This window comes from Mirounga leonina, unplaced genomic scaffold (assembly GCF_011800145.1).
Source record: "Mirounga leonina isolate KUSES-001 unplaced genomic scaffold, KU_Mleo_1.0 Mir_176, whole genome shotgun sequence".
NCBI lineage: Eukaryota > Metazoa > Chordata > Mammalia > Carnivora > Phocidae > Mirounga > Mirounga leonina.
Genome location: NW_023270454.1, coordinates 52,954,348 through 53,026,436, shown reverse-complemented (window position 1 = coordinate 53,026,436; position 72,089 = coordinate 52,954,348). Strand labels below are relative to the sequence as shown.

The following is a 72,089-nucleotide window of genomic DNA, read 5'->3' as shown; positions in this document are numbered from 1 at the left end:
TTACTCTCTCCCCATTAAGTATGATGTTAGCTGTAGGAAAAATGGCATTGTTTCTTTTTCAAATGTTTTGTAGAATTCACCAATGAAAATATCTGGGCCTGGTTGGTGCTTTCTTTGGAAGGTTTTACATTTTTTTGTGTGTAATTTATTTAATCAATATAAGATTATTTAGGTTATCTATTTATCATTTTATGTATTGGGGTAGTTAATGTTTTGAAAGAAGTTGGTGTATTTCATCTATGTTATCAAATTTGTGGGGATAGTTGTTCATGGTATTCCTTTATTATCCCTTTGGTTTCTTCACATTCTGTAGTGATATTCCCTGTTTCCTTACTGATATTTGTGATTTATGTCTTTCAATTTTTTTTTGTAGATTGCCTGGCTGGAGACTTATCAATTTTATTGAGCTTTTCCAAAAAAAAAAAAAAATCAGCTTTTGGTTTTATTGAATTTTTTTCTATTGTTTAAACTGATTTATTTTCTGATATATGTATCTAATGTATTTATTTTCTAAACAATGCTTTTGTTGATGTATCATACAATTAAAAATTGTTTTATTGTAGTAAAATATGCATAATAAAATATGCAGAATTTACCATTTTAGCCACTGTTACGTGTATAATTCAGTGACATTAAGTGCATTTGCATTGCTGTGTAACCAACACAACTTGTATCATCAGAATGTTTCATCATCCTAAACTGAAACTTCATAATTATTAAATAATAACTTCCTAAGCTCCCCTCTCCGTCCCCTAGAAACCACTATTTTTTTTTCCTTTCTATGAATTTGACTATTCTAGGTACCTCATATAAGTGGAATCATACTATTTAATCCTTTGTGTTTGGCTTATTTTACTCAGCATAATATTTTGTTCAAGGTTCATTCATTCTGTAGCATACATCAGAATTTCATTCCTTCTTAAGAATGAATAATATTCCATTTCATGTTTATATCACATTTTGTTTATTCATTCATCTCTAGATGGACATTTGGGTTGTTGTCATCTTGTGGCTGTTATGACTGATGTTGCTATGAACATGGGTGTATAAATATCCTAGTCCATGCTTTAAATTTTTGGGGAGTATAATCCTAGAATTTAACTTGCTGGTACATATGGTAATTCTGTGTTTAATTTTTTGCAGAACTTCCATACTGTTTTCCATAGTAACTATATCATTTTACATTCCCAACAACAATGAACAAGAGTTCTAATATCTATACATCCTCACTAACATTTGTTGTTTTCCATGTTTTTTATAATAGCCATCCTAATGTATGTGAAGTGGCTTTGATTTGTATTTCCATAATGATTAATGATGTTGAACATCTTTTCAAGTACCATTGGTCTTTTGTATATTTTCTTTGGAAAATATTTATTTAAAGTATTTTGGCGATTTTTTCATTGGTTGTTTTTTGTTCTTCTTGAGTTTGGGGAGTTTTATAAATTTGAGGTATTAATTCATTAACAGATATATAATCGGAAAATGTCTTCTCCCATACTATGGGCCATCTTTTCGTTTTGCTGATAGAGTATTTTGGTGCACAAAAGTTTTTAATTTTCATGAAGTTCAACTTATTTTTTTTCTTTTGATGCCTATGCTTTGGTGTCATATCCAAAATCATTGCTACATCCAGTGTCAGGAAGTTTTTTCCTGTGTTTTCTTCTAAGATTCACTGTTCACTTGTCTTCATTTTTTTTCCTTTTTCCTCCTCAGATTAACAATTTCAAATGACCTATCTTCAGGCTTGCTGATTTTTTCCTCCTCTCTCTCTGAGTCTGTTGTTGAATCCCTATAATGAATTTTTCATTCAGTTATTGTATTTTTCACCTCTAGAATTTGTTTGTCCTTTTTTTATAATTTCTATCTCTTTTTTGATATTCTCATTTTGTTCATATGTCATTTTCCTGATTTCCTTTAATTCTTTGTCTGTTTTTCTGTAGCTCTTTGAGTATATTTAAGACATTTGTTTTAAAGTCTTTGTCTAGTAAGTCTTATGAATGTGTTTCTTCAAGTATGGTTCCTGGAAGATTGTTTTGTTCCTTTTAATAGGCCATGTTTCTCTGTTTTCTTGTATGCTTTGTGATCTTTGTTGAAAATTGGGCATTTGAAAAAATAGCCACTTCTTCCAGTCTTTGCAGACTGTTGTAGAAGACTTTTACTAATTATTAAGCCTCTGAGCCTTGAAATTAGCCCAGAGTGAAGACTTCAGTTCTTCCGAGTTGTTGGGGCATGTATCCCATCTGGGCCTGTGTGTGTGCTTCTCTTTCTCTCTCTCTCTTTTTTTTTTTTCCCCAATTTTACCCAGCTGCTTTTAAATTAATTTGTCAAAGGGTGTCCCCTCACAGCCTCTTTTGGGGACTTAGATAATTTATATAATCTCTTACACCCAGGCATCCATGGGTCTACACTCCCGTTGTGGTTTTTGTGTGCTGGGGTACCCATCTCTATGTTCTATGGATTCCAGCCTGAGATCCAATCTACACTGACATTTTCTATCCAAGCTCCAAGTCAGATGGACAGAAATCAGTCCACTGGGCAGTCCACAGACAGACCAGAAAGCTTTAAGCAAGTTTTACTTTGCTCCTTCCGTCTCAAGGGAGGGAACCAGGAAGTGCACCACTTCCTCCTGACTGTACCATACTGTTCCAGGGAAGGGGTAGGATCAAGGTCAAGCAAAAACAACAAAAAATTTCTTATCCCTTTTAATGTGCTTTTTTTTTTTTTAAATTGGGCATTCACATGCTTCCTATAAATTTATGACTCATTTCCAGAGCTTCTATACAGTTATTTTAGTGAGTCTGCAGTTGTTTATTTGATGTTTCTCAAAAGAGTAGAACAAGCATCTGGAGCTTTCTACTCTGCTATTTTGTTGACATCACTCCTGATGAGAGTTTTATTTTGATTTGTTTTTGGTATTTATTCTCTTTGGTGTTCTTTAAGCTTTTTGGATTTATAGTTTGGTGTTTTTCTTTAATTTTGGAAACTTTTGGCTATTATTCTTTGAAGTATTTTTTCTGTTCTATTCTCTCTTCTTCTTATGTTATTCCACTTAGATGTATGTTTATATCTTTTGAAATTGTTCCACAGTTCTTGGATGTGCTAGTTTGTTTTTTTTCCTTCATCATCGTCTTTTCTTTTTTTGTCTTTGCATTTCAGTTTGTTATGCTTGTGTTGACTGATTTTCTAATTCACTGACACCTTTCTCTACTATGCTTCATCTAATGATGAGTCTGTCAAAGGTATTCTTTCTTTATTTCTGTTACTGTGCTTCTTTTTTCTAGAATTTACTTTTGATTCTTAGTTTCCATCTCTGCTTACATCACCCCTTTATTCTTCCATGTTGTACATTTTCTCTATTAGAGCCATTAGTATATTTGATATAGTTTTTTAAAAAGTTCTCAGTCTGGTAATTTTTCTTTTAAAGATTTTATTTATTTACTTAATGGAGAGAGAGAGACAGCACAAGCAGGGGGAGCAGCAGGCAGAGGGAGAAGCAGGCTTCCCACTGAGTGGGGAGCCCAATGCGGGACTCAATCCCAGGACCCAGAGACCATGACCTGAGCCGAAGGCAGATGCTTAACCAACTGAGCCACCCAGGTGGCCCATCCGTCTGGCAATTCTAATATGATGATTGTTCTATCTCTTTATATTGAGCCTTTCTTGCCTTTTGGTATGATTTATAATTTTTGGTGAAAGCATGATATGATGTGTTAGGTCATAGGTACTGAGATAAAACGCATTTAATGTGATGATTTATGTTAATCGGTCCAGGAGTTGGGCTATGTTTAATATTTATTTTAACTGTGAGAACCAGGCTTTGAATTTCTATAGTGTCCTTGTTTTTATCCCTACTTTTAGTTTTGGTGGTTTCCTATATACTGTTTCTAGAGAGAGTGTATGTCTTGTAGATTTTTCAGCTTTAATCCATTGTTATTTCCCTTCTGATTTACTTTCATCTTCGAACTACTTCTTACCACTAAACCAGATGGGCTACCAGGTATGGATGAAACCTTAGGCTCCTTACAGAGAAAACTGGCATTAAACTTCTCCATGAGGTGTGTAATTGGCCAGTGAGAAAAGTAATGAAAGGTAGCAGATTCATTCCTTCATGAGCTGTGTATTGGGATATCTTTGAACTTCAGGCAATATTTAGAATCTATTTGTTTGAAGTCTGGGTCTTTGTCACTCTCTGTAATAGATTCCTACATTGAAGATCACCGATAATTTTGCCTATGTGCATTCATGCCTTTGGTGGGAGTCCCCAAGACCACCCTCAGGCTCTGTGATTCATTGTAAGGACTCACAGAAACTTATACTTCTGGTTGCAGTATATTACTGTGAGAAGATACAGATTAAAATCAGCAAAGGGAAAAGTGATATATGAGGCAAAGTCCATGAAAAACCACGTATAAGTTTCTGGGTGTCTTTGCCCAGGGGAGTGGCAACAACAATGTATGACAACATATATGAAGTGTTAACAGCCAAGGAAGCTCACTTGAGCCATGATGTCCAGTGTTTTTACTGGGGTTCACTTCTATAGGCATGTGGTACTTGTGTGACTGATCTCAGCTACTCAAATTCCTGCCTTACAGAGCAAAAACAGGCCTTCTCTATAAACTACATATGTTAGCATAAACTATCTGATGGAACTGGCCCATCCCCTGAGGCATACAAAAACAGTCATTCACCATAAAAGGCATTGTTAGCATAAATTATCTCATCAAAGTGGTATGCTATGATGTAAGGCCTCAGGCATACAAAAACATTCATTTTAGGCAGACTATTACAAGGGCTCAAAGTTCTTCTCCCAAGGGCCTATCCTGAAGATAAGCCTTCCTAGCAAATGTGAAGGGTTTCAATAATCCAGGTCAGCTGATTCTTCTCCTTTCCTCCACAATGCCTTTATGTATTCCCTCCCATATTGACTCTGTGCTTGGCCATGTGACTTGCTTTGGTCCATATGAAATCAGCAAATAAGACATAAGTAGTGGGCTTGATAAGTGCTTGTGCTTATCTTCTTGGAATGCTGCTGCTGTTAAGAGGACAATAAGAAGCATATGTGAGAGAAATTTTCATCAATTCCATCTATTTGACATGAGCTCAGTCAACCCACCAATTATGAGAAATAATGACTTGTTTTTGTTATAACCTGGTATGTTTTGGAGTAATTCATTATATAGCAAAAGACAACTGATGCACAAATTGATTCCAGAAGTTTCACCAATCCCAGAAGGGAGGTGATTGATCAGACTAAATCTATTCTGTCTATTCTACCATTGAAGTAAAAAGAATTAGATAACACTGAATTCATAGCACAGTAGTAATAATGTCTTGTCAGGACAGAAAAAAAAAAAAAAGAATAACTAAAACACAGAAAAACCAGGCTATCAAGTGTGAAGTGGTAAACTGTTTGGGAGGAATGTACAGATATTGATGAACATGGATGTAAAAATTTCTAGGGTGATCTCTAAACAAGTACAGAGGATGAGTAAAATAAAAATATCCAACAAAAGACAGAAATAAGGAAAAAATGTAAAAATCCGAGACAAAAAGCATAGAATAAGATAGTCAAAATAAATCAAATTATATTAGTAATTATAAATGATTAGGTAAAATGCTTCAGTTAAAAGATAAATGGATAAAAAAATCAACTATATGCTGTTTAAAGAAATGCAAAAAGTAGGAATAATGAAAGATTCAAAATAAAAAGATTAGAAATACAGCTGGGTAAATAAAAACCAAAAAAACCTGATAGCTATATGCATACAATACAAAATAGACTTTAAGGCAAAAGGCGCTACTAGAGAATCAACTCCTTGAGATCTTAGGTTGTCTGATGTTGGCATAAATTATATCCTAGATAAGTGATCATTATCAGTGGTTAGATGCACATAGTACTTTTATATTTCAGAATATATTAGACTTATATCAAGTGTTTTTGTTAATTTTTAAATTTATTCTGTCATAGGATACATTTCTGTAAAATATATACCAAAATAATGTCCTGCAATCTGGTATAAATATAAACCACCTACTGTACATTTTGATCAATTTATTAAAAGCCTGGGTTAGTGGCAGCAATTACTGTTGAGAGTTGAATTTTCTTGAGTGATGAAATAATTTATTCTAGAGCAAGAATTAACCCTTTTATCTATATCTTTGATAATTCAAAGGAGACAAAATAATTGAGGATTTTAATATTTTAAAAATTAAATCTGGTATAGATTGACTAAAAACTTCTTAGAAAGGTTCAAATATCAATTCATAAGATTTAATATTCTCAATAGAAAAAGAACTCTATAGATGTAAAATAAAATCATGAGACTCTTATTTTCAGGCCAGCAGCCATAAAAGCATGATAAACTTCAAAATAATAGGTTTTAAAACCCATTAGAGACAAAAACTTAAATGAACTGAAATCCAGGAAGTGAGGAGCCCATTATAGGAAAGGAAAGAACCACAGGTCCTCTCATCTTTGGCAGAATTGTTGAAAGAGGAGGAATACACCATAGACCGGGAAAAGAGAAGCCAGTCAAAATTTGAATCAAATTTTAATGACCACATGTGGGCTGGTTTGAAAGATTAGACTTTCTAGTCACAGAGCAAGTGTCCACCTGTGACATTTTGTTTCTATAGGTCTTTAATGAGAACGAGACGAAGGAGACAAAAAAGGAAAGCTCAATAGGTACAAGGCAGCTACCGCCCTAAGTCAGGGAGGAGGACAAGGGAGCTGAGATAGATCTCTGGAGACACTCAGAGAATCAATTGCCAACACTGGGGGGCTGGAGGGTAGCTGAGAAAAACCCTACTGGGACACTTGAAGCTTTCTAGGAGTATAGGGCTGCTGTCCAGGAAGACACAGGTAGATAGCAGGACTGAAAGGCTCAGAAAACAGGGAGCATGACTGAAGAGCAATAGTGATTTCTCTGTTATCCAAGAAGCAGGCAGCTAGATTGGAACACAAATTGAGAGTAACTACAGCCAGATGGCTCAGTTTTCAAACACAGGTAAATCTGTGGAATCATACAAGTTCTCAGATCAAAGGCCCTGACAAGAGAAAAATCCTGACCCTGCTCAAAATATTTGAAGTCCGTGGTGAAATGAATCAAACTAAAATTTAAAAAGCTTAGACACAGCCTCATTCTAGATCAAATTGACTTAGATCCACCACTATGGTAGCTAGACTGACAAAAGAAAGTCTGCTGGGACTTACTACTTCAGTCCCCACTGGTCTTTAATAGAAATGTGTGGCATATAAAAAATAAATTGTAACACATGAAAGGAAGGAAAGAAGGATGGATGGTTGTAACTCAAAGCCAAGAAAGGTAATAGTCGGGGCACCTTGGTGGTTCAGTGGGTTAAGCGTCTTCCTTTGGCTCAGGTCATGATCTCAGGATACTGGGATCCAGGCCCATGTCAGTCTCCCTGCTCAGCAGGCAGAAGTCTGCTTCTCCCTCTTCCTCTGTTCATGTGCTCTCTCTCTCTCAAATAAATAAATAAAATCTTAAAAAAAAAAAAAAGTGCAATAGTCAATAGAAGCAGACTAAAAGATGGCCCCAACAGAATTATCTGATAGGGATATTTAAAGATTTTATTTATTTATTTGAGAGAGAGAGAATGAGAGACAGAGCATGAGAAGGAGGAAGGTCAGAGGGAGAAGCAGACTCGTTGCCGAGCAGGGAGCCCGATGCGGGACTCGATCCCGGGACTCCAGGATCATGACCTGAGCCGAAGGCAGTCGCTTAACCAACTGAGCCACCCAGGCGCCCTGATAGGGATATTTAAATTAATTATGAAAAAATGGTAAGAATCTAGAAGGAAAATTGTGACAATTTTATAAAAAGAAACTTTAGCAGAGACTTAATCTAATGGAAATGGAAATTTCCAATAGCCAAATAGAGAGGCTAGAAGTAAAAAATATAATTTTAGAAATGGAATATTAAATGTGTTTAACAGAATATGGAACACAGCAAATGAAAGATCAGTGAAAAAGAAGAAAGGTCAATAGAAACTATACAAAATGAAGAAGAGAATAAAAAGTGAAAAGGGACAAAATAGTCAAGAAACAGTCTAACTTATGTATTGCTGGAGTCTACGGGGACAAAGAAATCTCTGAGGAGATAATGTGAGAGGTGTTTCAAAACTCAATAAAAGATATGAACCCACAGTCCAAGAAATTCAGCAAACCCCAAGCAGAGCAAATATAGACAATAACAACAATAGAAAAACCTAAGCGTATTACAGCCAACCTGCTAAAAATCATAAGTAAAGAAGAAATTTCAAAACTAGTAAAAAAAAAAAAAAGACCTATTACATACCTGGAAAAGTGAAAGGAAATGATAATGAAATATCCTCATAAATAATGAAGACCAGATGTCAGATGGACACCGTTAGAGCACTAAAAGAAAAAGCTGTCCATCTAAATTTTGTATTGAACCAAAATATTCTTCAAAAATGGAGGAAAAATAATGGCATTCTCAGAGAGACAAGAGCTAAGAGCTCTCTATAACAATTGATGTTAAAAAGTTCTTTAGACTAAAGGATAATGAATGAATGATACCAGATTTGATTCCAGATCTTTACCAAGGAATGAAGAACATCAGACCAAGTAAATATCTGAGAGGGTCAATGTAAAAGACATTTTAGTACCTTTGTAAAGGTCTCTCTCTCTCTCTCTCCCACTCCTCTTCTCTCCTTCTGTGTATGTGTGTAATTACATTTCTCTAATAAAATATTGACTATTTAAAGCAAAAATAATAAGAAGGTAGTGGGGGGTTTATAGCATATGTAGCAGTAAAATATAAGACAAAAGATGCACAAAGGCAGGGGATGGATAATTAAAATCACATTGTTTTAAGGCTCTTACCCTATTTGTGAAATAGTAAATGTTATTTCAAATGTCTTTGTAAATCTTCTGAGATGATAAGCTGGATCTTTACTAGGAGTGCTCTTCACATCCCTACCTGTGGGAGGAAGGGGCTGAGACAGGACTAGGGAGGGGGAGAAGATTCAGGAGCAAGAACCAATACAAGCCTCCAGCTACTTCATGTGTGTTTTAGAACTGGCATGGTTCTCACATTTGTTCTGGGTTGGGATGAGGGAGCGGACCTTTTCACCCCTGAGATGAGCAGTCTTTAGATGCTGACTGCCCCTGCAAGCAAACATGAGTTTTGAAGAGGCAGTTTTATTTAGCTGAGGCCATCCTGAGGGTAACTGACAGTGAAAGCCATCTTACAGATGTACTTCCAATAGCTGGGGTAAACTAACGCTTCATGAATCTGGTGTTGCAACAAGACATCTGCTAAGATAGATGTGTGTCTTTGTACAGGCTTGGAGAACTTGCTGGAAGTACATACACCTGGGTCTTCATATTGTCATTTTAGGAGGTTGGAATGGGGAGTATGTGGGTGGAAATATTAATTTTATCTTTATATATCTTTCCATTTTTTAATCTCTTACGGAGTTTACCTTTAACAATGTTAAAATTTATAAAGTCTCGCATTTTTTGCATTTGATGCTGATTATATTTTCTAAAGACAATGGTCATCATTATACCAATCAGAATTTAAAGGAAAATAAGAATATTTCCTCAGCAAGTTTATTGAATCTGAAAGATTTTATCTATATTCAGTACATCAGATTTTCTTCTCATTTTTAAAGCTGTGAGTGGGTGAAAATACTATTCTTGCTACCTTAGTTGCCAACCAATGATATGTCTCTTTGAGCAGAAAACCAATTAGTAGTTATTCTTATTCTGTGGTTGGATGTAAGAGTGCTTTCATATAGAAAAACAACACACAGAAAGTGCACTATTAGCCAATAATAGATTTTGCCTTTGGCTTAAGGTAGTTCCTGATTATAGTCTCAGTCCTTACTTGAGTTTGATTTCTAGCTTTGTGCATTTCACTTCTTTTAAACTGGTAATAGTGAATTGGAGGATTTATGAAGAAAACTAGTCATAGTCCAAGAAGGGAAACTGGAACAGGTGCATGATTTTCTCTATCAAAGGTATGTTACTGTTCTTCTGTTTTCTTCAATTTTTAAAGAGTTATGATGGGCAAATGTAGAAACAACTTGGTTTTAGGGCCAATACTTATTTTTTTGAAGGGAAATTTGATAAGACAATAACTGTGATGGCTGTGAATGGATTTTTGAGCAAAAATCATGGATAGCTATTTCTGCAACACAAGGAATATACGAAAATTGTTTGTGTGTTGGTAAGACAACTTGTGTTCTTACTAAGTGTTACTGAAGGCCAAGCATTTATCACCCACAATTTCTCTTACCTAAGAGGCAGATGTCCTCGTTCAAAGTGTATGAATGTAAGCTGTTTTTTTTAAATCATATAGTTTCTGCAAAGCAGCCATTCAAAGTGCAGCCAATATCATATCAGTAGATTTTGAGATATTTTAATTTTTAAAAGGTAATAGAATTTCTGTATTTTCTGTGGCAAATTAACATCACCATATACCACCTCAAGTGCAATATTGATTATATCACTTTATAAAATCTCCTCCCTGAGGTTTAAGTTACTTACTTTAGTATCTTATTGGTCTGGTAATTGCATTTCAATTTGTTTTGGGAAACGATGCCTGGATTAATTGAGTCAGTATAAAGTTGGTGGTAAACAATAATAGGAAATATTTGTCTGTTCAAGTGCTGTTATTGCCTTTAACCATTTTGAATTATTAAACAATCCAAATCAATATTGCTCACTTATTTTTAATAATGAGTTCAATGACATGAAAGTAAACAGTTTTAGAAAATGACTTTCTTTTTGAAGCCTGGCACATGTTGCTATGTATGCAGAGTGCAAAGTGAACTGCAGCAGCTTTCGGCAGTTTTAAAACTGTTGTTAATTAACTTTTCTGCTCAGGTTCCTGTAAGCCCAACTGTAGTTGATGAGTTATCATGCTACAGCCAATAAATCCTGAAGTAATTTCATAAACATAGTTATTTAACCTAAATTGGATTCTCCATCAATTGAGACAAGTCAATTTTTAAATGCCATAGTATTGTGTTTTAATAATACTGCTTTATGCTTATATTGGTTTACACTTAAAGTACTTAACATTTATGCATTCTGATATTTCTGCAAAGTACTAAAATAGGAATCTTATTAATGGTAATATGTGTGGACTCTATGCTTAAAATACATTTATTTACCAGAATTGGTATGTAACAAGGATGTACTGTGTGGTTTTTGATGCAAAGCAAAGTGAAGTATGAATCCGGAGCTCTCAGCTGTAGTTTCAACTCTACCACCTATAATTAGCATGAAATCCAACAAGTCATGTAATTTACTAAGGCTCAGTTTATGCCTTGGCAAGTGGAAATAATGTATCCAATTCTTACAAAGATATAGGGTTCATGTATCAGAAGTGCCTTATAAAATATAAAGGATTTTATAGACACTGAAGATTATTCTTATTGTCTATTATTTTTCTTTTTTATTAATTCAAATTTGTTAAATTCACATTCTATATTTCTTAAAAGTTATGTTTCATATGCCTATAATGGCTTCAAATTGTTTTCTAAGGTTACCAAGGATTGTATGTATTTTTTCTTAATTTGATATTTAATATGATTTGCTTCTATATTCATAAAATACATATAGAAAATGATCGACTAGAGAGTATAATATGCAAAGAAGATTGCAGGTTAAATAAAACTGTTAAAAGTAGAATATTTGATTCTAAAAGAATTTTAGGAGTGGTGACTTCTTTCTTGTTAGTTTGATCAATGTGTAAATATACCTTTGGTTATTTATATGGAATATGTGCTTAAAATACATGCTATAACTGGATAAAGAAAGTAAAATTCTACTGAAACCCTAATTTGCTATTTTCTGAAAAAAAATGGGGATGGGAGGGAGATTAATGTATTTAGTTTCTGGATAGCTATTTATCATGCTAAGCCTGACTAAATAATTAATTAATTCATTTATTAATGCAGCTATTAATTGACTATATGTTGACTCTATTGACTGTATGTTACGTATTCGTTGCTAGTGCTGACGCTGCAAGGATATGAAAGAGTGCTTCTGCTCCCGGCTACTCCCAGCACAATGGGAGAAGCCAACGTGTAAGAGATGATGACGACAATGTGTTGTGCGCTGTAATAGGCACATGTCTAAAATGTCAGAGACACATCAGGAAAGGTATAACTGAGAATGTTGGGAAGACTTCCCAGAGGATAGATATTTGGATCTAGTATTAGCTGGTTGATTTTACATTAAGACTTCTTCTGTTTTTATCTCTGTTCTCACTTTTTTTTTTCCCAGTGAAAGAGATTTCAGTACTATACTTTATTTCTCTAAGTCCTTATTACTAATTCTCAATGCTCTGCTTACATCACCTCATAGAATTTTAGGTTATGCAGTGATCCCCTGCTTTGACATTATCAGTTTACAGAGAGTGAAGTAGATGCAAGCCTCAGAACTGTTCTTGGAAGGTGGAGGGCATTCTGACTTTAGTCCAGGGCATTACTTCTCCTCACACATCTATTTTTACATTATGTTCTTAATTCCATCCAAATTCAGAAAGCATACGAAAGTCACACATATATGTAATTTATGTTTTTATTTTATGTATTCATTATTTGTATCCAGCCTCAAATCTACTTTTGGTTGATGTAAGTTGATGAAGGATTTTTCAGAGAGAGAGAGGGGGAAGGACAGTGAAAGAGGGGAAAAAGAAGGGAGAGATGGAGAGAGAGAGGGAAGGCATGGGGAAGGAAATGGTGGGGGAAAGGAGGGAGGGAGGAAGGGAGGAAGGGAGGGAGAGAGAGAGGTAGAGAGAGATGTTTACATTATTCACTATAGGCAACAAAGCAATTCACTGGATGGGTAATACTGAAAAAAAATTCTGTGCTTACATGGGAAAATATAATTTGTCTTGTTGGATTTGTAAAGGTTGCTCGCGAACAGAATTATTTCTCAAATGCCTACTCTGAACCAGACTACAATTACATTTCTAAGGATTCAGAGACAGCACTGTATGAAATAGGAAATATTAAGTGTGAAATTTTGGTGGTGGTGAAAGCTTTACCTATAGTTTAAGATATATGTAAGTTCATTTGTGTCCCAATGCTGTTTTTTCTCAGAGGTTGTCTACCTTTCTGTCCTGATCCTTCCACTGATTTTTGTGGTCAATGTAAGCAGAGATTCCTTTTGTGCACGGATTCTTCATTTTATATCAATTAACTTGGCCATTTAACAATGCTATAGTTGAAAGAAAAATATTGTCAACTTTTCATTAATTCCATGAATCTCACAGAGCCCCAATAAGGAGTTCTTGATGCCCTGCTGGGAAGTGACTAGGTAACCCCATTTAAAGCCCCTACTCGATGCAGGTTCCAGACTCGGTTTTATTCCCTTTGCTTGCCTTTCAGCAGCTAATATTCTACCTTAAGATGACAATTTTAGGTCATAGAAATATCAGTTCTTAGTCGTTCTGATCTTTTTTAATTTGTTTTATTCTCTTGGAGGTGGTGATTTATAGTGGGTCAAACACTGAACTTGGATCCAAAGCCAGTTTTTTTCTCTAGATCAAAATAATTACTTCTATGCTGAGTTTTGTTTTGAAATCATTATTTCTATCCAATCCACGTTCACTGGTGATTAAATTAGAGATTTATCTTTTTGAAATAAAATTTGGTTCCATTTTTTTATAGATTTTATTTATTTATTTGAGAAAAAGAGAGAGAGCAATAGAGAGAGCATGAACAGGGTGGAGGGGAAGAGGGAGAGGGAGAAGCAGGCTTTCCGCTGAGCAAGGAGCCTGACATGCGGCTCAATCCCAGGATCCTGGGATCATGACCTGAGCTGAAAGCAGACGCTTTAACTGACTGAGCCATCGAGGTTCCCCTCTCCTGCTATTTTTAAATGAATACCAAACTTCACCAGGGACTTTTAGACAATGCCAGTTTTATTTTGTGCTGATTATTTCTTACCAAGACTAATTACTCCTGACATTAATATATCTTATTTTTCACGTCATTTGTTAAGACTCTATTTTTTTCTCTATAACATAGTATACTAGGTAATGATTTAGGCAATTTGTTCTGTTTTCTGTTGGAAAGGATAGGCCAATAATATCCATTATGGATTGTGTAAATTAAATTTATATTTCACGAATTTGTGAACAAATTGTGAAACATTCTCAGATATTCTAGAATGTTCTATCATCCATGTTACTGATTCAGTTCTTCCATATATTTTTGGTCACTTAGTAAGTTAATAGTTAAAATTGAGTATTGTTTTCTCTGTGTTAGACCTTATGCTGTGTTTCCATGCATTAGCTCGCATTTGATTCTCATAGTTAAACAATAACCCTGTAGCAGTAATAAACCTGTAAGGGTTCCCTATTTATAGAAAAGAAACTGAGGCAGAATGGGGTTAAACCATTTGCGCATGTCATAGGCTGGTAGGTTGTGGAGCCAGAGTTGGCACTGAGGCAGTGTGATTCTAGGATTGGTCTCTTCACTCTTCCCTGTATTACCACATCAGCAGAAGGAAAGGCCTTGTACAAATGGAAGAATCAGGGGCACCTGGGTGGCATAGTCAGTTAAGCCTCCTACTCTTGGTTTCAGCTCAGGTCATGATCTCATGGTCATGATCTCATGATCTCATGGTCGTGAGATCGAGCCCTACGTCAGGCTCTGTATTCAGTCTGGAGTCTGCTTGAGATTCTTTCTCTCCCTCTCCCTCTGCTTTTCCTGCTTGTGCTCACCCTGTCTGTCTAAAGTAAATACATAAATCTTAAAAAAAAAAAAAAGGAAGAATCAAAGAGGTGTATTTTTAGTGTATATATTAAGTAAAATAGTTATATATTATCCATACTGTTTTATAGTCTGTTTTTATTCTCTACCTAGAAATCTATCTAAACATTTTTTTCTACATTAGGGTAAATACTCCTCTCTAACATGATCTAATAATGATATCATAAATATCAAAGTATTAATAAACCAAATTTACTTAACTATTCTCTACTTTTGCATATTTATATTGCTCTTAATTTTTGATATCATAGAAAGATTAATACATGTTGTTGCACAAATGTCTTAGCTTAGATTGCTATACCAAAATAGTATAAACTGGATGTCCTATAAACAACAGAAATTTATCTCTCACAGTTATGAAGGCTGGAAGTCCAAGATCAGGGTATCAGCATGGGCAGGTTCTAGTGAGAGCCCTCTTCCAGATACAGACTGCCAACTTTATGCATCCTCACATGGAGAGCTTTTGAGTTAATCTAAAGAAAAATTCTCTTGGGTGGGTCTCTGATATAATCCAGTGAAAGCTCTTAAAAGAGAATCTTAGGCCCTTCCTGTGTTCAGAGATGTTTTCCTGTTGACCTTGATGAAGGAAATCACTGTGACTTCTGCTGCAAGAAAATGATTCTGCCAACAACCTGAATGACCCTGGGCAGATTCTTCCCATCTTAAGCCTCCAGGTTAGGGCATAGTGCAGTGAACATCTTGATGGCAGTCTGTAGGACCCTGAGCAGAAGACCCACCTAAGCCATGCGTGGAATCTTGACCCATGGAAACCTCAGTAATTGTGTGTTGTTTTAAGCCATTAAGTTTGTGGACCCAGTGGTGTCAGTCCCAGTCAGAGTTTGAAGTCTAGACAATCTGATAGTATGAGTCCTGGTCTGAGTGTAGGAGAAGACCAGTGTCCCAGCTCAACAGTCAGAAAGGGAGTGAATTCTTCCTTTCTCAATGGTTTGGATAATATCCACCCCACCCACATTAGGAAAGATAATCTGCTTCATTCAGTCTACTTATCCAAATGCCAATCTCATCCTGAAACATCCTTGAGACACACTCATAAATAAAGTTTAGCCAAATACCTGGGTCCCCATTTGTGGTCAACTTGACCTATGAAATTAACCATCGCAGGACATGTCAAAAAATGGAGCAAGACAGGAGCCCAAAACACAAAATATTCTGTGAAAGAGGGCAAGAAATCAAAGGGAGAAAAACTCGGTGATGATAAAGGGATGTTTAATAGGGATTTCTTTCAAATGATAATCTTTAGATTCTGCATTATAAATTCTCACTAATGAAATTTTTCGTTCAGTTTACCCTGCTCACTCATTGTTTAACAATAATTGTAATCTTTATACTAAGTTTCAGAGGTATAGAGTTTTCGTTCAGATCTGGCATGGCATTCCTCTCAGGGACAACTGATTAGATGGATTATAGTACAATATATTAATAATTTTCATAGCTCTGTAAGGTAAATTCTTGTTCTGCATCTACTTGGCAAAGTTGGAATTCATGTTCCTGAATTACCTTTCTTGTCGAGTTTTGGTTAGAGTTGTCTGAAGGAGGAATTTGTGTGAGATTTGGAGGATGCAAGTGAGGAAAACAGTCATTACTCACAGATAATTGTGATGGTCAGAAACAGAAGTGCCCCATGAATTCTAGCTTGCTGCTCCTTTGTCCTGTATTGAACTTGTTTTCTGGACGGATAGGCCTGCTGGCCAACAGCAGCAACAGATCCAGATCAGACACTTGACTGTGGGCACACAGATAAACAGAGGCCGTAGGTTTTCCTGGACCTCTCCAGGAACTGCCTTCTCATAGTCTTGTTTCGGTGGTTCGACAGGCTTGGACTCTTGGATTGTCCAGAAAACTCTGACTTGTGCACAGTGCCAGTGCATCAGATGAATTAGTGACTTTCTCTGATGTTCCAACTCCTTTTTCCAGATGTCCAGCCTGCCCATACCCCAACCCCAAGATTATATAAGGAATTTATTCCTATAAGGCTCTTGTAGCTCTGCTTTTGGCCTGCACACAAAGTAATAGGTTGGTTGGTTGGTTGATTGATTGATTGATTGATTGATTTATACTGAGACTCAAAGAGGTTGGTTGATTTGCCCCAAATTTTACAACCTGTAAGTGGCAGAATTGGGATTTAACCCAGGTTGGTCTGACTATAAATCAGGGATCCTGAATTCAAATGGCCTCAGAGGAAAGTCAGGTAAGGTAAGAGAATGACACAAGCTTAGAGTAGGAAACATTTCTCAGAAAGAAACAATGAGTCTTCTAGTGCTTAGCTCTATACAGCATGTACTCAGATTACAGTGAGAACCAAAGGCTTAAATAATCAATCTAAAACACTTGCTCTTAGTTTAGGTCAACAAATTCAGATTGTCCCCAATTAAAAAAAAAAACAAAACTAAGTGAATGTAAGCTACACTTAAATTGAGACAATTTTTGCACTAAAGGAGACTGCTCAAAAATTAAAGCCAAACCTCCATCTTTTATTGATTGATCACCCTGGTGTGTATAGATCTGAACCTATGTTCAGTTCTAAATGATTGTTACTATGTAGAATTTCTGGCTTAGTGTGGTCGGATTTTCTATTATTTCAAAAAGGTGCCACCAGTGAATTTTCAAAAAAAAATTTCCAAATTGAATTTTTGTTTGTAAAAAACAAAACAAAACAGTATGGATATAGGGGAACCATCCTACCACTGTAGGTCATTTATAATAGGGGACATTCTACACTATAACATCCCTATCACTCTTAACACTATTAAACATTTAGTATATGTTTGTGGCTGAGCATTTTTAAGTCTGGAGAAATATGTTAACTAAATCATAAATATTTTTGGAATGGAATATTCTTCTGTGTGAAAGCTAAAAGACATAAACTTGTTGAATCATCCGTACTGGGGTTTTCTAGATGGTTATTTAGATAATTCACAGGGCTAGGAATGAGGAAATGGGACCAGAGTTCTCCACACAATCCAAACCATTATCCATTGTCATTAGCATACTAGTATGTCTTAATTTATCCCCACTATTAGTCCCAAGCGTACCTTATTCATGGCCCATTATGGTATTTTGTTTCTTCTTATAATTACCCATTAAAAAATATAGTATTTAATCAAGTAGTGTCATAATCCTACTCAAATAATCTTCAATGCATCATGAAAACCTGTATGATGGAGCTAGCATGTTTTACTCTATTTTCAATAAGAAAATTAACATTAGCTGGTGATGACTGAAGTTGTAAATATATTTTTAAAAATATTGTCAATAGAGATATAGACTTGCTTTAGGAATATTTTTCTTAAAATGTTTGCTTTAAAAGTGTTAATATGAAAATTACTGAAAGCAGCCAATTGCTCCTCATTTATCATCAATTTCTCTTTATGCTTACTTTTTTTTTTTTTTAAGATTTTATTTATTTATTTGACAGAGAGAGACACAGCGAGAGAGGGAATACAAGCAGGGGGAGTGGGAGAGAGAGAAGCAGGCTTCCCACAGAGCAGGGAGCCCGATGCGGGGCTCGATCCCAGGACCCTGGAATCATGACCTGAGCCGAAGGCAGACACTTAACGACTGAGCCACCCAGGCGCCCCATATGCTTACTTTTCTAAAAGTTAAAAATTTCTACTCCTCTATATTTTGTGAATGACCAATATGAACCCTATGTTATAGCCAGCATTGCAGCTGTCCGTATCCCTCAGGAAATATTTGAGTGGAATAGATGAATATAGCTGGCAGTGGCTTATAAATAATTTTCAGGGCAGATAGTATTGTTTTCTGTATATAATTCCATATCACTTATATCACAAGATTACAAAATTAATTGCCCAACTTTTTTGTTTGAGTCCAAAGTCACCTTTTAATTTTGAACTTTTATCGTCAAAATTTTACATTCAGACTTCAAGTTTTAGCTCTGACATGTAAAGAGTTTGAAGTTGTTACTTCTGTCCTTACAAAAACAAAAACTTGAACAAACTGAAAATCAGTGGTTTTTCTTGGACCCCTGAGAGGACTGAGTTTTCAGAGCAAACCATCACCTTGAAATCTGGAGAAATAGGAAAATACAGAGAGTCCCATCTGAGATCAGCTTACCTGGAACAGAAGACACTGGAGCCAGAAATTGATAGGAACACTAAAAGAACAATTTTGATGAATTGCTAGAGGCTAGCTGGAGATTATACAATGGTAGACTCCTGGGAGCCACAGTTATGGAGAGTCCACACACTTTTGGTGCTTTACCTCCAGAAACCCTACCAGGTTCTCTTAGTGATGATCTGAGAAAGATCCCTTCCCGTCTCTGGCAGGGGGAGGGAAAAGATAATTGTGAAAAACACGCAGGGCTTTTTCCATAAGAAAGCCTTACTTGCTAGGAGGAAAGACTTTACCAGAGCCTTGTTGATGGAAAAACAACCTCCTACCTAATATTTTATACCTAATGAAATTATCCTTCGAAAATGAGGGAGAAATAAAGACTTTCTCAGACAAACAAAAACTGAGGTAATTTATCACCAGCACATCTGCTTCAGAAGAAGTATTAAGATGTTCTTTGGGCAAAGGGAAATGATATAAGTCAGGAACATGAATTTATGTAAAGAAAGGAAGAGTAGCAGAGATAAAATAAGCTAAGGTAAAATAATTTATTATTCTTATTCTTAATTGGTCTAAAAGAAAACATTCCAAAAGCAATAATAGCAACAATGTATTGGGTGAGTATAGCATGTGGATAAGTAAAATGAATGACAGCAATATTATAAGGGACAGGAGGGAGGAATTTAGTTTATTCTGTTATAAGGAACCAAAACCAAGTGGAATAGTGTTATTTGAAGGTGACCTTAGATAAGTTAAAAACATATTATTTTAAACTCTGGAACAACCACTAAAAGTTTTTTTTTTTTTAAAGAAATATAATTGATCCACTAAAAAAGGAGATAAAATGGAATCATACAAAATGCCCAATTAAAGCCAAAGACGGCAGAAGAAGGCGGCTCTGGTCATAAGTAGACCAGTTACAAACATTGTTTACATGAATCCAAGTAAATCAATGATCACTTTAAATGTGATTGGTCTAAATACACCAATTAAAAGGCAGAGATTGTCAGAGAAGATAAAAACACAACTATATGTTGTCTATAAGAAACCCACTTTAAATGCAAAGACTCTGATCAGTTAAAAGTAAAGGGATGGAGAAAGATGTACCAGACAAACACTAATCAGAACAAAGCTTGGAGTAGCTGTATTAGTTTCAGACAAAGCAGACTTCAAAGCAACAAAAATAATCAAGGATAAAGAGAGGTACTACATAATTATACAGGGAGGAATTCTTTAGGAAGATTTAACAATCCTAAACATGTATGTACTGAACAACAAAGAATAAAAATGTTAGGTAAGGAGAAATAGACAAATCTACTCTTACAATTAGAGACTTCAACACTTTCTGACAGTAATTAATTGATAGCTCAAACAAGCAGAAAATCAATAAGAATGTAGCTGACCTGAAAAACATTATCAATTAAATTGTTATTATTGATATTTATAGAATACGTCATACGATAAGAACAGAAAACATGTTTTTCTCAAGCTCACATGGCACATTTACCAAGATAGACCACATTCTGGGCCATAAAACACACCTTAGCAAGTTAAAAAAAAAATATTGGGGGTGGGCAGAGGCAGAGGGAGAGCAAGAGCAAGAATCCTAAGCAGGCTGCATGCCCAGCACAGAGCCCAATGCAGGGCCCAATCTCACAACCCTGAGATCATGACCTGAGCTGAAATCAAGAGTAGTACACTTAACCCACTGAGCCACCCAGGTGTCTCCACCTTAACAAATTTTAAAGAATAGAAATAATACATAGTGTCTTCTCAGACCACAATGGACTTAAGCTAGAAATCAGAAACAGAAAGATAGCATGCTTAGCATCCAGATTTGGGGTTCTAGTTCAATGCTCCAATTAAAGAAAACAGGGCTTCTTGAGGAAATGGCTAACTGTAGGACCAAGACTGAATATTCAAGATAACCTTAGAGCATCTTGAAGTGACAGAAAGTAATGAAATGCTAAAAGTATAATACCAACACCATGATGGTGACATAACAAAATGACACACAGAAACCAACTGAAAGGGATGTCAATGGTCAAAGATGGCATAATTTGATAAGAAAGTATTACTGGATTATAACCCAGAGTATAAAATAAATATCCATGAGGCCATAGTGATGTGAAAAATAATTGAAAAAATAAATGGAGAACAGACAAATCTTCCATGAAAATTCCAAATAATTTATGTAGTTATTTCACCCTTAAGCATAATAGGTAGTTTCACATAAGGAGTGTACTTAAAATCCTAGTTTTCAGTATAGATTGCATTTTCTTCCTTTCCTCTGCCTGGAATCTTTTACTCTGGAGCCTGACAAGATCCAGAATATAAATATCTGGTTTCTTTGGGGGCTGACAGGCCTGGTAGCTGGGAGTAAAAATTGGGGCATCTGACTGCTCCTTACATAGTCATTAAAAAGGAAAAAAAGACATCATCCTGTTTTCTGCTCCAACATCAACACTAATTTAAGCTGATTAAGCCTACAATCCTGAGTCTTTCTGGAATTCTGTAGTGGCAAATGAGTTTTCTCCTCGTTGGTATTTCCATCAACATTTAAGTATGATTTTCCTCCTTTCTATAAGTCATACTTATAGCCCTTATGTATTGCGATTCAGGGTTGCAGATGTCTCCTGTTTTTACCAATGATCATTTTTGATTCCGTGTTTTTTTCTCCTTGTCATTTTAGAAGTGATTTTTTAAGAAAAAGGTACAAAAATATCTTAACTTTGTCATCTTGAAATGGAAGTCCACAGTTGGCTTCCTAAGTGTCAGTTATTTGATGACTAATCTCTTTTGAAGATACTTTAAAAGCAGGCTGACTAACCTGATAACATTCTACCACAACATTCATCAATAATGAAAATGGACTTTCCAGAAAAAACAATCACTTCATGACATTTTCAAAGCATTTACATATCCTTAAGGAAAATATGAAATATTTTACACCTTTCAAACTCTGCTGTTTGGTACTGTCCAAATACCACCATGTTATTTTTTTTATCCCCCACTGTCCATGTAGAGCGTGGGGTTCTCCTCTAAAATAAATGGATCTCCATGTAAGTTAAAGGGAAAATATAGACTTAGAGTTAGGTGATAATACAAAAAGTTCAAAATTAAGTCAACAACTGGTCAAAATTTATTCCAGTACACATGAGGGAGAATGAGTTATAGAGATTTCTAAGAACAGGTACAGAATCTATGCTTTTCTTATTTAATTTGAAAAAGAACTGAATTAGACAAAAGGTATTCAAATACACCCTAATAAGTACACAATCTTCAACATTAATAATATTCCTACCATGTTATTACATGTGAGTTATAATTCTTATTAAAATAAAGGAAATATTCCTTCTTTCTTCCCTTTCCTTTCTACATATATTCATTCATCATGTATTTATTGCCTACCATTTACTGTTCCATGTTTGGGAATTTGTCAGTGAACAAAATGCATAAAAATGTCTTGGGGCATCTGGGTGGCTTGGTTGGTTAAGCATCTGCATTTGGCTCAGGTCATGATCTTGGGGTTCTGGGATTGAGCCCCACATCTGGCTCCCTGCTCTGCAGGGAGTTTGCTTCTCCCTCCCCCCAACCCTCCTGTTGCTCATGCTCTATCTCAAATAAATAAATAAATAAATAAATTAATTAATAAGTTTTTCTTTGTGGTGCCTATGTTCAAGTGGAAACAATAAAAATTGGTAATTCTTTTGTAGTGCTTACCGTGAAGCAGGTTCATTGTTCTTTATGCACATTAACTCACTTGGCCATCCAAACCTAATAAGGAACAATTAATATATTTTACACATAAGGAAACCTTGAAACGAAGATGTTAAGTAACTTGGCTAAGTTACGCAGCTGATTACTCATGACTCTGGGACTTGAACTCAGGCCATATGGTAATCAGAGGCATTAACCTTAACTATTAGACATACTGCTTATCTATGGTCTGAGTGCTTGTCTTATTTATATATTAGAATCAGCTACCAATGGGAACTATAATTATCTTCATTTTTCCCTATCTCATAAAAAATATATGATGTCTGCAAAAAACTAGAAAACAGAAAAGTCTTAAAAACAATAAAACAATCTGGACTTTTACCAATTGGAGACAGTCACTGTTAATATATGTAAATGTATATGTGCATATGCATGTCTGTATATATTTTGTATATGTATTCCTCATTATGTAAAGTTTTGTGATCTTATTTTCACTTATATCACTATTCTAAAAAACTAAAGTACCATAAATTCTTTAGCTAAATCTCTGTTGTTGGATTTATTTTCTATCATAAGCAAAACAGGAGGGAATATGTTTGGTTTTCCTTCATTAGAATAAATTCTCAGAAGTAGAATTGTTGGAGAAAGAGTAAGCAGATAACTTCGTAAAATATTTTGATCCATATTGCCAAATTTTCCTTCTGGAAGGTTTTATTTACCAATGTTATGCACATGTTCTTCCATTTTCATAGCCAGTTAATCCCAGACATTAATGCTCTTTCTAATCTTTGCCAATCTGAGAGAAAATATAGTATCTCAGGATAGAAATTATTTTCATTGGGTTTTCTTAATGACCAAACATTAACATTTATTGTTATTATATCAAACATCTTTGATAGACTTGGTTTTAATTTATTACCCTAGCCCAAGTTCATATTTTGAAAATTTGTTTCTTTTTTGTGTGCTTTCTATCATTCCTAGATTTCTTCTCACCCACGTAAGCTTGCTATGTTTTCTTTTTAAATGGATATATAAAAGTTTGTAAGGAAGCTTTGTTGTTGTTATTGTTTTGAGTTGTGGAAAACTAAAGCTAATTAACTATTGTCACTTCTTTCAGCCTAGATTTTGTGAAGTTTTTATGTGACCAAAGTGACAATACATTAATAATATTACTTTATTAGGCCATTTTCCTATCAAAATTACTAACTAACGTACCACCAATTGGTGAATGAGATTTAAAAATACCAGATCCTCTATCCCATAAATGATACAGTTACGTTGTGTAAACTCATTCTTTTTAGCTAATTGGTGAACATTTGAAATAATGAAAGGTTTCATTATTAGTTAATTATTGAACCTCTGTCAAATGTGTTCATAGAATGACAATTTTTTTCTTGTACTCACACTAACTTATAATCACTCATCTTTTTAAAAAGGTTTTATTTGTTTTGTCAAAATAGGCTCCAAATGCTCCCAATTTCCTTAATGAAAAGTAATTGCTATATAATTTCATTTTATTTCAAAACACATTGCCAAATATCCTATGGCTTGTTTAAAAATAGGCAGGCATTATGAGATAGACTCTTAAATAATGGTAACAGTAACAGCAAAAAGTAAACTAAAAATACATCCTTTTCCTGAACCAAAACAACAACAAAAAGATTTAACAGCTTACCATAAGTGGTTTCTTTTTTTTTTTTTTTAAAGATTTTATTTATTTATTTGACAGAGAGATAGAGAGACAGCACAGGTAGGCAGAGTGGCAGGCAGAGAGAGAGGGAGAAGCAGGCTTCCCGAGCAGGGAGCCCGATGCAGGGCTCGATCCCAGGACTCTGGGATCATGACCTGAGCCAAAGGCAGCCGCTTAGCCGACTGAGCCACCCAGGCGCCCCCTGTAAGTAGTTTCTGTAAACACTTCTCTTACTTCGGCAAGGAACCTCAATATGCTATCTGGGAGGTTTTCATTTTTATTAAGCAAGCCTAAACTCTCTGTTTCTGCTTTAGTATCTAAAAGAGAAAGAGAAAAATAAAGCCACGTACCCATGGTTTTCTAAAGTCCTGCACTCCCACACACTGTCTTTTTCCCACTGTGATGGGCATTTAGTAAGCGCCATTTGTGCTCAGGATTCTTGCCTCTTTCTGTTATACTTTCAATATCAGTTCACCTTTTGTGTCTATAAATCTGGCTAATGCACAGTTTTCAAGGTGAATAGTAGCCATTGTAGGACCAAGTCACTCCCTGCTTCTATACAATATGGAGTCATCTGTCCGGGGTATATATCGGCTCTTCAGCCAAAGACCTGGCCTTGCCTGTCCTGCCCTCTGCTGCCTTGCAGTCAGTATCCAGGAAGTTTTCTGAACTGTCCACATCAACTTCAGTGTAAAGCACTAAGCAAAATCAATTTTTTTCTTAAACATATACCTTTAATGAACACTTACAAAACAAAAAATGTTATTCTTCTTTCAGACATAAACTGAGCAGAATTTGTGACAGGGAAGAGAATTTGGTAACACCTGAAAAAGTCTCTTGATGTCACTTATTTTTTCTTAAGATTTTATTTATTTATTTGAGAGAGAGAGAGAGAGCACATGTGTAGGAGCGGGGTGGGGGCTGGTCAGAGGGAGAAGGGGAAGCAGACACCCCGCTGAGCCAGGAGCCCGACACGGCTCAATCACAGGACCCTGGGATCACCACTTAAGCCGAAGGCAGAGGCTTAATGGCTTAACCGACTGAGTCACCCAGGTGCCCCTTGATGTCACTTAGAATCAGAAAAACAACACAATCTTTATGCCTTGGTGAAGGTTTCTTGGTGAATTTGCTTCTTTGTGGATTGACACAATTCCACAATCAGGCCATAACTTGTCAGCCCAAATTTCCATGTGATCTTTCCTTTTTTAGCAGCCGCATGCTATTGTACACTAAAAGTCTAGTTTATATTCTTGGCCAAATGAAAACAAAGGACAAGAGGAATTATTTAAAGATATGTGCTTTTTTTTGTTTATTGGAGATTATTATCATTTTTAATACATACAGAAGACTGTTGTAATCTAGTCATCTAGGAACGAAATAACATCATTAATGTCATAGCTAGATGTTACATTGATATTTGTAATATTGTTATGGCTTCTTGGTAGAAAAAATAAAATCCCTGCCCTGTTGCATTCAAATGGACAGAATTATCATGTCTCATAAAGCTGTCAAGTTAATCTGAATTATAGATGTTTGACAGGCAAGTAAAGATGAAAATCATTGTTCCAAAAACTGGGGATTATAGATCTCCTACAGAAATATACATGTTCAATTTAATAGTAATAATCCCTCAATTTAGATGAGCAGCCTTACTGCCTTGATAATATTTTTTAATATCAAGGGCAGGATTTTATCTTTCACATCAAAAATACTTTGAAAAATTATTACTTGGGGACCCTATGCACACTGTAAAAGTAAAAGTAATGATCTAACAGGTTTTTTTTTTCCTTAGAGATATGAAAGTGGAATTAGAAACCATGCATTTATAGGTTAAAAATAATCTCTTAAAGCTTATTTTCAATCAAATTTTATAACAAATTCAAACCACTTTGTCTCTCTTAAGGGAATTTATTACTCCGGTTATTTCTCCACTAAACCTGTCCTTTTAAATCTCTAAGAAATGGAAGAACAATTTACTACAATAAGAATGTTTACTGAGGGTGCTTTAGGAAGCCTTGACCTTTAACTGCAGCTTTCATATGCAGGCCTTGTGACTATTTTATTTCATAACATAGCAAGAAAAAATACAAAGAAAAGTAATGAGCAAATATAATCTAGTATGCTACACCATTATTTTAATCAAATTTGCTAATCTCTTTCATTTTTATATTTTGATGATAAAGTTAAATCATCTAGTATAAAATGTAATATGCAAGATTCAGTACAGGTTCTTATTTTAGTAAGGATTGGAAATTGCTGAGAATTCTTTTTCTTCTTTTTTTTTTTTAGAGACTGTTGATTTTTATTTATTCAGTTTAAGGCTAGAACTTCCTTAGAAAAGGAAAGACGGAAAGAAGGAAGGCCTAACGGACTTCATGTTTTAGCCTAAGTTTTTATAATAGGATCCTATGCACCGTATTTTGTGTTTGAAATCATTCACTTGGGTGAGGTTACCTAGCTAATAATAGATGAAGGCAAGATACAAAACCCATTCTCTTTAAATTACTACCCTGCTTAACTGGTAGCGTTAAGATTTGTATAGAATTCATATGCCAACAACAGGGAATGGTCAGCGAGAACCAGAGAAAAATTGGGGTCACAAAAACAAATTGACTGGAGCGCCTGGGTGGTTCAGTCATTAAGCATCTGCTTTCGGCTCAGGTCATGATCCCAGGGTCCTGGGATTGAGCCCCGCATCGGGCTCCCTGCTCAGCGGGAAGCCTGCTTTTCCCTCTCCCACTCCCCCTGCTTGTGTTTCCTCTCTCGCTGTGTCTCTCTCTGTCAAATAAATAAATAAAATCTAAAAAAAAAAAACAAAAACGAAAACAAATTGACTATACTCATAGCAGTGCCAGAGGAAATGGGCAAGATGATACACTTATTCTACTTTTCTTTCTTTTCTTCCCTTTCTTTCCTTCTTCCTTCCTTCCTTCCTTCCTACCTTCCTTCTTTCCTTCCTTCCTTCCTTCTTTCCTTCCTTCCTCCCTCCCTCCTTCCCTCCCTCTTTCTTTTTTCTTTTCTTTTCTTTCTTTCTTTTTTTCTCTTCTTTTCTTTCTTTCTTTCTTTCTTTCTTTCTTTCTTTCTTTCTTTCTTTCTTTCTTTCTTTCTTTTCTTTCTTTCTTTCTCTTTCTTCTTTCTTTCTCTTTCTTTCTTTCTTTCTTTCTTTCTTTCTTTCTTTCTTTCTTTCTTTCTTTCTTTCTTTCTTTCTTTCTTTCTTTCTTTCTTTCTTCTTTCTTTCTTTTCTTTCTTTCTTTCCTTTCTTCCGAAGTAAATGTTCATTTAGTAAGACACTGTGTAATAAAAAAAAATAGTTTGTAGCTGCTTTTAGCAATGACTTTAAGTATCCTTTAATATATTTAATGAAAGAATTTAATAGAAAAGGTGTTGATATCCTTATTGAGTTAGTTTAAGGGAAAGAGTCAACCACATGATCTCTGAGACGGCAAATTCCAAATTTTTGAAGGCATAATTTAAATAATCAATGAGGCAACTTCTAAAATTTTTATTTTATTGTGGTAAGAATACCACAGGGTGGAATTCACCCTCTGAATACATTTTTAGCTATACAATGCAGTATTGGTAACTATAGGCACGATGTTGTACAGCAGATCGTAAAAACTTACGCATCTTTCGTAATTGAGACTTTATGCTCTTTGATAGCAGCTCCACATTTTCCACTTCTCCCTGCCCCAAGTATCTACCATTCCATCCTCTGGTTCTAGTAGTCTGACTATTTTAGATAAGTCATGTAGTGGCATCATGCCGTTTTTGTCTGTCCGGGACTGCTTTATGACACTTAGCATAATGTCTTCAAGGCTCATGCACATTGTTGCATATTTCAGAATTTCCTTCTCTTTAAAGGAATAATATTACACTGCATGTATATAACACATTTTTTTTTGTCCATTCGTCTGTGGACAGATATTTATGTCGTTTCCTTATTTGGCTATTGTAAATAATGCTGCAATGAACACAGGAATACAGATATCTCTTTGATATGCTGATTTCAATTATTTTGGGTATATACCCAGAAACAGGATTGCAGGGTCACGTGATAGTTCTATTTTTAATTTTTGAGGAATCTCCATACCTTTTAATATAATGTTTGCACCATTTTACATTCCCAGCAACAGTGTTACTAGGGCTTCAATTTCTCTGCCATCTGACCAACACTTGTCTTTTTTTTTTTTTTTTAAGATTTTATTTATTTATTTGAGACAGAGAGAATGAGATAGAGAGAGCATGAGAGGGGGGAGGGTCAGAGGGAGAAGCAGACTCCCTGCTGAGCAGGGAGCCTGATGCGGGCCTCGATCCCGGGACTCCGGGATCATGACCTGAGCCGAAGGCAGTCACTTAACCGACTGAGCCACCCGGGCGCCCCTTGTCTCTCGCTGTCTTTGTTTTTTAGCTAAAGCCACCCTAGCCTCATTGTGAGTTTGATTTGCATTTTTCTGATAACTAGTGACATTGGTCATATTTTCATATACCTGTTGACCATTTGTGTATCTTCATTGGAGAAATGTCTATTTAAGGTGAGTTCATTTTCTAATCAGGCCATTTGTGGACTTTTTTGCTATTGAGTAGAGTGATTCTTTATATATTTTGGATATTAACCCTTTATCAGAAACATGATTTGAAGATATTTTCTTCCCTTCCATAGCTTGCCTTTTCACCCTCTTGACTGCTTCCTTTGCCTACAAGGAAGGTTTTTACTTTAATGTAATCCCACTTGTCTATTTTTGTTTTTGTTACCTGTCATATCTATGAAGTCATTGCCAAGACCAATGTCGTGAAGATTTTTTCCTATTTTCTTCTAGGAGTTCTACAGTTTGAGGTTTTAAATTCAAGTATTAAATTTATTTTGAGTTGAATTTTGTGTATGGTGTAAGATAAGGGTCCAATTTCATTCTACTGCATGTAGATATTCAATTCTCTCAACATCATTCATTGAAGAGACTGTCCTTTCCCTGTTGTGTTTTTTGGGACTCTTGTCAAAAATCAGTTGACATTATAGTTATGGGTCTATTTCTGAGCTTTCTACTCTGTTCCATTGACCTATATGTCTGTTTTTATGTAAATGTCATACTGTTTGTTGACGGTAGCTTTGTAAAGTATTTTGCAATCAGGAAGTGTGAGGCCTCTAGCTTTTTCTTTCTTTGTTAAGATTGTTTTGTCTGTTCTGGGTTTATGCAGTTCCATATGATTTTTATTATTGTTTTCTTACTGTTTCTGTAAAAAACACCAGAGGGATTTTGATAAGAATGGCATTGAATCTGTAGATAACTTTGGTTAATATAGACATTTTAATAATATTAAATCTTCCAACCCATGAACACAGGATGTCTTTCCATTTCTTTTGTCTTCTTTAATTTCCTTTTGGAAGAGTTTGAGAAAGCTTGGCATTATTTTTTTTTAAATGTTTGGTAGAATTTACTAGTGAAGCCATCTAGTCTTAGACTTTTCCCAGACCTCTTTGAAAGATTTTTGTTTACTGATTCAATATCCTTCCTAATTATAGATCTACTCAGACTTTCTATTTCTTCTATATTTGGTATGTTGTATTGTTTCTAGGAATTTACCCATTTCTTCTAGGTTATCCGATTTGTTGGTGAATAAATGTTTATAGTTGTCTCTTAACATTTATTTCTGTGGCATCAGAAATATTTATTAGTCTTTTCTCTTTTTTCTCAGTTGGTCTAGCTAAGTTTGCCAATTGTGTTTATCTTTCCAGAAAACCAACTCTTAGTTTTGTCAATTTTTTTCTACTGATTTCTCTACTTTATTTATTTCTGGCTGAATATTTTTTCTTTTTTAACATTTCATATAACTTTTTTGGATACAAAACTCAGGAATTTAAGAATTAATACCACTTGTTTCTAAATGCATCATATTATTGCTTTTATGATTTGCAAGAATAAATTCCAGTGGTAATTGGTTGTTTTTCATCCCAATCCAGCTCAGTATAAAATTTATATTTTGTAGAAATATGTAAATTTTAGATAGTTCAATGATAAAAAAAATTGACTTTCTACAGAAATGAAGAACAGAAAGATAGTTTATATTTGAATATTTGTTTCTGTTATTCCTATATTTTAATTATAAAATATGTACTAAAAATGCAATAGCATATTTACATATTGCATATCTTTTAGAAAGTATAAAAAGATCAACAAACATGCATTATTTAAAGAACTATTCCTCAAGATAACATATAACTTACATGCCTATATTCTTTTGTGGTTTTGAAGTCTGCTCTTAAGAATGTCGTCTCATCTGAACCATTCAATTATGTTTGATGGATCGAACAGATATCATTATATCTATGTTTAGATTATAAATCTGACTCAGAAAGTTAAAAAATATTTATTTCCAATGTCATACAGCTAGTAATTGATGGATCCAGAGCCTGAAACCAGTTTCTTGACTCTATTTATATAAAGATTGTTTTAATGTGTCCACAGACACCTTACTGTGTATTTATTTTGAGAGCACTAATAAATGGTTACATAAAGATAATATTTGTAATTCTATAGATCTTGATCTATAAGAAGCTATCTTAAGAAATTCAATTCAAAATTATTTATATGTGCCTAGCATTTTGCCATTCTTGGATAAACACGTGTAGATGAAACATCAGGCCCAATTTCAAGAAGCACACGGTAGTAGAGAGAGGTAAATGTATGATATAGTATGATGTGGAGATATAGCCAGTAACTAAGGAGTATACAAAAAACCCAGAAGAGGGAGGAGAGTTCAATTGTTCTTGGGTTAAGCTGGCTTCATGGAGAATAGAACATCTGAACTGGGATTTGAAAGACCTTATTTCCCATTACACATAATGCAAAAAGAGCAAGTGGCTTGGTGAAATGAAAACCAAGTGAAATTCATCTAATAAAAACTCTTTTACCTGGTTTTCACTCCAACTAACGCCTTCTTTTATATTCACTATATTGGTTGGTAATAAAATGGGCCATCCATTATCTAAAACAGAAACCAACCCTATTGATTCTATCTCTGACACATTGTTACATCAGTACACTCTCTTCTTTCCTATGGCTGTATCATTCTCAGCCAAACCATTGCAAAGATCTGTTAGTGGATTTTCTATGTACTAACACCAGAATAATCTTTCTAAAATGCAAATCTGGTCTGTCACCATGTAGCCAGAAAACCTTCAGTGGATTTCCTGGACTTCCTGGATAAATGCCAACTTGGTCTTTTATTTATTTATTTAAGATGTATTTATTTATTTGAGAGAGAGAGAGAATGCATGCACCCTTGTGTGTGTGCTAGCAGGGGGAGGGGCAGAGAGAGAGGGAGAATCCTTGAGTAGACTCAGCACTGAACAGGAAGCCCAAGATCATGACTGAGCTGAAATCAAAAGCCTACTGAGCCACCCAGGCGCCCCCCTTCCCGCAACTTGGTCTTTATAATAAATCAAATTTTTCTTACTGTTAAATTTAGAAAAGTGCTTGGTTATTTGGGAGCAGGAAGTGAGGTGCAGATTTGGGGGAAGTACACTAGAACTTAAGTTACCAGGCAGAGGACCTTGTCAGCCTTGTTTAGCCCTTCATCCCCACCACCTGGCACTGTGCAAGGCACTCAATATTTATTGAATATGGTAATGTACTTACACAATATTACAATTTATATACTAGTATTTATAAAAATATATAATAACTCTTATTTATTTTTTTATTATTATTTTTTATTCTTATGTTAATCCCCATACATTACATCATTAGTTTTAGATGTAGTGTTCCATGATTCATTGTTTGTGCATAACACCCAGTGCTCCATGCAGAATGTGCCCTCCTCAATACCCATCACCAGGCTAACCCATCCTCTCACCCCTCTCCCCTCTAGAACCCTCAGTTTGTTTTTCAGAGTCCATCCTCTCATGGTCCGTCTACCCCTCCGATGTCCCCCCCTTCATTCTTCCCGTCCTGCTACCTTCTTCTTCTTCTTCTTTTTTTTTCTTAACATATATTGCATTATTTGTTTCAGAGGTACAGATCTGAGATTCAACAGTCTTGCACAATTCACAGCGCTTACCAGAGCACATACGCTCCCCAGTATCTATCACCCAGTCACCCCATCCCTCCCACCCCACCCCCCACTCCAGCAACCCTCAGTTTGTTTCCTGCGATTAAGAATTCCTCATATCAGTGAGGTCATATGATACATGTCTTTCTCTGGTTGACTTATTTTGCTCAACATAATACCCTCTAGTTCCATCCACGTCATTGCAAATGGCAAGATCTCATTCCTTTTGATGGCTGCATAATATTCCACTGTATATATACACCACTTCTTCTTTATCCAATCATCTATCGATGGACATCTTGGCTCTTTCCACACTTTGGCTATTGTGGACATTGCTGCTATAAACATCGGGGTGCACGTACCCTTTCGGATCCCTACTTTTGTATCTTTGGGGTAAATACCCAGTAGTGCAATTGCTGGATCATATGGTAGCTCTATTTTCAACTTTTTGAGGAACCTCCATACTGTTTTCCAGAGTGGCTGCACCAGCTTGCATTCCCACCAACAGTGTAGGAGGGTTCCCCTTTCTCCGCATCCCCGCCAACATCTGTCATTTCCTGACTTGTTAATTTTAGCCATTCTGAATGGTGTGAGGTGGTATCTCATTGAGGTTTTGATTTGGATTTCCCTGATGCCGAGCGATGTTGAGCACTTTTTCACGTGTCTGTTGGCCATTTGGATGTCTTCTTTGCAGAGATGTCTGTTCATGTCTTCTGCCCATTTCTTGATTGGATTCTTTGTTCTTTGGATGTTGAGTTTGATGAGGTCTTTATAGATTTTGGGTACTAGCCCTTTATCTGATATGTCATTTGCAAATATCTTCTCCCATTCTGTCGGTTGTCTTTTGGTTTTGTTGACTGTTTCCTTTGCTTTGCAAAAGCTTTTTATCTTGATGAAGTCCCAATAGTTCATTTTTGCCCTTGCTTTCCTTGCCTTTGGCAATGTTTCTAGGAAGAAGTTGCTTCAGCTGAGGTCAAAGAGGTTGCTGCCTGTGTTCTCCTTTAGGATGTTGATGGACTCCTGTCTCACATTGAGGTATTTCAACCATTTGGGGTCTATTTTTGTGTGTGGTGTAAGGAAATGGTCCAGTTTCATTCTTCTGCATGTGGCTATCCAATTTTCCCAACACCATTTGTTGAAGAGACTGTCTTTTTTCCACTGGACGTTCTTTCCTGCTTTGTCGACGATTAGTTGACCATAGAGTTGAGGGTCCATTTCTGGGCTCTCTATTCTGTTCCATTGATCTATGTGTCTGTTTTTGTGCCAGTACCATACTGTCTTGATGATGACAGCTTTGTAATAGAGCTTGAAGTCCGGAATTGTGATGCCGCCAGCTTTGCTTTTCTTTTTCAACATTCCTCCGGCTATGCGGGGTCTTTTCTGGTTCCATACAAATTTTAGGATTATTTGTTCCATTTCTTTGAAAAAAGTGGATGGTATTTTGATGGGGATTGCATTGAATATGTAGATTGCTCTAAGTAGCATTGACATCTTCACAATATTTGTTCTTCCAATACATGAGCATGGAACGTTTTTCCATTTCTTTGTGTCTTCCTCAATTTCTTTCATGAGTATTTTATAGTTTTCTGAGTACAGATCCTTTGTCTCTTTGGTTAGATTTATTCCTAGCTATCTTATGGTTTTGGGTGCAATTGTAAATGGGATCGACTCCTTAATTTCTCTTTTTTCTGTCTTGTTGTTGGTGTATAGGAATGCCACTGATTTCTGTGCATTGAATTTCTATCCTGCCACTTTACTGAATTCCTGTATGAGTTCTAGCAGTTTTGGGGTGGAGTCTTTGGGGTTTTCCACATAAAGTATCATATCATCTGCAAAGAGTGAGAGTTTGACTTCTTCTTTGCCAATTTGGATGCCTTTGATTTCTTTTTGTTGTCTGATTGCTGTGGCTAGGACTTCCAATACTATGTTGAATAGCAGTGGTGATAGTGGACATCCCTTCCACGTTCCTGACCTTCGGGGGAAAGCTATCAGTTTTTCCCCATTGAGGATGATATTCGCTGGGGGTTTTTCATAGATGGCTTTTATGATATTGAGGTATGTACCCTCTATGCCTATACTCTGAAGAGTTTTGATCAAGAAAGGATGCTGTACTTTGTCAAAAGCTTTTTCTGCATCTATTGAGAGGATCATATGATTCTTGTTCTTTCTTTTGTTAATGTATTGTATCACATTGATTGATTTGTGGATGTTGAACCAACCTTGCAGCCCAGGGATAAATCCCACTTGGTCGTGGTGAATAAGCCTTTTAATGTACTGTTGGATCCTATTGGCTAGTATTTTGGTGAGAATTTTTGCATCCATGTTCATCAGGGATATTGGTCTGTAATTCTACTTTTTGATGGGGTCTTTGTCTGGTTTTGGGTCAAGGTAATGCTGGCCTCATAAAATGAGTTTGGAAGTTTTCCTTCCATTTCTATTGTTTGGAACAGCTTCAGAAGAATAGGTATTAATTCTTCTTTAAATGTTTGGTAGAATTCCCTGGGAAGCCATCTGGCCCTGGGCTTTTGTTTTTTGGGAGATTTTTGGTGACTGCTTCAATTTCCTTAGTGGTTATAGGTCTGTTCAGGTTTTCTATTTCTTCCTGGTTCAGTTTTGGTAGTTGATACATTTCTAGGAATGCATCCATTTCTTCCAGGTTATCTAATTTGCTGGCATATAGTTCTTATAATATGTTCTTATCATTGTTTGTATTTTTTTGATGTTGGTTGTGATCTCTCCTCTTTCATTCATGATTTTGTTGATTTGGGTCATTTCTCTTTTCTTTTTGATAAGTATGGCCAGGGGTTTATCAATCTTGTTAATTCTTTCAAAGAATGAGCTCCTAGTTTCGTTGATCTGTTCTACTGTTCTTTTAGTTTCTATTTCATTGATTTCTGCTCTGATCTTTATGATTTCTCTTCTCCTGCTGGGCTTAGGCTTTATTTGCTGTTCTTTTTCCAGCTCCTTTAGGTGTAGGGTTAGGTTGTGTACTTGAGACCTTTCTTGTTTCTTGAGAAAGTCTTGTATTGCTATATACTTTCCTCTTAGGACTGCCTTTGCTGCATCCCAAAGATTTTGAATAGTTGTGTTTTCGTTTTCATTGGTTTCCATGTATTTTTTTAATTCTTCTTTAATTTCCTGGTTGACCCATTCATTCTTTAGTAGGATACTCTTTAGCCTCCATGTATTTGAGTTCTTTCCAACTTTCCTCTTGTGATTGAGTTCTAGTTTCAAAGCATTGTGGTCTGATAATAGGCAGGGAATGATCCCAATCTTTTGGTACCGGTTGAGACCTGATTTATGACCTAGGATGTGATCTATTCTGGAGAAAGTTCCATGGGGACTAGAGAAGAATGTGTATTCCGTTGCTTTGTGATGGAATGTTCTGAATATGTCTGTGAAGTCCATTTGGTCCAGTGTGTCATTTAAAGTCTTTATTTCCTTGTTGATCTTTTGCTTAGATGATCTGTCCATTTCAGTGAGGGGGGTGTTAAAGTCCCCCACTATTATTGTATTGTTGTCGATGTGTTTCTTTGCTTTTGTTATTAATTGCCTTATATAATTGGCTGCTCCCATGTTAGGGGCATAGATATTTACAATTGTTAGATCTTCTTGTTGGATAGACCCTTGAAGTAGGATATAGTGTCCTTCCTCATCTCTTATTACAGTCTTTGGTTTAAAATCTAATTTGTCTGATATAAGGATTGCCACCCCAGCTTTCTTTTGGTGTCCATTAGCATGGTAAATGGTTTTCCACCCCCTCACTTTCAATCTGGGCATGTCTCTGGTTCTAAAATGAGTCCCTTGGGGCACCTGGGTGGCTCAGTTGGTTAAGCGACTGCCTTCGGCTCAGCTCATGATCCTGGAGTCCCAGGATCAAGTCCTGCATCAGGCTCCCTGCTCGGCGGGGAGTCTGCTTCTCTCTCTGACCCTCCCCCTCTCATGCTCTTTCTATCTCATTCTCTCTCTCAAATAAATAAATAAAATCTTAAAAAAAAAAATAAATAAAATGAGTCCCTTGCAGACAGCATATTGATGGGTCTTGTTTTTTAATCCAGTCTGATAGCCTGTGTCTTTTGATTGGGGCATTTAGCCCATTTACATTCAGGGTAACTATTGAAAGATAGGGATTTAGTGCCATTGTATTGCCTGTAAGGTGACTGTTACTGTATATTGTCTGTGTTCCTTTCTGGTCTATGTTGCTTTTAGGCTCTCTCTTTGCTTAGAGGACCCCTTTCAAGATTTCTTGTAGGGCTGGTTTTGTGTTTGCAAATTCCTTTAGTTTTTGTTTGTCCTGGAAGCTTTTTATCTCTCCTTCAATTTCAATGACAGCCTAGCTGGATATAGTATTCTTGGCTGCATATTTTTCTCATTTAGTGCTCTGAATATATCCTGCCAGTCCTTTCTGGCCTGTCAGGTCTCTGTGGATAGGTCTGTTGCCAGTCTAATGTTTCTACCATTGTAGGTTACAGATCTCTTCTCCTGAGCTGCTTTCAGGACTTTTTCTTTGTCTATGAGACTTGTAAGTTTTACTATTAGATGTCGGGGTGTTGACCTATTTTTATTGATTTTGAGAGGGGTTCTCTGTGCTTCCTGGATTTTCATGCCTGTTTCCTTCCCCAAATTAGGGAAGTTCTCTGCTATAATTTGCTCCATTATACCTTCTGCCCCTCTCTCTCTTTCTTCTTCTTCTGGGATCCCAATTATTCTAATGTTGTTTCGTCTTATGGTATCGCTTATCTCTCGAATTCTGACCTCATGATCCAGTAGTTGTTTATCTCTCTTTTTCTCAGCTTCTTTATTTTCCATCATTTGGTCTTCTATATTACTGATTCTCTCTTCTGCCTCATTTATCCTAGCAGTTAGAGCCCCCATATTTGATTGCACCTCATTAATAGCCTTTTTGATTTGTACTTGGTTGGATTTTAGCTCTTTTACTTCTCCAGAAAGGGTTTCTCTAATAACTTCCATATTTTTTTCAAGCCCAGCTAGTATCTTTAAAGTGATGATTCTGAACTCTAAATCTGACATCGTACTAATGTCCGTATTGAGTAGGTCCCTGGCAGTCGGTACTACCTCTTGTTCTTTTTGTTGAGGTGATTTTTCCTTCTTGTCATTTTGTGCAGAGGAGAATAGATTAATGAGAGAACAAAATGCTAGCAGGGTAACAACGTCCCCAGAAAATATACTCTAAACAAATCAGAAAAGACCTGAAGCAGTGGGAAAAGAAAGGGAAAGAGAGAAAAAAGAAAAAGAAAAAAAAGAAAAAGATAAAGATAAAACCAAACCAAACCAAACCAAACAACAACAAAAAGAACCAGAATGTGATCAAATATGATCAGGCTTGTATATAGATCAGTGTCACACACTAGATTTGGGGTGTATTTTGGTCTGTTAGAAGAAAGTGCCTCCCAAAATTTTAAAGAAAGAAAAACTTATATATGTACAAAAATAAGGGTTGATATGATGAAGGGATGGAATATGACTATAAAGATGGAAATTATAAAAAATTTTATAAAAGGAATTGATAAGTTGCTTGAAAAAAGAAAGAAGAGGATTTAAAAAAAGAAAAAAGAAAAAAAAAAGGGAGAGAATGTGATCAGGCAGGGGAGTAGAAAAAACCATATACTAGAGATTTAGGGTATATTTTAATCTGTTAGAAGAAACTATCTCAAAATTTTAAAGAGAGAACAACTTATATATATATGTCAAAAATATGGGTAACTACTATGAAGGGATAGAATATGACTCTAAAAATGAAAAATAATTTTTTTTTAAAAAAGGGATTGATAAGATGTTGGTTGAAAAAGGGAAAAAGAAAATTAAAAAAAAAAAAGACAGTTAAAAAAAAATAACTTTGAAAGACTAAAGAATCATGGTAAAAAAGCCATGAATTCTATGTGCAGTAGTCCCCTAGCGCTGGAGTTCTGCCGTTCTCATTGATCGGTAACCTTGGTCTTGGCTGGCTGTTCTCGCTGATCTTCTGGGGGAGGGGCCTTTTGCCATGGTTTCCAAAAATCTTTGCGGGAGGTGGAATTGGCCCGCCCTTGCCCCCTCCTGGCTAAGTAATCTGCTCGGTTTGCTCTCCGGGGCTTTTGTTCCCTGCGAGCTTTCCGTACAGCTTTGGAGGCGGAGAGTGAAAATGGCGGCCTCCCAATCTCCGACCCGGAGGAGCCGAGAACTCGGGGCCCCGCTCCTCAGTGAGCCCCCAGAGAAAAGCCGTCAGTCACTCCCGTCTCCCCGGTCTCCGGCCACACTCCGTGCTCACCCGCCCGTGACTGAGCGTTTCTATCTCTGGCACCCGACCCCGGGTGGAGTCTCCAAACCCAGCAGATCCCTGCGGTGCACTCCCGCGCGGCTCCTCCCGGGGGAGGAAGGGGAGTCTCCCCGGATCTGCCGCTTGTTGGGTCCCTGGTGGAGGAGCAGTGGCCCAACTGTGCCACGGATCACGGTTTATGGCCACCCCGAGCTGAGAGCCCGCACCTGGGCTCTGCCTCTGCAGCCGGCTTCCCCGCTCCGTTACCTGGGAGCTCTGCCACACTCAGGCACCCCCGGTCTTTCTGTGACCCCGAGGGTCCTGAGACCACACTGTCCCGGAGGGTTCCAGCCCCCGCTTAGCCACCAGAGTGACGTCCCTCAGCGGGGCAGACTTTTAAAAGTTCCGATTTTGTGCTCCGCGGCTCTATCAGTTGCCAGAAGCGGCCGACGGAGGCCCCTCCCCCGCCATCTATCCTCCCGAATATCGCCTCGGATTCACTTCTCCGCACGTCCTACCTTCCAGAAAGTGGTCGCTTTTCTCATGAGAGAGTTGTTGCTCTTCTTTTCTTTGATCTCCTGTTGAGTTTGTAGGTGTTCAGAATGGTTTGATCCCTATCCAGCTGAATTCCTGAGAGGAGACGAAATCCAGGTCTCCTACTCTTCTGCCATCTTGCTTCGCCCCCCAATAACTCTTATTTATTGAGTGCAAATCATCATGCTAGTTGCTTTCCATTAGCATTTTCATTATCTTTAAATATTTACATTATCTTTAATCTATATGTTTATATTATCTTTAATTTCTAGAATGTTGCCGGAGGATACCTCTCTCTATTTTTTTAAGTGAGTGCAATAACTGAAGCTTAGAGAGGTTAAAAAACTTGCCAATGTCATGTAGCTAACAAGTGGCAAAACAGATTCAAAACAAGGTCTGCTTGGCTCTAAAATCTGTACTCTTTTCTTTATAACAGTCTGCCTCCTTTTTCTATCTCTCATAGGTTCCATCAGACTATCCTTATTTATTAAGGTACCAAAAGGTCTTATTTATAAAATTTATCACCCTTATGTCACAGAAAGCTTCCTGTGTACATGTTATCTGCCCTCCCCTACTTCTCACCCTAAATATATTGGGCCTATTTTAAATGATTGAAAGGACTTTAAAAGCTTTAGGGAGAAGTGGTGGATTTGGAGAAAATTGTTCTGTCTGTGCATCACTATTTTATCTCCATGGATTTTCTAATTGAAATAAGCATACGAGCTCTGACAGAATTTGTTCCCTCAAAAAATTTACTGTTTTTTTTTTTTTTTAAAGATTTTATTTATTTATTTGAGAGAGAAAGAATGAGAGAGAATACATGAGAGGGGATAGGGTCAGAGGGCAAAGCACACTCCCTGCCGAGCAGGAAGCCCGATGCGGGACTCGATCCAGGGACTCCAGGATCATGACCTGAGCCGAAGGCAGTCGATTAACCAACTGAGCCACCCAGGCGCCCAAAATTTACTGTTTTTATAGTAATTTTATTTTCATGTTTAACAGATTAGAAATTTATCTTCATTGGACTTGGTGAATTAATCTTACCAGCTTATGGCTTCACATTGGCACACATTAGAAATATACCTATGCCTATGAAGTTTCCTCCAGAATTAGATCAAATTCTAACAACATTATGTAAATAAAAACTAAAGAGCTAATAATTTCTCCAGGGGTGAGTTAGGATAAAAACTGGCTACTCATCACAAACAACTAAGGAATCAGAGTTTAGTAATTGTGGTTTGGTTATTGTTTTTGTCTTATTTATTGTTTGTCTTTTATTTTTGTTTTCCATTTTATTACTTTGGGTCTTTATCTTTCAAAAACTGTCTTTTGACTTCTGTCAGGTAAGAAGCTTAGCAGTCATCAAGGAAAGTTGTCAGGAATAAAACATATTATATTACATTATTTAATGCCTGATCAATTAAAAAATTGATTTACCTAAAAGTTTGTTTACTTCGGTCTGGTTGGTATGCTGTTTCCTTACCTCTCTGATAACACATGTGCAGAGCATTTCTCCTACCTCTTTTCCCTCTCTTTCCCAGCCACCTCTATGAGTTTTTTGTTTTGTTTTGTTTTGTTTTTTTACTTAACTGAGATATTGGAGCTCCTTAGCATTTTGTCTTGTGTCCATATCTTCTGTTACTCTGTAGTCTGACTTTAGATACTTTCATCTACCACTCAATTTTGAGATTTATCTATATTCTGGCATTGACTTCTGGAATTATATATTTGAATTCTTATCATTATCACCTCATTGCCCCACATACACCTAAAATTTAATATGTCAAAAGATGGACTTTTTGTCCTTGCCCTCCTCAACTCCATTTTTTTCCTGCATTGTTCCCCATCTTAGAGAATGATTCCACTCGGTTGCTCAAACTAGAAACCTAGATGTTGTCCTTGATTTTCCACCTTTGTTCATCTTGATTGCATCTCTTGCATATGTCTCGAGTTCATCTACTTCTCTACATATTGACTTCCAGCACCCTAGTTCAGACTACCTGAAAGTCCAGCCTCAATTACTACCAATGATTCTAACTTATCTCTTCCCTTTTGTTTCATCTTCTGTATTATAGCTGCAATTATCTTCCTAAAATATAAATATGATCATGTGACTCCTCAGCTGAAAATCATTGACTCAGTTCCCATTACCAATGAGATAATATCCAAACTCTTTTACACAACTTAAATATCCCTTCCTTCTTTGGGCAATACCTACTTTTTTAGCCTTAATCCTCACCACTTTCCTCCACAAGCTCATGCTTCAGCAATAGTATTTACTCTCATTAAAAACACTACTTCAGTTATGGTGATTTCACTGTCTCTTATAAGCCTTTCCTGACCATCCAACTATAGATGAGGTGTTAGGTTTCTCCACAGAACACTGCATTTCCTTCTTGTGGTATTTATCACATTTAGTTTTAATTCACTATTCACTTATATGCATCCCCACTTGGCTACACAATTTCTGTAAAGGAGTATCCATTGTCTCCCATATTCCCCTTGTACTCCTAGGATTTACATTGGGAGGGCATAACACACCACATGGTGAATGAATGAATGAGCTTGTTTTAGCAAGTTTCATAAAGATGCAAGGGGAGGGGAAAATGGCACCAGAAGAGGAAGCATTTAGCACCATTAGCTAAATGTTTTAAAATATATTACTATTTTTAAATTCTTAAAAAATTAAAAACAGATATGATCAAAAAGTTAATTAACTTGCTCAGATCACATAGGTAGCAATTAAAAGAACTAGGATTCCAACTCTAAAAGTTGTAGTGTTTCCTCCTCTATATTATTTTTTCATTCATGCCAGAAGCTTAGGAAATAATTAAGGAGAAGCAGGAGGCATCATGAGTTTCTTTGGCAGGACTCTTGGGATGTTTCGTGAGGGTAAGTCTATGATGAATTGTTGGTATCATGCACTTCCAAAACCCACCCATTGCTATTATTCTAGATTTCATGTCAACAACATGAGACTTGTTTTTATTATTCCAGTAGTTATGGCTTTATTGTCCAGTATGCTGAACTCAGTTCAGGGATATTTATGAATTTATAAGATGATCTATCCTACAGATGTATGAATAAATTCAATGACACCTAGTGAGAGTAGGAAAAAAAGGATTGAAGATATTGATCACCATCCTGAAAAAAGCTGATTCAGAATTCTGCAGTGCAAAAGATGAGAAGGGCTCTGCTATGCAATACCAGTAGCAAATCTTCTTTGACTAGATTAAAGAAAGGCCATTCTCATACTTATTATATACGAAGCACTGTTCTGTGTACTTTACATTTATAAACTCAACCCTACCGGTTATCCAGTGATGAATTATTATTATTATTCAGTTTACTTAGAAATGTGAGGCACAGAGGAGCACCTGGGTGGCTCAGACAGTTATGCGTCCCGCTCCTGATTTCAGCTCAGGTCATGATCTCAGGGTCGTGGGATCGATCCCTGCGTTGGGCTTTGTGCTGGTCGTGGAGCTTACTTAAGATTCTCTCTCTCCCTCTCCCCCTCCCCCACCATTCCCTCTATCTCTCTTTCAAAAAAATGTATAAATAAAATAAATTTTAAAAAGAAATTTGAGGCACAGTAATTGCTGAAGATCATTTAATTACTAAATAGTTGAGTTGATATTTGAACCCAGGAAGTCTAATTCTACAGTCTGTGACAATAATCATGGTGCCGGGCTTTAGAATGGTGTTTTGAAATATATTTTTTAAATGATACTTAATATAAATTTTTAGAAGCTGTTGCTGTTTGTAATTCTTAAGAACTCCTTGTTCTTATCCCTGCTAGGGATGGTCCCCAGGAAAGATGTGTTATAAACTATATTTCTTCTCTCTTGGATAATAGCAAGGTAAAATTTGTGCCTAAGTAAAGAAGGTTGAATTTATAAGCCACTTTGTGCCATCTGTATCTAGGTATATATATCTATAATTATTGATCAAGAGGATCTTAATTGTCCCTCAATTTGACTGAACTTTAGATAGGCTTCTTTTTGACTTTAAGGTCCTAAACTCACTTTTCTTAGAATATTTACTTTAGAAGCCTAATTGTAAATGTTTTCTCTGCCCCTTCAAGATATGTTTTTTAAAAAGCTTCTTGCCAGTTTTATATCCCAGGAATATCTTTCTCAAGGATCTGGGAAACATTTCTTTAAAATGTCATCAATGAGATAGCATTCTCATCTGCCTGTCTCTGTTGGAGGGTGGGAGCCTAACTTTTGTGGGTGTCTTGCTCCAAGCTGGTAACATTGTCTTCTGTCCAAAATATGAGAAGTTTCTTTTTTCTTTGGGTAAAGCCAGTTAGCAAACACAGATGGCCTATGCTCTCCCTCTCACTCCAGCCTTTAAAAACCCTTTGTGGGCTGGAGTTCAGCCTTATTTCTGGCTTCTCTAGTTTATTTCAATAGCCTTGAATAAAGTCTTCTTGGCCTGTTTACCTTTTTCTGTTACAATTTTTGCTGTGACACCATGCAGGTAGAAAACGCGTGACAAAATCAAGGTTTATATGTTGATATTAGAGATCAGTCTTTCCTAGGTCTTAATTCTTTACAAATGTTCAAAATTCCAAGACTTTGTTGAAGAGGACCAGGTTCATTATTTTTATATTTTTTGAAAGAAGGAATTGGGTCTCAAACATTCTTTGGTGAGCTCTTGTTTAATGTCTCTTCTGGAGAAGAAAGTACATCCTCCCTTCCCCCCACCCTTTTAGTTGTGGACTCAAGGTATTATATCTCTTTATAAGGGTTGAGAAGATAAAGATCTGAAAATATGTATGTGTGTAACCATCTTATTGGAGATAGGGGCTGGGGGAATTTTAACCATAAGGTTAATATAAACCAGCAGAAGTTAAGAAACATGTACTCAAAAGTAAAAACCTGAGTTCAAAATATAAAAAGTACTTATTTTAGTTACATACTTCCTTAGGCAGTTATATTTGATCTACCTACTTCTTTGGAAGGAAGAATCAACAGGAGGATGAGAGATATCTGAGGGAATTATTGTTTAGAACTGCCTATAGTCATTTAAATATTTTTAATACAACCAAAAAAAAAAAAAAAAACAGCTGTTAGCTATTCTGATTGCTATGACTGTTTTATTGGAAAATTCTCCAGTGGTTTCCATTGAAGATTGACTGGAAATAACTTTTTTTTGCCTTTGGAAGTTTTCAATGATACTGTTATTTATATGGATCTGGGATTTTTTTCTTCAAAAGTAAAAAGGGCAATATGCTCAAGTAGGACACATTTTATTTTTCCCTTCAATGTTAAAAAAAAGCCCAACACAATATTTGCATATTTTTCAAATTGCTTTGTGTGCTTTCTGAAGCAGTGCTAAGCAATTCAGCACATTTATCTAAGGAGGAACTGATATCCTAAAATACATTGAGAAACCTAACTTGGTAAATAGCTTTTTAGTGTTCATGTGCCTCTATATGAAAAAACAGAACAAAAACCTACAAAATATGAAGAGACCATAAATCAATTTATCAAGTTAATGGTCTCCTTTAGGACACTTGAGCAAATTTTAAAAATGCATTTAAGTATGAAAATTAAAAATTGAATACTCTTGGAAGAAAACATATATCATTTGAGCAGAATAGTTAACTGATTTGGAGAAAAAAATAACAGAGGAAATTGAACTCACCATATTTGATAAGATATTTTTTCATGTATCTGCTCTGTGGGGATAAATATTAAGTGAAAATTTTATTGTTTTCCCATAATTCCCATCAACTCCCCAACCAGTCACTATTTGGCTTTCTTTTTTTAACCCAAGAGTAGTCTTTTTTTCAAGTTATATTTGTCAAAGCTATGTGAAATCTAGTTTAAAATACAACATATAAATACCATGAAGTGACCGCTTTTGATCCATCGTTTTGGTTCCTGTTTCTGCAACTGCTAACTTTGAGTAGAGAACATACTAGAGATGTGCTCTCTCTTCCATTGAATTTAATTCCATACCATAGAGATTTTAATCATTAATTCAGACTAGGCATTTCAGATGGAAAAGAAACTTCTTTTGGAGAAAAGTCCTTTCAATCCTCCAAGCGTTTTGGATGTGGGCACTTACTAGAGCTTTTACCTGAAAGTGGTATTCGGGAGTGATTCTCTGCCAGAGCCACCCCTGCCTGCGGGGGTCAGATCAAAAGCCTCGACATCAACAGATTTCTCTTCATACTCATTCTGTCTGACAGTCTCAATTTGGAATATCTACCAGCTGTTCCATTTCCTACCTTTCTTGGTTTTGGTAAGATGACAAACATAACAGATTTATCAACATTTTTTTTTTCTATAACTAAAATGTCAGAGTCAGCTTTCCAGATACAACAACAAAAACATCCCCAGCTTTTAAAAAAGTGTCAGGACTTCAAACACCCTGCATTTGATTTTTTCAAGAATGAGACCACCCACAGAATTAAACAGAAATATAAACTACTTTTCCTTTTGGACAAGTACAAGGGGAGAAAATAATTACAGAGCTTCTTATTAAACTTGCAGATCAATATAAGTATCTCCAAAAAAAGTCAAAAGAAACAAAAGGAAAAACACAGCTCGTGACTACTTTGTAGATGAAATATACCTTGACAGGGGAAGGGGGGGTGAGAGGAAATAGAAAAAGGCATTTACTGACTGCTTCAAAATTTACTTCCTCTGTGACCTGAAACATTTCCCATAATCTCTGTGGTCTTTCATTTCTTATTTTTGAAATAAAATAACACCTGCTTTTCCTATCTGAGAGGATTCAAAAAAGGAATGAAAAATCTTTGCATATTATAAGGCATTGTGCAAATGTAAGATTACTGCTTCTTGAGCCCATCAAGTATCTAATTTATAAAAAAATTCCATTAAGAGTTTTAAAATCTTTTTCACTGTTTCACATATTTACATGGATTGCAAGGTTTAGTTGAGTACAGTGGAAACTTGATTTGGACCTCGGGAGGGTCCAGGTGCTTCTTGCTTATGATAATAGGTCTCCGGTTATACTGCCTGACTTACCACCCTTCCCTAGTCTTTTTCTTCCTAGTTCACTGCAAGCAGTGACAAAATGCCGGACACGGACTGAACTTCTGTTTTCCATCCAAGAATGCAGTTGAGAGATCTGAACTGGGCTCTGATTGGGCATCAGTACCAAGGGATGGCAAATGGGTGGGGGTGGGGGAGAAGAGAGTGAAATATTTATGTTGACTATAGACTGGGTCTTGTCTCTTCTTGACAGTGAAAGACTGATCTCTGTAGGCAACCCTAGCGTTAAGGCTGCTCTTGAGAACAGCCTTTGGATAGCTGCATATGCTTTGTAGCCATTATTTATTCTCAGAATGTGCCTGAATTCGATCTGGAATGCTGTAAATAAGGTTTTCATTCAGAAGGCATGCCCAGGCTTGACACAGGACCAGAACATGTGAACACATCTAGATCTCAGGATGTCAGGTGCAGGAGACCTTCCTAAAAGAAAGCACCAGAAGCATTCACAAAGGAAACGAACAATGTTCACTGAGAAACAATTGGCAGATTTGGAATTCTTGTTCAGCAAGAACCCGCACCCCACTCCCAGCCTTCAGAAAGAAATGGCCTCAAAACTGGAGATACATCCCACAGTACTGCAGGTTTGGCTCAAGAACCATAGAACAAAGCTCAAGAAAGCCAAACAACAACATGGGGCACCTGGGTGGCTCAGTCGGTTAAGCATCTGCCTTTGGCTCAGGTCATGATCCTGGGGTCCTGGGATCGAGCCCCACATCGGGCTCCCTGCTCAGCGGGGAGCCTGCTTCTCCCTCTCCTCCCCATTTGTGCTCTCTGTCGCTATCTCTGTCTCTCTCAAATAAATAAATAAAATCTTAAAAAAAAAAAAAAAAAAGCCAAACAACAGCAATTAGCTGGGGTAGAAGTCAAGACCAGCTCTTCCAAGAGAAATGTGGATGGACCTTCAGGATTCCCTGATGGTGCCTACCCTGCTTCCCTGGTTTATACAGATCATCCAATACCTTCCTTCCAACTCAGCATATGCCCCAATTTTAAGGCTCTCCCAGACCATTCTGTTGGCCACAAAATAGTCCATTTTGGCTGCTACCAAGATCCTAACATCTATTCCCTTTGTCCTATTATGGAACCTCAAATTCTTTCCATGAGCTTCACTGCTAGTTCTTTTGGTTTTTCATCTCCATAAAGAACTTAATGAGAGAAGCTAGACACAAAAGGTCACATATTGTAATGATTTGCAATAATTCCCATACAAGAGACAGACACAAGATCTACACAACATGGATGCATTTCAAAAACATGCTCTGTGAAAGAAAAAAGACACAAAAGTGCCCGTGTGGTGGAATTCAGCAGAAAGAGGCACTAAACAAACTTATTGGGATGGGGATGTTTCACATCGTAATTAGGATGGCAGTAACCTGGATGTATAAATTCATCAAAAGATACAGAACTGTAACATTATATTTTATCACAAAAACAAACAATCATGTGACAGGCTGGAGGTGTTTGCTAATGCCATGGCGGTAATCATTTTTTGATATATAAATATATCAAATCAACACATTGTACACCTTACACTTGCACAATGCTGTGTGACAACTGTATCTCAGTAAAGCTAGAGAAGAAAAATTTTTAATTATATCTCAATAAAAATATATGTATAATGGGGAAAAATAGGCATGCCCAGGCTGAATTCATCTAATCCTTTAGTTGGATATTCTCCTGGTGGAGGTGGTATTTAGGTTGTGGGTATGGGTGGTAGCTTGTAGTCTCTGGCATGTTGAAAAAAAACTCTCCAAAAATGCAGTGAGGTCTAGGGACTGTATCAGAAATGTAATCAAGCCTGTGTTGGGCAAGCTGCTGTTCTTTGCTGTCAGTCACCAGACTGCCTGGGTGGTTCTGCCTGTTTACCTGTGCCCCCAGTTGTTGGGGTTAATGTAGATCTAGACCAGACAGCACATCCCTTAAAACAGAAAAGACAAAGCCAACATGTATTTAGAAGACGGCAGTGAGGCAAGGGGCAGTCTTTTTTTTTTTTTTTTTTTAAAGATTTTATTGATTTATTTGACAGAGAGAGACACAGCGAGAGAGGGAACACAAGCAGGGGGAGTGGGGGAGGGAGAAGCAGGTTTCCCGCCGAACAGGGAGCCCGATGCGGGGCTCAATCCCAGGACCCTGGGATCATGACCTGAGCCGAAGGCAGACGCTTAACGACTGAGCCACCCAGGCGCCCCAAGGGGCAGTCTTAAGAAAGGAGTAGTTCAGTCATTTAGTTGACTGTTGTATCATTTTCTCGCACTGTGTATTATTTCTAGCCCCAATCATATTGATATGGTGTGTTATGGTGTGTGTGGCCACGTGGAAGAGGCCCCGTTCTTTCAGGGAGACCTGATTATCCACTTTCCAGAAGCACAATGGCAACTCTTTTCTCACTAAGAGAATCCATTGCAAATCTGTAAGACAATCCCTCCTTCAGTCTTCAGGAACCTTCTCTATAGGAGGCCCTTACATTTAGATGCATTCTAAAGGCCTGGGACAATAATCCAGGAAGACAATGTCAATCATCTTAATGACCCCTGAATTATTTCAATTATCTAACCAACCCCTCAAATAAGACAGCCCTTCAAGAAGTTACAGACACATCAATCAAACATCCCAGAATGATAGTATTAGAAGAGATTTTAGTCAAAAATCTTTTAAAACAAGCAGTAATCCCTTAAAATAGCACCATTGGCAAAACGTCATCCAGACTTGAACACCCACACTAGCAGGGGAGTGCATATGCTCACAGGGCTTTCGGTGTGGGAGAAAGCACCCATCTTTGGGGACAAAAAAAAAAAAAAAGACGGCCTCAGGTCTGCCTTTTCCTATGTGAATGCAGGCTAGTTATTTTATCTTTGGCTTCCTGATATACTTACAATAGAAGAGAAAATGATACCTTTTTCATTGTGCTCATTTGAGCATGAGGTGAGACAATGTGAATAAAACATCAAAGAACATGCTAAGTAATTGGTAGTTTTCTTCCCAGCCTTTTCATGGTTGGAATATGCCTTCTGTCTTTAAGTTAAGTACTGCCACAAACTATGTGACCTCAAGGAAAGTATTTAACCTCTCTGGGTCTGAACTTCTGTAGATGTAAAATGAGAATCTTGGACTGATTGATTCTAAGGTCCTTCCAAAGATATTTTTCAATAAAATATGAAACATCATGGTAGATTTCTGAAGATATTACCTTCACTTTTGTTCCCTTATAGCCATCTGTTATCATAGGCTTGGCTAGGCTAGACATAATTACTTTTTCCCTATGGAGTCAAGAAACAAACTAAATGGCAGTGTCCTTGAATAATTTATTTGACTCTTAGAATTAGTACATTATCGCTGTTGCTATGGAAGAAGTAATTTACATTTTGAAAGGGTATTTTACTTCTTTTATCTCTGACCGTATTTTAATCCTTTTACTACTTAGAAGATGTGACTCCATTATTTTATGTCAATACTTCCCTTTTCCTGTGATTTGGGTGGGGTCAGTTATTATCTGCAATGTCTGATGAGGTTAATGCACTGGGACTCTGAGTGCCTACATTTAGTTAATGAATTTGAAGTAGAGTCTCTGGAGTGTGCATACCAACTTATCAGCCTCTAAGCTTTTGTTTGCTTTCTGTTGTGTGATCTGTAGAATAACAGTTTATATATACACAGATTTTAATAATGAAAAGTAGGTGTCAGATTTGAGAATATGTAGTACAATGGGAAGGGTGTCTTTCCTGTTATTAGACATAGCTTCAAATCTGGACATTATCTCTTATTAGCACTTCATCCTGCCTAGTCATCATTGTTATCTGAATTTCAGCTTTTTTCCCTATCAAATGAGTACACTATTGACCTCCAAGTTGGCTGTGATATTAAATGAAAAATTATTTGTCAAAATAACTTTTAAATATTTCTCTATATCAATGTAACATGTTACTTTGACTAGTAAGTTGATTTGATTGCAGTCTATCCGTTCCAGGGAGCATTAGCTTGGAGAGACTTATTAAGGCAAGAGAAGGCGAACATGGTATGTATGTTGTAGGAGAGTCATTGAAAATAAACATCAGTAGCTGGAAATTATTATTTATTTATTTATTTATTTATAATATATTTTTAAAAGATTTTATTTATTTGAAAGAGAGAGAGAACGAGTGGGGGCTGGGGAGAGGGGCAAAGAGGGAGAGGGGGAAGGAGACTCCCCACTGAGCAGGGAGCCCGATATGGACCTTGATGCTGAGACTCTGGGATCATGACCTGAGCCGAAGGCAGATGCTTAACTGGCTGAGCCACCCAGATGCCCCATTAGCTGGAAGTTGTTTAATAAATTCCCTGGAGTTAGTAAAGAAATGGTAAAGAAATCACAATACAGGATAAGAGGAAACCCTGAAAGTGGGTATGAAAAAGTCATTTTTAGTTCTTTGAATACATAATGATAGTAAATATATGCAGTAGGTATGGTTATTTAACAATAGTTTGGTTCTCCTCAATCCAGAAACATCGTAGAACAGCACTTCTGTGCTCCTTTGAAATCAGGTATGGCCATGTGACTTGATTAAGCCAATGAGGTCTGTATGGTTGTGACGTGCATTTCCGTACTAGTTGGTGGTCACTCCCTCAGCCTATCCCCCAAAATGAAGATAATATGGAGCAGATTCCCCAGCTGACCTATGAAAGTAATGAAAAATGAGCAAGGAACAAATGTGTGTTGTCTTAAAACATTATGGGTTTTTGTTAGTTTAACATAACCTAGATTCTTCTGACATATATAAGTTAGGGCAATTAACTTATCCAGAGGTTTAAGAGAATCTCTGCCCTTTCCTTCATGTGAGAAGCCAAAAGCAAGTGTCAGAGTGGATTTTAATCTGGGGGAGTATGTCTGGGGGGAGTGTGAACATGGGAGGGAATCACCCTCTTCAGAGAAAGAGTTACTCCAGGGGCCTGTGCTGTGCTTGCTTCTGGAATCTAAACGTCAGTGGTCTAGGTCCTGCCCATTGCCCAGAGATCATGCCTGTTCCTATCCCATTTCTATCCCATTGCAGGTTGTACAAGGGTGTCATTATATATGTTAATATGCTTGAGAGATAACTCACAGTGCTTTTAAGACTACCTTATTACATAGATAAGGACATTTTAAGGAACACAGAGAAGTTCTGGTTAGTGTTTTCATGTTGATTGGACAAAGAGATCATAGAAGCAATGCATACAAAGGGGAAAGTGGTTGCTTTCATCTATGTCCTTATGCGCATACTTTTAAGACCTTTCCATCCTACACTATCTTATCCTATCTCTCCAGTGTCATCGAGTGTGATACTTACCTTTGTTGCTCTGTTTTTACTTTTCTTCATCCAGTGAATTCCAGTGCCGCCTCCTAATATCAGCTCGAGTGTCACTTTTCAGATGCCTCCTCCATGACCTCTCTGAGCACATCAAATAGTCATGTTATCTACACTGTTTCTATTGCAGCACTTATCATGATAATTATTTTTACATATTTTTACATTATTTCTGTAATGTAATGTATCTCCTCCCCCTATGAGGTGTTAATCTGTCTTCAGTCAATACACATTATGTATTTGAATACATAATGATAGTAAATATATGCAGTCAGTATGGTTATTTAACAATGGTTTGGTTCTCCTCAATCCAGAAACATCGTAGAACAGCACTTCTCTGCTCCTTTGAAATCAGATATGGCCATGTGACTTGATTAAGCCATTGAGGTCTGTATGGTTGTGACGTGCATTTCCGTACTAGTTGGTGGTCACTCCCTCATGTCATTCATTTTGCTTTCATATTCATTGAGCTTCTTAAGAAGATCAGCTCGTCTCTGTGATTTAATATCTAGTTCTTAGTTTTATACCTAAAAGATAATACTCAGAGAAAATCATTCTTACCTTCTCTGCTCTGTGTTTGAAAGGCATTTGATCCTATCATAGTGACATTGATTTGCATTTTGAATTTGTTGCCATTTAAAATAAATTAAAACCTTTGTATAATCTGACACGAGCACAGTGCTTCACACGTGGTACCACTCAAAAGATACTTGTTCAAGGAATAATGAATGCAAGTCACGGTGGTGGTCATCTAATACACTCCTCTTTTTCCAACCATTCAAAACTCTGTGAGATAGGTAGCTATGTCTTCATTTTCAAAAGTGAGGATTGGTTAGAAGATTTGTTCTGAATCACACACTCGTAGATGATGGAGCTGGATTTTGAATCCATGTTTATCTGACTTCAAAGCCTGTGGTCTTTCCATTACGTGCCTCTGCCTCACCAGAGACTAAAAGAAATGCTTTAATTTTGAGGGAGTTAATAATGCATGGGACCTGAATTGAATATAATTTTATGCTGTTCTGCTCTAGAAGAATTTTTTATTATCCAGCTGTAGCTTTGTGCCTTCATCTCTTACCAAGAAGAGGTAATTATCTTCATTAGTAGGCAACCCCTTTACTTCCGTATAACTTTGATGCAGTTGGTAAAACTCTATTTTCTTTACTCCTTGCTCCCTATGAACTATTATCTTCAAAGACTGTCAAAGTTTGCAACCAGATGGTCAACCATTATTCACTCTAAGTTCCTCTGCAGCGATGCGATGAATCGTCAGGTCCATCAGCAAATAGTAACATATGAAAACATATTGTCTCATCTTTAGTATCTCCAAATGTCGCTTCCACATTTGTTATTCCACTCTTGTTCCTAATTAAAGAAAGCTCATTTCCAATTCTCCTGACTGATATCGACCATTTCAATAATACCCTTTATGTTTGTCCTAGAATATTCATCATCACCTTGTTAACGCAGTTGTTTTCAAATTAAGTGTTAACTAACAAAGTCTTTTCTTGACTTTTCTATGGTCTTTCATTATTTATTTCTATCTGGCATCCTCTTCTATCTTATGCTGTGATTCCACTCTGGACTCATATACAGTAACATCTGCCATCTGAAGCTTGATGGGAGTTTTTACCTTTGAAAGCTCTTTATCACACTTGAGCTGTCTACTTCTGCTGCCAATCTGAGTGGTATCTTTCCTGCAGCTCCCAGTCACTGTCCCCTTTTCCATCTTCCTTCCCCGGGCTACTTATCTCACACACTCAGCCTGCCCCACTCTGCTCAGGTTCGTTGAAGTCTAATACCTCTCATGTCATTCATTTTACTTTCATATTCATTGAGCTTCTTAAGAAGATCAGCTCGTCTCTGTGATTTAATATCTAGTTCTTAGTTTTATACCTAAAAGATAATACTCAAAGAAAATCATTCTTACCTTCTCTGCTCTGTGTTTGAAAGGCATTTGATCCTATCATAGTGACATTGATTTGCATTTTGAATTTGTTGCCATTTAAAATAAATTAAAATTTTGTCTTAGCTTATAATCAGATTACAGTAGCAGCATGAATCCACCTAACTTTAAAAATCTGGAAAGAGCCATTTGCTTGAATAATAGGTCAACTCAAGTGATATCGCTTTGAATGTATACTCTAGGGCTGGTACCGGTGTTTCTGTGATAATGACACTGCTGCTGAAAATTAAAGGATCCGACCATGAGAAAAATTCCTTTCATAGGAACGTTAAATTCTAGGGAGGATGTGGCTTTTCTTTAAAAAGTGGATGGCAAGAAATCAGATGTATTTGCTTTTAGTGTTCAGATAATGGGATGGGAGGTCAAGGTGAGTGCCAGGGTACCCCTATGATTGCTCCCACAGGCTTGGGTTGTTTATGAGGCAATCAGTGTCACAATATGGGACATTCCAAAATCTGGTAACAATGTCCTATTAAAGCCACAGAAATTAACTTGACTTAAATGCCACACGGAATTTACTAGGTATAAAACAAGATCAAAAAGGTGTTCAAGTTATGGCTGCTGAGAATGAGGAGATGGACCTAAATATATTTTACCTATCATTTCTATGCAGACTTTTTAGTGGAAAACTTCTTTCTAAGGAAAATAAATATATTTTCTAAAAATATTTGTAAAAAGGAAATAGAAGATACTGATGAAATCAAGTAGAGATGAGATGATCTTGTTAAATATGAATTCGGTCAACACAGATTTAGTAGAATAATATTTTGGACTTTTTTCAATAGAAAAATAGGAACATACTGAATTGTACTAATAAACTATAGTAATATAAGAACACTCACTGTTTTCTGTATTGATTAGCCCAAGGTGAAATTTGATCACAAATACAAATCAAATGTGAGTTCTACATTTCAAAATTGGACAATGATAAAATAGAGAGTGCAAAAAGAGATAGAAAACATGTTATGACTATTTGTTTGTTCGTGTGAAAAATTCATCTAGCTCTCTGCCAGAGATATTGGAGATATAATGGTAAATAGGACAAACATGGCCCCACCTGTTACGGAACCTGGACTGGATAATGGGACAGAAGAACCAAGCAGCACTCGGAGATCTTGGAGGATAGGAGGTTTATTTAACACAGGTGGGCTCAAAGAATGATCTCCAAAGTTCTGAGCCCGAGCACAAACAGAAGGGGGTAATTTTTACACTTCTGCCTACTTGGTAATTTTTTTTTTTTTTTTTAAGATTTTATTTATTTATTTGACAGAGAGAGAGAGAAAGCACAAGTAGGCAGAGAGGCAGGCAGGGGGAGAGGGAGAAGCAGGCTCTCCACTGAGCAGGGAGCCCGATGTGGGGCTCGATCCCAGGACTCTGGGATCACGACCCGAGCCGAAGGCAGCCGCTCAACAGACTGAGCCACCCAGGCGCCCCACCTACTTGGTAATTTTGGCAGGCGCAGGAAGCAGAGCAGAGAGAAGAACCCGGAAGAGCCCCGGGGCAGGGGCTGGGACTCCTGTGCTGGCTTGGTTGGCCATATTAGGACACAGATTTCCCTTATCACACCTCCTAGAAGAAATGAGAAAACAGACAAGTGAAAATCACAATAGGTGATTAATGATACGGGAGGGAGAATAGAGAAAATGAAGAGAAGATATAAAAAGGAGCTTAATCAAGTTTAGGATGAGAATAGATGGTGTGTGGAAGGACCAGAGTGTGGAAGAAAGTTGTGTACATTGTTTTCTGTAGAAGGCTTAGCAGATAAGAAAAAGCATGGTGCCATGGGGAACTGAAAGTAAGTCAGGAAGTTTGATGAGTAATTTCAAGGGAGAAGAGGAGGAAAGATAAATCAGAAAGAGTAGTGGGGTCAGATAATGAGGGTTTTTTTTTTTTTTTAAAGATTTTATTTATTTATTTGCAGAGAGAGACACAGCGAGAGAGGGAACACAAGCAGGGGGAGTGGGAGAGGGAGAAGCAGGCTTCCTGCTGAGCAGGGAGCCAGATGCGGGGCTCAATCCCAGGACCCTGGGATCATGACCTGAGCCGAAGGCAGATGCTTCACGACTGAGCCACCCAGGCGCCCCCAGATAATGAGGGCTTTATAAGCGAGGCGTTGGAGCTTGCATTTACTCCTAGGAACAATGGGATAGGCCTTGGCAGTGCACAGCTCCAGTGAGTTGTGTTCACCCTGTAGTCTACCTAAATAACCACCTACAGAGTGTGTAGCACACAGCCTGTGCAACTATCTGCATCGATCCCAGATGGGAAGGGCTTCCATAGCTGCAAGCACAGAGTGGTGTAATTGCTTTTGGGTTTGTACTCATATAAGAACATTCTAGCTGTTTTATGGAATATAGAATATATTCACTCATAAATAAACTTTTTTTTTAAAGATTTTATGTATTTATTTCAAAGAGAGAGAATGAGAGAGAGCACATGAGAGGGGGGAGGGGCAGAGGGAGAAGCAGACTCCCTGCCGAGCAGGGAGCCCGATGCGGGACTCGATCCAGGGAATCCAGGATCATGACCTGAACCGAAGGCAGTCGCCTAACCAACTGAGCCACCCAGGCGCCCGATAAATAAACTTTTATTATATAGATGTTATGTGCCAGAAACTGATCTACTTATTATAGGATTCAGCAGTCAGTAGTATAGTCAAGGGCTCCGTAAACGTGGAGCTTCCATTCTAGGATGGGGGAGGATGGAAGCAATAATTTATCACTAAGTAAACAAAACAGTTTCAAATGCTGCTATGAACAAAAGGAGATAACATTTGAACTTAGATTTGAAAGATCCGAAGGCGTTAGCCATGTGAATCTGGAGGTCCGGAACCCGGCAATAGCAAGCATAAAGCCCTAGGCAGAAGCAAGGATACTGGGTTAAAGGAACAAAAAGAAGACGGGTCTGGCTAGAGAAGAGGTTGTGAAAGAGAAGGTGGAATCAGTGGCATTCAGAGGGCGGGTCCAGCCGCACAGGGCCTTGTAGGGGGAGCTGAACGACCTGGATGTGTGGATAGGTGCAACCGAAGAAAATTGAAAACAGTAAATATGTGCAAATATGCGTTGGTAATTCACTTTAAAAGGGAATTAAAATGAATTCTATGTTGCTACACTCAGCCAAATTAGGTGTAATGGGTGGTTGTTAAAAGAGGGAAGATTTAGGTTCCACAAAGTGCCCAAGCGTGAAAGGAGCTTTCTGTCACTTGAGATATTTTGCAGAGTCAGTAGAATGAACTTCTGCTCCATGCAAAAGGAAGGCCTAGTTTGCCTCTAAGGGCTCCTTCCACTAAAGCTGTTGGTTCATTTGGGGAAAATAAGGTGCACAAAGGTTTCCTAAACACAATACTGGGAGATTTTGTCAACCGCAGTTATTGACATATGTAGTTAAAATGTACCAGTAGAGGAGAAGGTAATGAGGAGGGGGCCACTGTTTCTATTGTTCTGAATCCTTATTTTTTTAATCACATGGGCTGTAGACTTTGTTTGATGATTTCTTACAGGTAACATAATTCTATCTTGTTTTCATTAGGTCAGAGACCGAAAAATGTTGCATTTTCCTACAAAAAACACTATTTTGTTTTTTAAAAAAGATTTTATTTATTTATTTGAGAGAGAGACAGAGACTGCATGCAGGCCATGAGCATGAACGTGGGGGAGGGGCAGAGAGTGAGGGAAAGGGAGATTCTCAGGGAGAATCTCAGGTAGACTCTGTGCTGGGCACTTTATCTCATGACCCTAAGATCATGACCTGAACCGAAACCAAGAGTTGGATGCTCAACCAACTGAGCCACCCAGGTGCCCCCCCAAAATACTATCTTAAATAAGATAATCATGCTTTAGAACAGAAAAAACAACAACAACACATTTTTAACATTCTCAAGTAAAAGCACTAAGGGCTTTTGTTTTAGTTTGTATTTTGAACCTTATATATTTAATTTATTTTTCTAGATTGCACATAACTTTTACATTTGTTAATATGTTCAAGAGGGGGCATCATAATCTTCCTAAGATGACATTTGTTATACAGCTGGTCATATATTTTTAGTTAGAGTTACATAGAAGTTATGTTTGGGGTTGTACGTGGGTTGGCCATAGACGACTAGTTCAAGCAATGGGTACACAGGGAGAAGGGTTAGTTCGCGTGTACTGAGTATCTCCTTATGGGCATACTTCAATACCTTACCACCGATACTAAGATAAAGACAATAGCTTTCATCTTGTCTTGAGCAATCATACCTGCACTTGACCCCATGGCCTCTCTAGCATCCTTTCACACAAAGCAGAGAAAGCATCAATCCTAGCTTAGTTGGATTACTTGTTTTGTTAAAATTTATACACTACTATATTTAAGTTTTTGGTAAGAATTTTATAAAATGTAAAGATCTGAACATTTAAATATCTTAATCTATCTTTCTGTCTCAGTGCAGCAAATAATTGAGGGGGACACTTCTTCATCTCCAGTGATTACAGAACCTCCAGGATCCTGAGTCAGGAGAAAGGAGGCATTCATAGGTAGGCTCCCTTTGCCTGAGTATTTTAAAAAGGACACTTGCCAGTGCTTTAATGTGGGGCTGTGAAAAAGTTATGCAGTCCCTACTTAAAATACTGTCTTGTATGAAATGACATTTATATACGTAGGAAACATGGCATTTTGACGTAATGCAAAAATAAACCCTTCCGAAGGAATGGGTTCCTTAAGAATTTTGTGGACAGAAGAATTTCTTTAGGACTGATGGATTGTTTTTAATCATTTTAGTTTTCTGCTTTTGTAACTCCTGCTGCTCCATTTTTCAGAATTCATTTAGTTTTACATTAGCCTGTGTCCATTTAGTACAAGATGAGTATAACATTCTTTTGCCAGATCATCAACTTTTAAAGGCTTCATCTTCACTAATAAAACTAAGTGGGGGATTATGTCAATTAGCCAAAGAATTGGAGCAAAGACTGAACTTTTCTTTATGCTTTTTTAAAAGGCATTTTGAGCTGGACTGCACTATTGCATTCAAACTGTAAACAATGGGTTTATGGCTTTGGTAAAGCACATTTTGTATTTCCCTTTACTGGCCGACAGTAGTCCGGAGAAACTCTCCATACCTAAGTGAAATATTGCCACAAAGTTTACATTGTTAATCTCATGCATTGAATTATTTTAAGGGAGCTCCCTGGTTTAAAAATTAACAAAATAAAACAAACAAACAAAACCTGAAACGCTAATGTAAAACAAAACACTTAAACCCAATTCTCTTTTTTTTTTTTTAATATTTTATTTATTTATTTGACAGAGAGAGAGAGCACAAGCAGGGGAAGTGGGAGAAGGAGAAGCAGGCTTCCCGCTGAGCAGGGAGCCTGATGTGGGGCTCGATCCCAGGACCTGGGATCATGACCTGCACCAAAGGCAGACGCTTAACTGACTGAGCCACCCAGGCACCCCTAAACCCAATTCTTTTATAGGTATAAGCAATGACTAATTTATCCAATTTAAATATTTACCTTGGTTTCTCTATCTTGACATTTAAATTGTAGTTTCGTATGCTTCCTTAAAATAATTGCATTGCTCCTTGTGCTATCATCTATACATTTTATTCCTTTTGTTGCCTTGAATTTCTTAGATAGTAAGAGCAAAGAGGCAGGGGTCTTGCCTTTTGTATGATATGCAGCTTGATGATATGAATTGATTATGGATAACAGCTATAAATGGTTTTTTTGTTTGTTTGTTTTCTTGAATAGTTAGGACTTGAATATAATCTTCCTTGTCCATGAGGAAGTTTTCAAAAGGACTTTTGTCCCTGTAAAGTGAATAAGCTTCTATGTTTGCCTGTAATATTCTCCTCTTTGTGAAAAATTTCAGCTTTTAAAAATTAAATCATGGAAGAAGGTTGCATAAATTCATGCTCCCTGTGCTAAAATTATGTTAGAAATGAAAAGTGCCTGAAAACAGAGATAATACAATGCAAATTGGTCTTTGCATGTCATTAACCTGACATCTATAATGTGCCTTGCTCAATTTCAATATTTAATAAGTGTCCAATTTCTTAAGTATGAATAAAAATTAGAAACAATAACAAGTAAGTTACTTTTCAATAAATAGACATGTCCTCACTGATTTAAGAATAGTAATTGGGTGTAGCACATTAACTGAGTGGCCTAGAGCAATTTTATAATAATCTTCCAAAAGCTTAGGAAAAAAAATCAACACTTTATTACTTTTAACACACTGCAGTTACTGCTTCTCTTAATTCATTTTAGTGAGCTGTCAATAAATTGCACTCTATTAGATGCTGAATTTAATTAGCTCCAGGGTCACAATTTATGTGATTTCTAAGTTGTGTGCTATTTACAATGTCTAGTAAATGTTACCTATGGCGACATAAATATATTTAATCTATAGCCAGTAGTGGACAATTATTTTTCATTCCTCCGGTATTAAGCATTCAGTAGTACTGTTTCTGATTATTTTCTGGACTCTTCTGCTATGTTATGTGGGAACGGGACTAGCTACATAATTTGTGATTCCTAATGCAAAATGAAAACACAAGGCGACAACACTGGAGAATGAGAGCAGGGTGCTTTTGAGCTTAGTATCTTGTGAGACTGCATGAGTTGTATACATCCATGAAGCCAGCCCTCTGGGCAAGTGTAAAATAATTAAATTTAAAATAATATCTCATATGCAAAATTACATTCTTGGCCAATACTGTGGCTGAATGTCAGAGATTGGCCTACTACTGATAAAGGCAGGAAGTCTGCCTTATCTGACTTTCAGCAGAGTTGACTTGGGCGTGTGACCTAACCAGACGCAGTCCTTAGGAAAAGATGGATTGTCCTTTGATCTGAAGATCTGTATCCCCAACTAGTAGAATTCAGTGCCACACAGTGTTTTTGAGTTTGTATATCTTATTCTGAGTCAAGGGCCTATTCCAGATAATTGAGCTTTTCTTTGGAATTGTGATGTGGTGAGAAATTCTGGCTGTCTGCCTACTTTCCCTTCTGTCCTTTTTTTTTGGTGCTAGGAAACTGGCAAGATGCTATGCTGAAAAGCTGCATTTACAATCCTCCTTGAAGACATGTGTGACTGATACATTTTAAGTAAAGTCCCTCTGCTATTTTCTTTGTCCCCATCTGTAACAACAGTGAAGGCTGAGGTTCCAGCAGTGATTTTTGAACCATGCAGCAATCTTGAGGATGGTAAACACAACTCATGGTGGAACAGAAAGGCTAAATCATCCTGCTTTCTTGATGACTTGAAAGAGACTCTCAACCAGCCCAGAACTGCCTGCATGAATGAATAACACTCTCATTTATTGAAATTTCTGCAGCACAATTTCTTAGTTGCAGCACAATTTTGACTGATAGAGGACAAAACATTTCTTCGTGTGTGTGTGTGTGTGTGTGTGTGTGTGTTCTACTAGATCCTACTTTGGTTGTGGTAACAACATGTGAATTGAAAGCACCTATATGATAACATAAAACAGAAAAGTTATGAAAGACAAACTCCATTTTATGAGAGTGTCTTTTAAAATCTGACAATTATTTCCTTTGCTTGTTCTGTACGGTTTGATTGGAGTTTTTATATTTTGTTTTTTGTTTCTGTGTGTGGTTGTCCATTTTCATAGTTTCTTGCAACTTGTAGATTATGCTAGTATTTGTTCATTCATTTAAGCAATGTCATACTAATGACATACTAATGACAAAAACAGTATGATACGGCATTTTCCCTGAAATAACTCACAGCTTAATGAGAGATCAAACATGTAAAAATAGACTATAAAGTTCAACCTGGTAAGAGATACAATGGAAGGGGAAATTATATGGATCTCTGATTCTACTGAGGCAAATGTCTACATAGGTCCTGGGAAATTTAGGAGGGCTAAAAATATCCACTCTGAAATACCTTGCATACTTCTGGAATTCCATGTCCCTCAGGCCCACTGCTAAAAAGATAAAAAGTTTGTTCTTTGACTTTTTCCATCCCTTGGAATAAGAACATTAATTATGTCCCCCTTACATAAAATCTAGATCTTAGATTTTAAAAATTAAGCTCTATATTTAAAATAAAAGATAGAATTCTTTTATTTCAAGAAATGGAGAAGGGGCCATAAATATTAGTAACATGCAGTAAAACATATAGATTACACCTGCCAGCAGGTGACATTAGTTTTGAAGTCACTGTTGCCTAGGGAGTATTTGTTTACACTCTAAATTTCATACTTAGTGTTTCTGCCATTCATTCATTTTCAATATTTTAGTGGAGTCGTGTCCAGCTGAGATAATACATTTCTTTCTCAACAGGAGTCTGTAGTAGACTGCTGAAAAGTATAATTTCACATATGTATGATAAAAAAACAAACAAACAAAAAAACAGAAAGCAAAACTGCATTTGATAAGAAGTGGGCTAGTACAGGCTTCAAAGAGAGGATGTAGCCTTTATCAATAGCTAAAACTTCAGTAGCTACTACCCTCTTAATTTAAAAAAGCAAAAGATTTACGATTTCAAAACACTTCTAGATGCATGGAGTATCAAAAAGCAAGTCAAATAATGTAATCTACTCAGAGCTTCAAATTCAAAAGTACAGTAGACCAACTAAAATAATAAATACTTAACCTGTATGCTGAACACCTAAAGTGTTATAAAAAACTTTTTTTCTGATTATATCTATGTACACACACACACACACACACACACCAGCATTCACTTTATACACATGCTTGAGAACTTGGAAAACACAAAACATGAGGAAGAAAATTAAAAATATATATATAATTTATCTATGACCTAGAAATAAAATTCTATGAATAATCAGTTATTTTTAATGGGTCAATATAAATAAATCCTTATAAATATGAATATACATAAATTTACAACACTAATGATCCAATGGTGTATAGGTTAACACTAACAAAAGTTGATAATTCAGTTTTGTTTTGTTTTTCCTTTGTTTTTTTTAAATGTTTTATTTATTTATTCATGAGAGTCAGAGAGAGAGAGAGAGAGAGAGGCAGAGGCAGAGGGAGAAGCAGGCTCCCCACCTAGCAGGGAGCCCGATGCGGGACTCTATCCAGGACCCTGGGATCATGACCTGAGCCGAAGGCAGACGCTTAACCATCTGAGCCACCCAGGCGCCCTTGTTTTTCCTTTTTTAACACTTTGGTAGAGTTCTGGGAACAAATAAAGCATATGCAATCTGAACATAATCTCCTTTTTTTCCTCTACTTCCAGCCCCAATATATTTGCTGCCTCTGGGCTTCATGGTAGTTTGTGCCTTCAGGTGGATAAGTATAGGCAAGTGAAGCCTGGATTTTGTTGGAGTTACATGGAGAGAATTGGGTAGTGGAAGTCTTGAAAGAAGTATGGAAGATGGAGCATCATGGGAAGGTATTGGTTCTCAGAGAATTGTAGAAATCATAGGGACAGGAATATATCTGGTTTCTCTGGGCACAAAGCCATCCAGGGTTTCTCTGGGCACAAAGACCAGAGAGGATTCTTTGGTGACGGTGGGGGGTGTTTCAGAGAAGCTGGAAAACCTGCCTTTTTATTCACTACTGGCCTATAAGAGAAGTGGTTGTTTTGTCTCCCAGCGCCTGTGGAACTCTTGTTGCTTAGTAACAATAACCATACCTATGACCCTGGAGCTCAGCCTGGTAAGTTACAACCCATCTAAAATGGAAAGCACTCAGAAAGAGTGATCATTCTGGTCAGAATAACATTTACCCAGCAAAACTGCAGCATGAGGTGAACAACCACTTGAACGACATATACTAACAAAAGTACATATTGAAAGGAAAGTTTCACACCTAAAATAAAATAAAATAGGATAAAATAAATGCTTAAAATGAAAATGTGATTTGTCATCCAAACAATTTAATAGTTGATTTAAAGATACGATAGTCACTTGATATCTGAATCAGGGATCTGAATCAAACGAGGTGCAAGAAATAGCTCCAAGATAAAGGCAAATTATATAGAGGTAGAAATCATGAGAAAAGAAAAAGAAAAAAAGATGACATGAAAGATAGATTCCTGGTGACCTAACAAGCAATTAACAACATAGTTCCGGGGGCAGGGGGTGGTTAAATGTTAGAAGCAATAACAAAGAAGTGATAGAAGAAAATTTTCCTGAGGTAAAGAGAGATCTGATATCCATTAATTAAAGATGTTTACCAACCTTCAGACTGAACTGAAGACGAATGGTAGACAGTTATAACCTGCTAAATTCCTTGCATGCTAATGAGAAAGAAAAAAAATATTGAGCTTTTAGGCAAATAGAAAAAAATAACATAAACTGGCATTGGACTTCTCATTTGCAGCCCTGGAAGGTAGAATACTAAGAGCATCTATGAACTGCTAAGCAAAAGGGTCTGCAATCCAAGAATCCTTCTATGTTAACTTGCCAGGAAAAAAAAAAATTGAAGATATGTAACAACTCAGAAAATACACCCAATTAATCCACTGAAGAAAATACTTAAGGAAGAGTCTTTGGGCCAACTAAAAAAAAAATTGAACTAGAAAAAGACTTCAAGATATGAAAGAAGAGAAAACAGTGAGCAACTACTCTTTCTCTCTTACCTTCTTTTAATATAAGGTTAAATAAATAGGATACACTAAGAATATGTAATATCTTTCCTAAATAAGGACTCATAACAAAAGGGATATGCAATGAGAGACCTTCCAATATTGATATATGCCTAAAAGCAGTAAGTAATTTCAGCAAACTTATGCATTAGTAATGACTTGAAGATCAGAGAGGGGAGTGACAAAAATATTCTACCTCATTTTTAGAGGTGAGGCTGAGAAAAGAGCAGAAGAGAGAAAAGGGGAAAATCATCTAAGTGTTTCATCATAATGTGGTAAGAAGTAAATGAAAGGCTTGGGGGTAAAATGGTCAACTTTTTTTTTTTTTTTAAGTAGGCTCCCCGCTGGTTCAATGTCAGGCTTGAACTCACACCCTGAGAACAAGACCTGAGTTGATATCAAGAGTTGGATGTTTAACCAACTGAGCCACCCAGGCACCCCTAATATGGTCTATCTTGATGTGAGAGATGGGCATTTTGTATTCAACGAATAACTGTAAAATATATATTTTATTACTAGATCAGGGGAAATAATTTACTTAAGAAAAATGGAAAGACTAACAGTGAAGTTAAAAAAGAAAAGGAAAAGAAAAACAGAGAAAATAACAATGTAAGATAAATAAACACAGAATGAAGATTAAGAACTAAACCTAAGTGCATATAAATATACCTCAATGTATGGCTTAATTCTATCAATCTTCAAACATTTGAAGTTCCCGAAATACATTTATCAAGTTTTCCTAAAACCGGAAAGCCAGGAAAACATTTATAGACTTATTAAAGAATCAGAAAATAATGTACCTTAATGGGTGTTATAGAAAATAAATATTAGAATGGTATGGGTCATTAGCATATTTATGTGTATGTATTAGGATATTTATGTATGATTCTATTCTAGAATCTTGATTTCTGGACTTTAATTATCTAGAATGATTAGTTTCTTATTAACACTGGAACCATATAAATGACTGGATCCTGGACTGCTGGGAAAGTTCTCTATTAATATTAATAGTATTACACTGTTAAAAGGTGTCAGTGGTCCAATTTTCCTAAGCACATGATAAAAACAAAATAAATCTCTATTGAAGTGATGTAAGGTCTGTTTAGCCAAAAAAAAAAAAAAAATACTGTCCAAAGTTATTCTTCATAACAAATGGAAATAAATACATTTAACTTTTTTTTATACATTTAACTTTTTAAAAATTTATATATTTATTTATTTACTTTTAAGATTTTATTTTATTATTTTATTATTTTATTTTTTAAAGATTTTATTTATTTATTTGACAGATAGAGAGCACAAATAGGCAGAGTGGCAGGCAGAGGGAGAAGGAGAAGCAGGCTCTCCACTGAGCAGGGAGCCAGATGCGGGGCTCGATCCCAGGACCCCAGGATCATGACCTGAGCCGAAGGCAGCCACTTAACCGACTGAGCCACCCAGGCACCCCTTTAAGATTTTATTTTTAAGCAATCTCTACACCCAATGTGGGGCTTGAACTCACAACCCCAAAATCATAAGTCACATGCTCTTCCAACTGAGTCAGCCAGGCACCCCTACTTTTTTTTTTTTTAGACAAATTTTATCAGAAAGTCCAGGAATATTTATATGTTCAAGTTTGCACCTATTTATAACTTCAAAGTAGATTTCCATGAACTTATGAACGCTTAGGTGTAAAAAACAACAGAACATGAATTTTTCTTGTATTGTTGAGCTCAAGTTGTAAAACTTTGTAAATCTGTTGGAAAATAGTTCCTTTGATATTAATATTAGCATATGTTCTGGAGCTATTTAATGAGGCAATAAAAAACAAGCAAAGAAAATGTATAATGGAAGGCTAGAAACCACAAAAGCAAAATTCTTGATTTGGCCACAATATTTTAATTCCCAAAATTTCAATGACTTAGAGCTCTAGGCTCTAGAGGAATCTAGAGGATACTCATATGTGCATATTTTTGGAATTTGTTTCCTTCCAAGTTGACAACGAAACACTATTCAAAAGTCTGGGAATTATGACAATGCCACTTTATATTTATTGACACCTTCACTATTTACAGAGCATTTTTACATATTTGATTTTCACAATAATTTTATCAAGTAAGGTTAAAAATTAGTAGCCTGCTTTTACAAGGAAAGAAACAAAGGAATGGAGACTTTATCCACCACCATTACATACCCAGTGACAAAATCAGGACATGGAACCCAGGTGTCCTGAATTCTTATCGTGTATATTACCCACACCAATTTGATTTTATTTTGACTATGAGAGAGAAGATCAATTCTTTTTCTATCTGCTTGTATTAACCTAGTTTTTATTCAGATTTTATGCAAACATATTTTTAAATACTCATCTTCCACTTCTAAAAAAATGGTTTTGTTTATTAATTCAGACCTTTTCAACAAAGTATTTTAACACAATTTTTATAGAGTTCAAGACTAAGGGCACCTGGGTGACTCAGTCTGTTAGGCATCTGCCTTTGGCTCGGGTCATGATCCCGGGGTCCTGGGAGGGAACCCCGCTTGGGGCTCCCTGCTCGGCGGGGAGCCTGCTTCTCCCTCTCCCTCTGCTCCTCCCCCTTGCTCTATCTCCTGCTCTATCTCTCTCAAATAAATAAATAAAATGTTTTTTTTAAAGACTAATAATCAGTATGGTAAGGACATTTTGTTGGCTGAATGAACGGTTTTGTTTGTTTTGGGAAGTGAAGGAACAGGTTATGTATCACAAATTTATCAGAAGACAAAGTGACAATTTGTAAGAATAAACAGTTTTACATGAAATGCAATTGGAAGGAAAATGATGAAGGTGTAGAAGACATACGTGCTGTCTTAATATCTTTCTTGAAATATTTATGTCATTTTCCTGTATTTCAATTCCTGAAGCAGAATTACTAACAGAGCACTATATTATCAACAATAATAATATCTAAAAATTACTGGCATTTCAAATATTTTGTCCAAATTGCACACAAAAAATACTGGTTCCTTTACAGCAGGTTTTCCCTTTGCAATTACCATTGCAAAGTCAGTGACTATATTCACAGGCGATTTGTCCAACCACTGCCTTCCACCACATTAGAAAATAATTTTTAGGGGTGCCTGGGTGGCGCGGTTTCATCTTAGGTGATGATCTCAGGGTCCTGGGATCCTCGGGGAGCCTGCTTCTCCCTCTCCCCCACCCCCCTTATGCTCTCTCTTGTTCTCTCTCTCTTTCTCTCTCTCTCTCTCACATACATAAAATCTTAAAAAAAAAAGAATTTTTAGAAAATTACTTATGATTTTAAGTCATAGGTTTGCATTTCACCACCAAAATATCACCTGTGGAAATGCAAATAGTTCACAGTATTCAACCAACATAAAATGCTTATTAAAAGAAAGGGAATATAGATATTTCTTTTTGAAAACAAACATTTATCTGCAACAAACAGGGTTCTCATTTTCTAAAGATCTATCTTCTCTGAACAAAGTAAATGGGAACAGACCAAAATATCTCTTCTACCCAGAATATTTTCTGAGTAGCAAAAAGAATTTATAGACTTTTAACTGTTAATCTCCAAAGAAGACATGAAAATGTTAGATGATGATGTGGCTACAAATTCTACTCTAACCTATAAATGTCTCGGGAATTAAAAGAAAAAAAAATGATTCACTTCTACCCTCAATAGCATAGTATTTTTATAACCAACCCTTGCCCAATATTAAATTAAAAACTAAAATCCCGAGTGTTCTAGAGACACAAAGGACATACAAATACATACGGCTTCTATGAAGCAGACAAGCACAGTGGCATTTTAAAGTCAAACTTTATGTATGTGGGCTAGAAATGAAGGAAGGTAAATACTCTGTGTTCTAATTTGCATCCATTTGGAAATCAGAAATGGAACCTCATAAATTTCATATTAAATGACACATAAATATCATAGGTTAGAGGACACATTTTCAATGCAATATTATGCTCTAAAAGGGAAATTCACTGAAGCTGGTGAAATGAATAGAGTTAATGCCCCAAGTATTAAACTGGGAATATAATCTATAGATATTTAAAGTAGACTCTAAATAGCCCACAATATTTTCTGCAGAAGATGTAGGCAAGTTTCTAAATGTGGCAGCAGTATTATGTTCAGTCAACTTTCTTCTGAGTTTCAGACAGACCTCCAGAGTTGAGGGGGCTAAGCATTTTCCTAGAAATTCCAGAAGCCAGTCATCTTCTGAGAGTCCCAGCTTCTTGAAGAATGTCAGTCATATCACCACTTCCTCACCCTCAGTGTCTTTTCTCCCCCCCACCCCCTTCATCCACCGGAGTTATGTCAGAGGAGCTTTGATTAATAACCAGAAGAGTTGCCACTGAGTTCAGGAAAGGACAGAGTTGTGCTTATCTCTAACACTAGTGATCTAGTATTTCCCCCTCCATGATGTCTAATAAAACAACTTCACAGTTATACATTGTCCTCATGGGTCATAAAACAAAGGCCACCTAAAACGTGGCCTGAATGGAGTGAACCACCTCTACTCTGCCCCCAGGGAACTCTCCTTTCCAAAATCCATTTTCACCTCACAATATTACACAATCCGGATTTATTAATCGTGACGCGTCAGACCAGGTTAGAGACTACAAGTTGATTTGTTCCATGTAAAGTCATAGTATTACTTGCACAGGATCTTATTTTTCTTCTCTTGCTCCCTCCTTTTTCTTTTCTCTACCATTCTCAGATGTTCTTCATTGTCTATTGTCTCTCCTCATGAGGCCTTTCTTCAGACAGCAGATCACAGAGGAAGGCCGCCGCTGTCCTGGGTGATAAGCGGTCCCTCGTTTCTCCTGAGACAGTGCCCTTCCAAATTCTTCATCATACCCTGCTTTTTGGCTGTATTAGCATTATTTAGAAGAGTACCTTTGAGATTCACTGTAATACTGTCCTCAGGGCCTTTATCCTCTGTCTTAAGGTGAAGCTATTTCATAAAGAAATCCTTTCAACTCTTCCATTAGAAAACCGTCTTTTAAATGGGGTTCAGGCCTTTTTTTGATATGAATTCAATTCTACAATAAAGAAAGTTACTTTCATTTTTAAAAAGTGTGAAGAGTAAGTCCCACTGGAAAAAAAAATCCTCTCATTTGGTTTAAGACAGATGAATAATAAAGAGAGAAAAAGATAACTGGATTTTTAAAATTTGACTGCAAGGAGAAGATAATTTCAACTCGAGAGCTGTCAGCACAGAGCAGAGGAAGGATGATAAAACGGATCAGAGATACTCGAGGCAAGTGAGGGTTTTGAATGAACAACTAATAATATTGAACAACCTGTGGACATTTTGAGAACACTAAGAAGGTCGTATCTAAAAGCATTTTTCTTTACACTTTGTGTTCTATGGGATCTGAATATATTACTAACAGTAATTTATACAGGTGTTCAAATAGTCTTCATTTATCGCTAAAACAATATGAAAAATTGAAACCAAATGACAGGAAAGAGATGTGCATATGAAAATTGTTTTATGCTTTATTAAAAGTTATTTATTTGTAAACAATTTTATATATAAACACTATTATATCATACATACTTTTAAAATAAGTGTTTTTCTTTTCTTTTTTTTTTAAATTTTATTTATTTATTTGACAGAGAAAGACACAGTGAGAGAGGGAACACAAGCAGGGGGAGTAGGAGAGGGAGAAGCAGGCTCCCTGCTGAGCAAGGAGCCCAATGTGGGGCTCGATCCCAGGACCCTGGGATCATGACCTGAGCCGAAGGCAGACGCTTGACGACTGAGCCACCCAGGTGCCCCAAGTCTTTGTTTTTCTTTTCTTTTTTCTACTGTCTCCCCTCTGTTTCCTTCTCACCCAATCGTCTCTCCCCACAACCATGTTAACAACCTATTATGTATTTGCAGTATATAATATAACCTCCCAGTTTTTCTTACAAGATTTTCATTGTTCCCTTTTTTCATTAAAGCTAAAATCCATCAAGAATTTTTCTTTTTTGGGGCATCTGGGTGGCTCAGTCAGTTAAGTGTCTGCCTTCGGCTCAGGTCATGATCCCAGGGTCCTGAGATCGAGTCCTGCAGCATCAGCCTCTTTGCTCAGCGGGGAGTCTGCTTCTCCCTCTGCCTACTGCTCTCTCTTTCTGTCAAATAAATAAATAAAATATTAAAAAAAAAAAGTTTTCTTTTTTCTTGGTCTAAAATAAGGACACAGTTTTATTTTCTTCCAGATAGATAGAAATTGTACCAGCTCAATTTTATAACCCTGTCACCATTTCCCTTTTCACACTGAGTAGAATGGCCATCTTGGACAAATACTCAATTCTTATGTAAACTGGGATCTATCTCTACATTATCTTATGTTTCAGTGACCTGCTTGCGATTTATTCTGCTTCCAACATCACATTGAACCTGATTATACTGGTGAATTCATTTTCTATTGCTTCTGTATTGGATTACCGAAACTTAGTGAATTAAACAATACAAAGTTTGTATCTTATAGTTATGAGGACAGAAGTCTAACATGGGTCTCACTGCAGTAAAATCAAGGTGTTGGCAGGGCTGTGTTCCTTCCTGGAGGCTCTGGGAAAATCCATTTCCTTGCCTCTTTCAGCTTCTAGAAACTGCTGGAATTCCTATTTCATGGAGTTCCTTCCTCTGTCTTCTAAGCCAGCAACAACAGGTCAAGTCATTTGCAGCCAGCCATCTCCCTGGGTCTCTGCAGCTGAAAAGTTCTCTACTCCATTTAAATAGGACTGCAATGCTATCCTCAGTGCCCTTATCCTCTGTCTTAAAGTCAGGCTGTTTCATAAAGGTTTATGTAATTAGGTTGGGTGCACCTGGGTAATCCAGGATAATCTTTCCATGTCAAGATCCTTAACTTTAATCATACCTGGGAAATCCCTTTTGCCATGTAATATAACATAATCACTGGTTGTGTAGATTAGGGGGCAACTTTTGGGGGTTGTTATTCTTCCTACCACAAGTGGCTTTGGGTTAAGTTCTGATATCTGGTAAGGCTAGTGTCTGACCTGCCCCATCACTATTTTGTTTCATGCTCTTTTTTTTTTTTTTTTTTTTTGCGCTATGTTTTTGAAGATTTTATTTATTTATTTGGCAGAGAGAGAAAGAGAGACAGGGAGAGAGCACAGGCAGGGGAAGGAGCAGAGGGAGAGGAAGAAGCAGGCTCCCCACTGAGCAGGGAGCCCGATACAGGGCTCAAACCCACGACCCTGGAATCATGACCTGAGCCTAAGGCAGACGCTTAACCGACTGAGCCACCCAGCCCCCTTCCCCCCTTTTTGTGCTATTATTCAGAATTTTTTCTTTATGTTTTAAGAGTCTTTATTACAAATCTAGAAATAAATAATTATAGTTTTAGAATTGCATCAACTATGGGAAACTTATCTGCATATTTTCCAAATTTTACAACATAAAATGCCATGCATGTGCATTTTTTGGCCCTGGTAGCGGTAAGCAGAGGAAAATTTTTGCACTTGATATGATTCCAAATCACTTCAGAAATAACAAAAATGGGGAAAAAAAACCCATGTATGTGTAATTATAATCTTAAGTTTTCATTAAAATGTAGAATAATTTTTGTTGTAAATCTTCAAGGTCTTTACCCATCACTTTCAGAGGTAAAAGTGGAGCAGAATGGGACTATGCACACAAAACACTCTACAGCCACACATACTCTTTTCCGAATAAAGTGAGCCATGCTTGATTTCATCTGACAGCTATCTTTTTTTTTTCTTTTTTTTTTTTTTTAAGATTTTATTTATTTGTCAGAGAGAGACACAGGTGAGAGAGGAAACACAAGCAGGGGGAGTGGGAGAGGGAGAAGCAGGCCTCCCGCTGAGCAGAGAGCCCGATGTGGGGCTTGATCCCAGGACCCTGGGATCATGACCTGAGCCGAAGGCAGACGCTTAACGACTGAGCCACCCAGGCGTCCCTGACAGCTATCTTTTTGTGTGTGTGAAGAACTAGATAGTATTTGGCTGTCACTAAAGATTCTGTCCAGCTATGAGAAGTATACAGATTGGAAGAGTTGGGCTAGGGGAATATTCTTGCCAAGATAAGAACAGAGAAAAAGCCAGTCTTCTTAATAAGG

At 36.8% G+C, this 72,089-nt stretch overlaps 1 protein-coding gene across 1 annotated transcript; it reads left to right on the top strand.

Annotated features, from left to right (window-relative positions):
• The first annotated feature begins 46,554 nt into the window (after positions 1-46,554).
• Positions 46,555-47,297, top strand: LOC118022561 (divergent paired-related homeobox-like). The gene is made up of 2 exons (XM_035023266.1): positions 46,555-46,791; positions 47,001-47,297. Exons 1-2 carry the CDS (start codon positions 46,555-46,557, stop codon positions 47,295-47,297), a joined length of 534 nt encoding a protein of 177 aa, XP_034879157.1.
• The last annotated feature ends 24,792 nt before the right edge of the window (positions 47,298-72,089 follow it).

What these genes read in the sequence shown, in the direction of transcription:
- LOC118022561 (XM_035023266.1), top strand. Translation starts at nt 46,555, where the DNA reads ATGTCAGGTGCAGGAGACCTTCCTAAAAGAAAGCACCAGAAGCATTCA. An exon ending in AAGCCAAACAACAACATGGG is followed by an intron (nt 46,792 to 47,000) that starts GCACCTGGGTGG and finishes GCCAAACAACAG; the next exon opens with CAATTAGCTGGGGTAGAAGT.